This window comes from Magnolia sinica, chromosome 2 (genome assembly GCF_029962835.1).
Source record: "Magnolia sinica isolate HGM2019 chromosome 2, MsV1, whole genome shotgun sequence".
NCBI lineage: Eukaryota > Viridiplantae > Streptophyta > Magnoliopsida > Magnoliales > Magnoliaceae > Magnolia > Magnolia sinica.
In genome coordinates this window covers 104,041,180-104,113,268 of record NC_080574.1, presented here as the reverse complement: position 1 = coordinate 104,113,268, position 72,089 = coordinate 104,041,180, and the positions used below count along the sequence as shown (strand labels likewise).

The following is a 72,089-nucleotide window of genomic DNA, read 5'->3' as shown; positions in this document are numbered from 1 at the left end:
ATGCATGCCTAGATTGTGTGACTTATGCATCTTACATTGTATGTTATGATTACTGTATGCCCCAACGACATCAGGGCTATAACCTCGACAGGTGTAGCACGGATGGCAGGATGGATACTAGAAATCTTTTCTCTACACGGGGTGCTATAGATGTCTTTGGGTGAAATTCCCTAAACCCTTATGGTACCGAGAGGTCACTCCAACATCTAGACTGAGTGGATGCATGAGTACTAAGTGCCGATACAAGGTCACGCTTCCCACTGTTTCATGGTCGGTTGGAAGGGGGTGCGGCCTTACCCGCCTGAGAGGAGGGGGTAAAGCTAGGCTGAGTTTGACCAGCTCGAGGAATGGGTCCGCTATCAACGAGCCGAGCCCGATATTAGCAGGCGAATAGTGAGGTCTCTTCCACTCACCTTGTTACATACGATGTGGCATCAATCTAGTTTGGAGTGTACTAGACCCCAGTGATTATCTAGAGAGAACTGTACTAATATATGATGCTCCATAGATGAGCTGGTTTGATATGTGGATAGGTATGCTTAAGCTATATCTTTCACATTACATTGGCTATGTAGGCCTTGCATTGCATCACATGGCCTTGGTGTGGCCGACAGCATTCATGCCTTGCATCGCATAGCCTTGGTATGACTGATAGTATTCATGGATTTGCCAGCATATTCCGCATTACTCTGATATTTCATACTTGCATTGTTACCTTATGCACACACTTTCACCACCCTCTAAGCTTTCTATAAGCTTATGCACGATTGATGCGTGCAGGTGACGCTAGGTCATAGCTGAGTAAAAGTAGGAGTGTGCCGTAGAGCTTCTAGAGTTTCTATCATTATTATCTTTGTATTTCCGTTTATGCACATTGTACTTAAAGTTTTGATTATAGTGGATATATAGTGATGTTTCTGGTTGTTGTTGTTTGTGGGTTATGCTTCTTGCGAGATAAATGTATGTCAAAAATCCTCCTTATAAGATCCCAGGATTAGAATCTAGCGTATGACACTGAGAGAATGGGGTACTACGAAGGCTGTCGGTGCTGGAATTGGTAGTCGAAAATTTTGTGAGCCCAGTTTCCGAGTTTGGGCCATGACAGAGGATCTTCCTCATATTCATTGATGAAAGTGTGTGGCAAGTCATTATAACTCAATGGATACCTCCTATGATGAAAGTAATTGCTGAGAATGGAACCACATCCATTAAAGAAATTGCTTATGATTTTTAGACAACTACTTAGAAACATGAAAGTAGTCCAAATGCTAAAGCCTTAAATGATATAACTTGTGCTCTATCACCTGATGAATTCAAAAGAATCATTTCGTGTGATACAGTGAAACAAGCTTAGGATATGCTTGAAATGACACATGAAGGAACCAATATTGTGACAAAATCTAATATTCAAATCCTCAAAACCAAATTTGAGGAAGTTCATATGGAAGAAAATGTGTCATTCATGGACTTTTATAAGAAATTGAATGACATAGTCAATTCTATGTGGGGTCTTAGTGAAAGCATCCCTGAAAGCAAGGTTTGTGCAAAACTACTATGATCACTTTCTGATAGATTCATTCTAAAGTTACTGCTATACGGGAATTGAGCTATACTGATCCAATGAAGGTTGAGGAGTTGGTTAGATCTGTACAAACTTACGAGTTGAATTTCAAAGCTTCTAAGAACAAGTTCATTGCCCTCAAATTCTCTAAATTTAAATCAAACCACTTTAATATAAATTCAGATACTGAGAAAACTGACGACGATATGGCTATGTTAGCAAAGAAGTTTTATTGAATTTTTAAAAATAAAAAAAGAACTGATTTTTAAAAACCTTTCGATAAAAGAAAAGGAAACTCAAACTATTGAAAATCTAAATCTAAAGACACCCAATGCTTCAACTATTTTGAATATGGGCATCTTGCTTCAAAATATCTTTAAAAGGATAAATCGAGAAGAAAAGGCACGATTGCCACTTGGGATGAATCATTAGAATCTGAAACTAATTCAGAAACCGACGAATCAAACTAGTAAACTGTAAAAGCTCTTAATGCCCTTATGACTATAGTCAGAATCATTTCTTCAGATGATTAGGAAACATCTGATTATGAAACTCCTATAATTTTGAAAATGAAGGCAATCATCAAGTAGCATATGATGCCTTATACAGAGAAAGTAGCAAGTTTGCAGCTAAACTGAAAATTCAAACAGAAAAATGTGCCAAATTATAATTAGAACTTAAAAAGACAGTTTTTGAAAAATCTCATTTTTCTGATTGTTTTGAAAAGAAAAATTGGATTTAAGTTTAAAATTTTCTAAAACGAAAAATCATAAATCTGAAAATGAGAGATTAAAAATTGAAGTTTTCTTACTTCAGAGTTCAAAGGGTACTTGGAAATATACCCAAAGAGACTAGTAACTTCAAAAATTGTTAACCTCATCTCGTCAATGTGGTGAGAAATTCAAATTGGGTTATATTAAAGATAACATTTTGAAATCTAAGGATTCTGCTCCTACGTTTGTAAAAGGAGAATCCTCGAACTCTAAAGCAGAAACTCTAAAAGAGTTAAACTGTAAAAAGAATAACTTTAAAAAAAAAAAAAGCAAAGCCCTTTCAAGAAGCCTCTAATGTAAAAACCTATGCCAGCAACCACAAATATCATAGGAGAAATAATAAAAATCCTCCTCTTGTTGATAAAATTGTGGACTTGCTCAAAGAGCTTTTAAAATCCAACTCTGGTAAGAATGAAGTAAAATGAATCAGAAGAAATCCTCACTCCCAAACATAGTGAAAGGTAAGAGAACCACCTAAGCATAGAACTAAAATGAAACGGATTTCAAAGGTCAAGTGTCTTGTTATTCACATAGCTTTCAAAGCAAGTAGCCATTCAAGATGGCACCTAGATAGTAGATGTTCTGGACACATTACCGGTGATAAAGCCATTCTCTCAAATATCGACAAGATCGATGACGGCTTAGTTACATTTAGAGATTGTAGCAACTGCAAGATCATCAGCAAAGGTAATGTACAACTTTCCAACTTTCCTATCTTCGAATATGTTTTATATGTTGAAGGTTTGAAACATAATCTCCTAAGCATATCTCTAATCCGTTACAATAATCATAGTATGAAATTTTCTGATCACGGATATGACATAATAAATAATAAAGGACATGTGATATTAAATGGTTGCAGATCGTCTGAAAATTGCTATATAATTGATGAAACTTGCTCAACAAATCATTCTTGTTACATGGTTCAAATAGACGAGACTGAATTATGGCATCAACGTCTTGGACATATAAACTATAATGATTTATATAAATTGAGCAAAAGAGATCAGTTGCGTGGATTAACCAAATTGAAAAAGATAGAAAACAAAGTATATGGTGCCTGTCAGATAGGCAAGAAAATTAGGAGTAGTCACAAGAAAGTGAACTCCTTAGCCAATATAAGACCTCTTGAACCTACCCATATGGATTTAGTCGGACCAACTAGAACAGAGAATAGAAGAGGTAAGAAATATTTTCTAGTTGTAGTTGATGACTACACTAGATATTCATGGGTAGCTTTTTTAAAAGAAAAGTTGGATCCACTTGACGAAGTCAGAAAACTTATAAAATGCATCCAAATTGAAAAAGAATTATTAGTAATCAGAATTAGAAGTGATCATGAAACTGAGTTTGAAAATAGCAATTTTGAGAAATACTATAATGACCATGACATATTAAATGAATTTTCTGCTCCAAAAGCACCTTGAAAAAATGAGGTTGATGAAAGAAAAAAAAAACTGAGTTTTACAAGAAATGGCTAGCATGATGCTAAATAGCAAGAAATTGCATAAATTCTTATGGGCTGAAGCTGTAAATACTGCATGCTATATAATTAACCGTGTTTACATAAGATAGGGTAAAAATAAAACAACTTATGAGTTTTGTTTTTAAAAAAGTATATTGTTAACTATTTCCGTACTTTTGGAAGCAAATGCTTTATTTTACATGATCGATAAAATTTGAGCAAATTTGAAGTAAAAAAGCGATGAGGGAATATTTCTTCAATGTGGTTTAAACAGTGGCGCATTTTGTGTTTTAAATCAAAGAATTAGGGTTATACAAGAATCTATAAATTTTGTAATTGATGATGAACTGAACATTCCCAGTCTTGACCAAGATGATAGTGATAATGATATCATTATGGTTAATAAATATAATCCATCACCTGTATAAAATATTACTAAGTTAAGGTTAGTCAAAGACCATTCGACTGATCAAAAATTTGGTAATCCTCATACTGGTGCTCATACCAGAAGACAGCTTGAAAATATATGCAATCATATTTGCTTCACTTCTCAGATAGAACCGGTTAATGTAAATGAGGCACTAGTTGTTGAAAGTTGGATCATGGCAATGCAAGATGAACTAAACTAGTTTGTAAGAAACAATGTATGATATCTTGTCTCTAAACCATATGATAAACATGTGATTAGAACCAAATGGACTTTTAAAAATAAATCTAATGAACTGGTAACATTATTAGAAACAAGTCATGACTGGTTGTGCAAGGTTATACTCAAATAAAAGGTATTAACTATGATAAAACCTCTGCACCAGTTGCTCGCCTTGAGTCTATCAGGATATTTATTTCCATTGCTTATTAAAAAAAATTTAAAAAGATATCAAATGGATGTTAAAAGTGCTTTTATAAACGGTGATTTAAATGAGGAAGTTTACGATGAACAATCAAATGGTTTTGAAGATCCCAAACTTCCAAATCATGTATACTATCTTAAAAAGGTAATGTATGGTTTAAAACAAGCCCCTAGATCATGTTATGAAAAATTGACTAAATTTTTTCGTAGTAATAATTTTTTAATTGGTAGTGTTGACAAAACTTTGTTTGTCAAAAAATATAATAATGATATCTTAATCGTTCAGATATATGTTGATGACATTATCTATGGATCTACTTACACTGATCTCTCTTTAAAGTTTGCAGATATTATGAAATTAGAATTTGAAATGAGTATGGTCGATGACCTAAATTACTTTCTTAGACTTCATGTCAAATAGCTCGAAGACGAAATATTCATCTCCCAAACCAAATACGCACTAAATTTGGTAAAGAGGTTTGGCTTTGAAAATTGTAGGAATTTTAATCCTCCTATGAGTACAACAATTAGATTATCAAAAGATGAATCATGTAAAAGTGTTGATTCTCGACTTTATTCCAACATGATTGGTAGTCTATTTTATTTAACTACCAATTCAGATATTTCTTTTAGTGTCGGGATCTGTGCTAGATGTCAATCTGACCCTAAAGAATCACATTTATCCCTTGTCAAACGGATAATCAGATATGTTGTCAGTACTACTAACTTAGGTTTATGGTAAAAACATGATACGCCTGTTTAAATAGCAGGATATACTGATGCAAACTGGGCATGTATTGTTGATGATAGAAAATCTACAAGTGGTGGATGTTTCTATATTGAAAACTATTTTGTATCATGGATGTGCAAGAAGCAAAATACTATATCATTATCCACTGCATAAGAAGAATACATCGCTATAGAGAATGCTTGCACTCAGCTTATATGGATGAAACATATGTTAGTTGATTATGAAATTATTCAAAATACGATGAATTTATATTGCGATAACACAAGTGCGATAAATATATCGAAAAATCTCATTCAACATTCTCGTATAAAACATGTTGACATAAGATACCATTATATACGAGAATTAGTTGAAGATAAGACTATCATGCCAAAATACATTCAAACTGAGAAGCAACTTGCAGATATCCTGACCAAGCCACTTAACGGTATCAAATTCTCTAATTTAAAGCATGATATTAGATTATGTGTTATTAAATGATAATAATTTTATTTTTACTTTTTCTTTTTTACATTTATTATTTATTATTTGCATGAAAATAATTTGCACATGAAAAGAAAATAAAATTGGAAAAATCAAAATATTAAAAAAAGAAGATTTTTTTTTTTTGATTTTTCAGCCAGCCCAGCACTGATTGAGTTATTCGGCCAGCCAAGTACATACTCGGGCTAGCTGAATCGTGCGTGGATTCCTTCAAAAAGGGGAAAAATCCCATTTTCTCATTCCCATTTCATCTTTTTCGGTTTGTCAGTGCTCCATTCGTCCAACCAATCCTTCTAACTTCCTTATAAGTTTATTTTGAGCATTTATTTTTCTAGATTTAAGTTCCTAGTTTCATTAAAATCTTGATTTTGTCATTTTTCTTGAATATAGAAACCCATTTTTGAGGGTTTTTCATCAAAATATGATTTACATTGTTCTACCTCTATATTTGTGATTTCTTGTCGTTCTAAAGCATGGAACATAGAATTAAATGCACAGTACACAAGGGTCAAGAAGGTTCCTCATCCTGTTCCGATCCACGTGATGTGCATACCCTATGCGCACTGGAAGATGACCCGAAAAATGTTCAGGATTCTAGAACAAGAAGCATCATTATAGAGCATTTGGTTAATCTTAACCACATTGCTCAATATGGTCTTATTAAACTCCTATTTGAGGAAGGATGGGAGAAAATCTGACAATGGGGCGAGATGGCTTACTAGTCCATTGTGCAAAGCATGTACACTTTTATTTCTAAGGTTTATATAGATGAATTAACTTTCAAAGTTAAATTTTTGGAAGAAACCATCACCATAACACCTTCCACCATTCTCTATAGTTCACGAACACAATGACTTTCAAAGGCTTCCTTAAATACTAGTGCCCACCCACTAATTCTTTCCACCTGCCCGCAGGAGAAGTCAGTATTGCTTTATCGGATCTGCATAGGATGGCAGGCCTTCCCATTATAGGTCATTTCTTCGATGAATATGTACCCACCAACGAGGAGTTTGCACATTTCTCACTGACCAACCGCCTATCGAAGATTTCAAGGACGATTATTGAACTGTTCAAGGAAATGTCAAAGTTCCCTGATATTCGCAAAGTTAAACATCTCACCTAGCTTGTGCATTTCACAAGGGATTTATGGTATGTGTAATTTCCCTTTCTAGTCCGCCTGTATTTCCGTTTATATATTTTTATCACCTCTTATCCTTCCTAATAATTACACCATTCTTCTGGCTATACAACTTTGCGAGGAATCATTTACAGGAACTCAAGTATCCTCAATAAAAGATTAAGGGATGTGTTGAATATGGTACCTCCAGCAAGCTGGCCACTTTCTTGGCCAACTAGCTAAGTCTGGTAGTGCTACCCATCTCCAAATGGGTTGATGCCATCCATCCAACCCTGTTTGTGGTTGCAGGGGCGATGAGAGAAGGTAAAAAATACTCTCGGGCCCCTCTAGTCCTTTGTTCCATCTACCACACATTACAAAAGCTCAGTAGTTAAAGCATCTTCAGCCTACATGTCATGACACTACTTTGCGGGCTAGTTCAATGTGTATTTTTCGTGAACATATGACGAACCAGAGAAGGATACATAAACCCAAATTTCCTTCCATTATGGCACTACCAGGGTTGTAAGATGATAAAGAAGCCTTATGACTGGATCATAGATAAGATTGAGAGGACCGAATCTATTGAAGTTTTCCAGCTTCTGTTCTCCAACCTGGCTGAAGATAAGAATGATGTGCATGACAACTCACTATTGCCAAGCGAATGTGTATTTTTCATCTACATCTAGTCGAGCAGTCTTTGTCATGCCCCAAACTAGGAAACTGGGCTCATAAAATTCCTAATCACCAAATCCAGTGCCGACAGCCTCCGTAGTACCCCATTCTCAACCCCAGCACCCATATGCCAAGTTCCGATCCTGGGATCCTACAAGGAGGATTTTCAACATGAATCTATTTCATAATAAGCATAACCATAAGCATAACCCATGAACAATAACATGAACACCACCATATATCCACTATAATAAAAAAAAACTTGAATATAATGTATAAAGGTAAATACAATGGATAATAAAAGACTCTGGAAGCTCAATGGCATGCTCCTACTCCTGCTCAGCTACGTCCTAGCGTCACCTGTAAGCAACGGTCATGCATAAGCTTATAGAAAGCTTAGAGGGTGGTGATAGTGTGTGCGCAAGGTAGAAATGCAAGTATGCAATATCAGAGTAATGCAGATATGCTGGTAAGTCTATAAATGATATCAGTCATACTAAGGCTATGCAATGCAATGCAAGGCCTACATAGCAAATGTCATATGCAAGATGCAGCTCAAGCATATCAATCCTCATATGAATCCACATATCAATTCAGCTCATCTCTAGAGCATCATATATCAGTACAGGTCTCACTCTGGACAATCACTAGGGTCTAGTACACTCTATGCCAGCTTGTTGTACCTATCTGAGCGCACAACTGGGTAAGTGGAAGAGACCTCACTATCCGCTTGCCAATATCGGGCACGGCTCGTCAATAGCGAACCCATTCCTTAAGCTGGTCAAACTCAACCTAGACATTGCCCCCTCACTTAGGCAGGTAAGGTCGCACCCCCTTCCAACCGACCATGATATAGTGAGAGATGCGACTTACTGGTATTTGGCCCTCCTGCGCTCATACATCCACTCGGTCTCAATGTTAGAGCATCATCCTGGTATCATAAGGGTTCGGGGACTTTTACCCAAGGACATGATTGCGCCCTGGTTCTTAGAACCAAGTATTTCTGGTATCCAATCCTGTCATCCACGATATGCCTGTGGAGGTCATAACCCTGATGTTACTAGGGTACACAGTAACCATATCACACAATGCAAGATGCATGAGTCATACAATCCAGTCATACATTAATCCTACGCGTACCGTGCGCTCATGAGGAACAATCTGCCTATCAGGGAGTCCCATAAGCAATCTGCCCAATGGCATAATGTTATGATTAATCACTCCTCGTAACAAGCATGCGGATGATGCATATGGGCATGTATCATGATGCTATGCTAACATATACTCATAGTCGTAATCGATAATCGGCCTGTATATAAGGCGGGGTCCATAGAAGGACGCGGATCTGATCTATAAGATGAAGATCAGTCCTCAATAGTGGATATACCAAATGTTATACCACGGATTCTTCCATCTATGGTAAGGGGTGATGATGCATCTTCCTCATAATAAGGATGGGCCTAAATGGCCTACCATATCGAGAATGGGCCTAAGAATAAAGAGTGGGCTTCTAGGTTTGGGGTACTTCTACTAGCATCAATGGGGGCCCAATAGTTTGGGTTTAGCCCAAAAAGATGAGATGGATCATGCTAATAATAGTGGGGGTCCATCAATTTGGGTTAACCCACTAAGGGGAGATGAGAATGGGCTAAATCAGTAGGCCTTAGGGAAGATTACAAGGTGGACATTTAACCACCATTGCTCTTACAATGTGGACATTTAACCATTATTGTTCCCAAGGCATGGTCCGCTAGAATTTATCCTATGATGGGGGCCCATAGGCCTTATCCTAGCTAGGAGATAGATGGGCATCATAAACATTGTCATGTACATCATGGTGGAATCACACATCATAATTGGGCCTCACATAAGGCCTCATATACATCACAACGGGCCTCATTATAAGGGCCTCACATACGTCACATTGGGCCTCACACGAGGGCAATATATACATCATATTGGGCCTTACCACATGGGCCTCATATACATCACATTGGGCCTCATCACATGGGCCTCATATACATCACATTAGGCCATACATACACCATATTGGGCCTCATGGGGCAGCCCATGATTTAGTAAAAATGGATGGGCAGCATTACAATATACATGTCAAGGTGGGCCCTGCACATGCAGTAGGTGGGCCTGCACATTCCATATAGGCAAATGCATGTAACACACACATCACAGCGGATTGCTGGACGTCCAGCCCATGGATAGTTTGGATGAAGCAGATACATATCAAGTGGGCCCCATCGTCTGGACAGTGTTAATACAACACATACCTCATGGCAGACCCCACCATCCACATGGACGATGGGTGAAATACATACATCAAGGGGACCCACCGTCCCTAGTAGTTGGACGGTGTGGACTGCCATACGTGCAGGTGGGTCCCTCGTCCAAGGTCTGGACGGTGTGAATGAAACACCTACATCATGGTTATTCCCACCGTCTAACATACTGGATGGTGTGGATATAATAAATAAATTAAGGTGGGGTCCACTTCCCAGCTGGATGGTGGAGACCCCACACGTGCAAGGTGGGTTCCACCGTCCTAGGGACGGACAGCATGGATAAAACATATATATCATGTGGGTCCACACATGTGGCCCACCTGCTTAGTATCAGGTTGAGATTTATGTTTTCCTTCTTCCATGCCTGGTCAGATGGTTGGATAGACAACATGGATAAAACACTTGCGTCACATGGGTCTCACTTCCAGCCACCGGATGGTGTACATGGAATACATAAATCACAGTGGGTCTCATGAACGGACTGTGTGAATACAGCACATAGATCATGGTGGGGCCCACGGATCAAGCTAATATTTGGGTTTTCCATCATCCAGACTGGCCTGAAAATAGGCAGTAAGGTGGGCCCCAGTTTGGATAGTGGTTAGTCTACTAAATGGAAAGCGTGAGGTGGCACATACATCATCAAGTTGGGCCATGAAAATGAGAGAGAGAGAGAGACGCATGGAGGGGAGGGACTCCGCCACTATGAGCCCTCCCTTTACTAAATACAATGCATACATCAAATGAGTCCCCCCACAAGTGGGCCCTCAAATAGAAATTAAGAGTAGAAATCCTAAGATCACCCACCGTTGGATCTTCTTCTTGGTTCCTTGGAACGCTTATCTCCTAGGATTTCTCTTTGATGGAAGATAATTAAGATTGAAGGGTGGGGATGAGAGATTAGGGATAGGAAGTGGGCCGCACACTTGGCTTCTTCTCTCCTTTGAATGCTTAGACGTTTCCTCTCTTAGGTTGCTTGGAAATGGTGGAGAAAATGAGAGAAAAAAGGGATGTGATGAGATGAAAGGGGATGTGTTGATGTAAGAAAGGGATGGGTGTGTGTAAGAGAGAGTTGACTTTAGGGATAGCTTGTGTAAGAGAGGGATGGGTGTGATGGGTTTTGATGGGATGTGTACTTGACTAGTACTTAATTGATTGATGTGATGTTTTGTAACGTTCCAAATTTTTGCCAACTTAGAGTTAGATGTCCTTGAGCAATGGGTCTATCATAACACCTTATCAACTTAGGAGGGAGCGATCGAACTTAGCGATGTTAAAGGACCCTAGGATCAAGCCATCCGGTTAATTTAAACATTGAAGTCTTAGCCTAGGGTTTAGCTATAGAAGTGACCCCTTTTTGCTCTCATGAATCACATAGAAGCCCCAAGGGCTTCACCTAGGGCTATTTCTACTTCGCTTATACCACATTTCTAGTCCATTATACCCTTTTCACTTCAAGTCATCACCCCATTCTCTTCCCCAAGCTCCCAAAACTCAATCCCAAAGTCTCAAATCCCCAACCCCTCTCATTCAAAAATCTCACCTTTCACCACCTTATTCTTCAATTTTTTTTAAGTACTTTCATATTAGACACAAATCGTAAAGCTCAAAAGATGAAGAACTATAATTAAACTAAAATTTACTATAAATAGTATATATATACATAAAATGGGATTTTTACCATTAACCTTTTGGAATCTCACAACATAACTAGGTTATTTGGATAGCTTAGCTTCTCCTACCCTAAAATCATATATTGCACATCAAATAACTCATTCTGGTTTGTAAGATACACTCGTTTCAAAAACCGAGTGGCAGAACCACCACCAGGACCACCAGACGACCGCGGCGGCACCGTCCGGTCTGCGGCGCACCGCCCGTGTACCGAATTTCGGTGGACCCTCGGTGAAATTTTTTGTATTTTTAAGCCGACTTCAAAAAGGCATATCTCCCTCAATATAACTCCAATTTAGGTGATTTAAAAGTCAGATTAAAGCTTGATAAGTCTAGTTTCATATAAAAATAAGTGAAAAATAAAATAAAAAATTTTAATATAGTTAAATCTAGGATTATATGACAACTATCTAAAAATTATTAATTCAGACAGCTACTACTTCCAAAATTTTTAGAATTTTTCTAGAACACGAAATTTAATGAAATTTGGTGGAGATAAAGTAGACTTGATGATGAACTATTAAAAAAATAATTAAAATAATATACTAACTAAAAATGCTAAAAAGCATAGAACTAACCAAGGACCGCATCCTGTAGTATAAATTATGCAAAATTTAGTTAAGTACTAAACTAAATAATCGGTGGATTTAGATTGGGCCACTATTTCCACAAACAGTGAGGCCTAAAACCATTAATACCACTAACTCAACACGACATAAAGACCTAGGAAAAATCCTAAGAGCATGTCGCTCTCGGGAGCATATTGAAACTTCGTATTGGACCTGGACCGCACGTCGAGAATCTAATGACCGTGAAACTATAGGGTTACATCCGTCCTACCGGGCTTGACAACCATCATGGGAATCGAGCCCAAATAGTATCCAGAAATGCACAACTTGAGTCCTGAGTGAAGTGTGTGAGAAATGCGAATATCTTTAAAAAATGTATTGAAACTTAAGTGAATTGGGCCATTCACTCACACATGAAATTGAGGATTTCAGACCGTCAGTTCTTGACCAAACTTCACCCATGGGAAAAGGAAATTTTCCTGCGCATATCCGTATACTTGTGGCCCCGATCGAGTAAGAACGACCGTTGATCTGATGCAGATCCTCCAAGGTTGGTCGACCTATCCAATCACACCGAAACCACATCATGGCATAGATCCATTGTCAGGGAACTTACACTATGACATATATGAGTAGTGGGCCTTCCTATGAACCCTGTTTGTTGAAAACAGTCACCCTTTGGATATAAATTAAGTATACCATGGCGCTGGGGCCATTTGCATCACTTTTGGGCCTATATATAGCCCTTAAACCACCCCATATCTCTCCCATACGAATTTCTCCAAACCCTAGGAGAGAAAAGGAGAGAAAAGAAGAGAAAAGAGGAAGGAGAGAAGAGACATCTTTGGAGATTGCTGCAGCAGTTCTCTCCCACTACTCCACGTACTGATTCACCTCCCTACTTCGCTACACAATCCGTTTCAACTACGATTTGGGTAAGAAAACATAACCCTAATCTTAATTTAGAAATCTAGATAGCATAATTGACGAACTAGCTAACCTATTTTGTTGTTTAGGTGCCCAACGTTCCGTTTTCGGGAACGTAGAATTCGAACCGTGTCCGAATCAAGTATTCCAATGAAAGGTGCAGACTATAAACGTTTATGTTATGATTTTCAATGCTTTCAACATCAGGTAATGATTTATGTCTGACTTGATTGCTGTCATATTATTTTAGATACGATGTATTCAATATATTATGCATGTGTGAACTATGTTGAATACAAGATGCATCCCATGTATTTGTTGAAATGTTTGAATGAACATGAAATTGTGATTTATTCCTGCCATGACTATTAATCTAGGACATGCTTGTCGTATGCCAGATGATCTCTTTGTGTAAGGAATTGTCATAATATATGTCGTAACTAATCTAGTCTATGTATTTGGTGAAGTGTAACTTAAGTGTTTGATAAAATGTCTGAATGAGAAAATGTTGATGATTTGTATTTATTAAGTGTATTAAGATAGGATTCTCAATTACCTTAATCATATGTATAGTTTCTTTCATGTAATCATATTTGTTGCTTCGCAAATTTATGGATAAAATGCAAATGTTTGGTGACATGTTCAATGTGTTTGATGAAATGCCCAAATGAGAGATTTATTTGGAATGTCTGTTGAATGCTGATATGATTATCACATGTGTCAATTTATTGCATCTAAGTAAGATTGGGACTAGAACGTAGTCCAGGCAATCGGTAACACTTCCAGTCTAGGTGGCTGAATTAGTCTTGCCACATTGGGTAACTCGATGAATCCATGTCGCACGGTGATTGTCGACAGTGGTTAGGCTACAAGGGGTTCTTATGTGCTCCATATCGATTAAGTCAACGTGTACTCGTACTAATCGAACTTACCAAACAAACCGATTGGTCTATTGTGTGTTTACCATGTTTGGACATCATTGCTTGAATCTAAGGTACCACTCACCAATGTAAAAGCCCGTTTCAACCATGGTACCACGATCCGCTAAGACTCATGAGCCGGGCATGGTGGTATGGGACACCGTGGTCAAGCTATTTGCCTACGCTGGGGTGACGAGCCTCCCCGTAGTGACCAATGAGCAACCCAAACTCATGAGTCGGGCATTGTGGTATGGGACACCGTGTTCGAGCTATCGGCTTACACTGAGGTGACGAGCCTCCCCGTAGTGACCGTGAGTATAAACTATGAATTTGCCTATCGACTGCTTTACACTAGGGGTGATGCCCTACAACTTGCCTATCGTATGTGATTTACTAGGACTGATGACCCTAGATGGATCCTTCGATTTGGGTTAATGATATAATGGGAGGTACCTTAGCTTCCCAAAATCTGTTGCATGAATGAGCCTAATTAAGTACTCGGTTAACACGACCATGCACCACATTGCATGTGCTTTGGCGATGAAGTTACACTTTAGGGAGGTTGTCATGCGCGAACTTAGTTATTGGAGTCGCTTGTGAGGGAGCTTCATACGGGCCATGCATCATTAATGCATTCCATCCCTGCATTAATAAGAGTAGTTAGGGAATGATTGTTATACTGCTTGATTGACTTGATAACATGTTAACCTTTGCCTTATAGTACCACTGAGTTGATCACTCACTCCCACCTTGGATGGTGTTTTAAAACACCAACCAGACACTGGTTTAGATGCAGATGATGATAAGGTCTATGCGGTGGAGCAGGCTTTCATGGACGAGGATGAGGAGTTCCCCTACTGTCAGCTTTCAGGCAGGTCTATGTAGACCTAGAGCTGCTTCGCCGGGATACTGGGATACTTGTCTAGTTAGACATCTTACATTTTCTCATTTTGCCTATTTTGTAACAAATTTCGTATATATTAAACCCTGTTGCATTATCATACTCTGGAGGTTGAGAACTTCTTACTTATTTTAATACATATACGTCAGACTTCTGTTTATTTAATTACATTATCTCTGAAGTATGATATGTTGTTTTAGTATAATCCCACTCATATTTAATGCATTGGTATGGACGACATCTAAACATCATTATCCATGTTGCATAAGTGATGAGCTAGATCTCGGGAGTAGAGCTTTCCTCGACCCTCAAAATCTGGGGTGTTACATGTTTGGGTAGAGATTCTTTCGAGATTCGCAATGCGCAACGTTTGCTCGATATATACGCGGGCCCACTACTCCTAGCCTGGGTATCACATTGGTGCGCAAGATGCGACATTAGAACCCCGGTGACGGTGTAGTCGCTAGGGTACAAGTTTCGAGTCGAGCCGACTCACATCTACGAGATGCTACTTAGGGTCGTGTGTAAACACTGTCTACAAGTCACGGGTTGCCGCAATTGAACGAGGAGGATCACGGGAGTCTAAGAATCGGTACGGACTAGGATACGAGCCTTACAACTCTCCCCTCATAATAAAAATTTCATCCTCAAAATTTATACTACCGTGTAGAACAAAACAAGGAGGAAGAAAAACATGACATTGCATAAACATATATATCAAAACATAATACAAGGCACAATCAATCTACAAAACGATGGGGATAATACTCTCTAATCTTAGCTTCGTAGTCCCAAGACACCTCATCAACACTATGATGACCCCACTACACCTTCAACAAAGGAATGACCTTAGTCCGGAAGACCTGTTCCTTCCGATCAAGGATGCGAACTGGCTGCTCAATGTAGGAAGCATCCTCACGGACCTTAAGAGGTTGTCAATCAATCATGGGAATGGTGTCTGACCTACACTTCCACAACATCGAAACATGAAAAACATTATAGATGTCAGACAACTGAGAAGGTAAGGCAAGCCTATAAGCCACGACGCCAACGCGCCCAGTGATCTCGAAAGGTCCAATAAACCTCGGGGCAAGCTTGCCCTTCTCTCCAAATCAAACCACACCTTTCATGGGCGAGACCTTGAGATACACTCTGTCCCTAACAGCGAACTCCAAGGGACAACATCGGCGATTAGTAAAACTCTTCTGTTGGCTTTGAGCTATGCGCATCCTTTACCTAATGATATCGATAACCTCTGATGTCTGCTACACGAGCTCGGGGCCTAGGAGATGGTGCTCTCCAACCTCATCCTAACATTTAAGAGATCTACATGGTCTGCCATACAAGGCCTCGAAGGGAGCCATACCAATAGTCACCTGATAGCTGTTATTATATGCGAACTCAGCCAGGCGCAAATGCTCATCCCAGCTGCCCGAGAAGTCGATCACGCAAGATCTGAGTATATCCTCAAGGATCTGGTTGACTCTCTTGGTCTGCCCATCGGTCTATGAATGATACACGGTGCTGAAGTATAAGGCACACCCCATAGCCTTCTAGAAGCTCCTCCAAAATTGAGACATAAACCTCGGGTCTCGGTCAGAAACGATTGAGACTGGAACAGTGTGCAGTCTCACAATCTCATCAATAAACAATCTGGTAAGTCGGTCCAAAGGCAAAGTTGTATGAATCGTCAGAAAATGTGTCGACTTTATCAGACGATCCACGACAACCCAGATAGCGTCATGACCGCACTGAGTCCTTGGCAAGCCCATAATAAAATTGGTGGATATGTGCTCCAACTTCCATGTCGGGACACTTAACGGCTGCAATGGACCTGGGGGTCTATGATGATCGACCTTGACACACTGGTAAATGTCACACTCGGTTATAAAACTGGCGATCTGACACTTCATCCCCGTCTAAAAATATTGTCACCTCATATCGCGGTACATCTTCGTCGAGCGAGGGTGGATAGAAAACCTCGATCGATGTGCCTCAATTATAAGATCTCTGCGCAACTCTGGAATATTCGGGACACATAATCGGCCTCTGAAGCAAAGTCCACCATCAAAACCAACCTGTCAATCTGACTGACTCTTAGATGTCACCTCTGCTCGATAACTCTGAAGTGACTCGTCTGACTACTGAGCCTTGATCACCCTTACGACAAGAGAGGGTTGAATCAACAGGTTCGATAACTAAATGATAGAAGACTGCAAGTCAAACTTGAAGTCATACGCTACAATATCCTCGAGCATCATCCACTCCTGAATCATCATATGCGCCACCAGGCCTCGTGGCTGACGGCTGAGGGCATCCGCTACCATGTTCGCCTTGCATAGGTGATACTAAAGATCAAAATTATAGTCCTTCAAGAGCTCCATCCAACATCTCTACCGCATGTTCAACTCAGATTGTGAGAAGAGATACTTCAAGCTCTTGTGGTCGGAGAAGAGCTCGAACTTGACCCCATAGAGTAGTGTCTCCACACCTTCAGTGCGAAGACGACTGCTATCAGCTCCAAATCATGCATGGGGTAATTCAGCTCATGGACCTTGAGCTGGCGAGACATATAAGCTACTGACTTCCCTTGTTGCATCAGGACAACACCCAAACCCACATGCGAAGCATCGCTAAATACAATAAATCCTTCACTCACAGAGGGAAGAGTGAGGATAGGAGCAGACGTGAGGTGGTCCTTCAGCTTCACAAATACTCCACACAAACCTTGTGCCCTTCCGGGTCAACCTGGTCAACGATGCTGCGATACGAGAGAATCCTCCAATAAAGCATCAATAATATCCCGCCAAACTAAGAAAACTGCGGATCTCGGACGCGTTCATGGGCTGACCCCACTGACTCACTGCATCTATCTTCGAGGGGTCCACTGCGACACCCTCCCTCATCACCACATGACTGAGAAACTTCACCTCCTTCCAAAACTCACACTTCTCCAGCTTCGCATACAGCTGGTGGGCACGGAAGGTCTGCAAGGCAATCTTCAGATACTGCTCATGGTCGTCGTGAGTCCTCGAATAAATCAGAATGTCATTGATGAAGACTACAACAAACTAATTGAGATAAGGACGAAAGACCCCATTCATTAACTACATGAAGATCATGGGCGCATTGGTCAGTCCGAAGGACATGACTTGAAACTCAAAGTGACCATAACACGTTCTGAAAGCCGTCTTCGAGATGTCATCCTCTCAAACCCGAATCTAATGGTAACAGGACCGTAGGTAAATCTTTGAAAAGAATTGTGCACCCTATAACTGATCAAATAAATCATTTATCCTCGGGAACGTATGCATGTTCTTGATCATGACCCGATTAAGCTCGCGGTAATCCATGCAGAGCCTCAACGAGCCATCCTTCTTCCTAACAAATAGTACCGGTGCTCCCCATAGCAAACTACTTGGACAAATGAAGCCTAGCTCACACAACTCATCCAACTGCTGCTGTAGCTCCCGCAACTCCATAGGTACCATATGGTATAGAGCCTTCGAGATAGGCATGGTACCAGGCACAAGATCAATCTGGAACTCAATATGTCAGTGTGGCAGTAATTCAAGAATCTCCTGAAATACGTTAAGAAAATCACAAAACACTGGAAACTAATCAACACTCACTGCTACGGGCTCCTCTACTGACACGACATCAAACAAGACATCGGCTCTCCTCTAGGCTTGGCAATGAACTGAAACTATGGTAAGTCAGGTATACAAAACATGACTGCCATCGCAAAGTAGTCTAAGACGGCGTGGTACTCGGCAAGTCAATCCATACCCAGGATGACATCAAACTCGGACATCGGCAGCACAAACAAAACAGCGGGCAAGAAGATCTCCCCTACCAAAACAAGGTAAGACAAACAGAAGCGGCCTAACACTGCGGTCTTCCCCAAGGGTGTCGACACTGACAATCCCTCACAGGGAAACTCTATCGGCAATCCGGTCGAATGGCAGAAGTCCTCGGACATAAAAGAGTGCAAAGCACCATAATCAAACAATACTCGAGCGATGCATGTAGAGATAGGAAGGATACCCTCAACGACTCCTCCGAATAACTGCGGGTCCTACTGAACCTCATAGAATTTAGCCTAAGCTGGCTAGGGAGATGCATGTCAACTCTAAGGTCTCTGCTACTGTGACCGAAACTGCTGCCTTGGCTGCTGTGGTCTGGGAGGCTGGTGTTAATGATGCTGCTGCTAAGGGGGCCTCGGTGGTGGGATCTGCTGTCACTGCTGCTGCTGCGACCGTGGAGGCTACTGCAGTGCTCTCGATAGCTACTGTGGTCGAGGACACTCCCACCTGCAGTGTCCTATCCCACTGTATCCAAAATAGGCACCTAGAAGCTGCCTCTAAGGTGGTGTCCAGGGTGTCACTGGTGCTGCTGGCACCCTGGCGGTTGGGCGGCCTGTGCGCCTCTGTTGGGGGCAGTGCTACTGATGTTAGGAGCCACCGCAGGGAGCCTGGCTCTTCCGGTCTCCTCTATGATCATAGTCTCTCTGCGAACCGACCCAGTCTACCTCATATATCTGAACCCTCTGCACGACCTCCTCGAAAGTCTGAAGCATATGGCCGATAACACGGCCTTGGAGAACAAAACACAAGCCGTTCTCAAACGGCGGGCATTCTGCCCCTCATCATCAATTAAATATGGTGCAAACCTGGATAGCGTGATAAAATGAGCCGCATAATGCGACACAGACATATCTCCCTGCACCAGGGTCTCAAACTCTAATGCTCGCTACCGTCGAATGTGGTCGGGGAAATACTGCTGATCAAACCGGTTCATGAAATCCTCTCATGTCCAGATGGAATCAGGCCCTACAGCACAAGCAGCGGAGGTCCACCAATGCTCGGCCTCACCCTCAAGTATATATACTGCCAATGGGACCCGCTGTTGGGTTGTACATCTCATGGTCTCGAACATCTTCTCCACCCAAGAATGCCACCTCTCTACTGCGACCCAAGCGGCCCCCACTCCACCGCCTAAGATTCTTATTCCACCACCTGCAGTTCCCATTCCCCTACATGAGCCTCCTACTCCCACGCCCAAGACCCCTAGAGATCATGCACCTCCATCCGAGACCAGTGTAGCCCCTACCATGGTAGTTGGTGCCGATCAGTTGTAGCAGATGCTCCAAGTTGTGATAGCCGCCCTCCAAGGGCAGGGCAGCACCCCGTTAAGACCCCGGAGCAGGCAAAGCAGGGCGTGCGAGCGCCCAATTATGAGATTTTCTTTGGCTCGATCCCCCTCACTCAAGCAAGTAAGGTCACACCCCCTTCTAACCGACCACGACACACTAGGAGATGCGGCCTACTGGTATATGGCTCTCGTATGCTCATACATCTACTCGATCTTAACATTGGAGCATACGCCTGGTACCATAAGGGTTCGGGTACTTTCACCCAAGGACATCATTACGCCCTAGTGTTTAAAACTAAGTATTTTCGGTATTCAATCCTGTCAACCACGATATGCCTATGGAGGTCATAACCCTAATGTCGCTAGGGTACATAGTAACCAATCACACAATGCAAGATGCATGAGTCATAAAATCCAGTCATGCATCAATCCTGCGCATACCATGCGCTCATGAGGGACAACTCCTCCTATCAGGGAGTCCTATAAGAAATCTGCCCAATGGCATAATATTATGATTAATCACTCCTAGTAACAAGCATGCAAATGATGCGTATGGGCATGTATCATGATGCTATGCAAACACATACTCATAGTCGTAATTGATAATCGGCCTGTATATAAGGCGAGGTCCATAGAAGGACATCGGATTTGATCCATAACATGAAAATCGATCCTCAACAGTGGATATACCAAATCTGATACCACAGATTCTTCCATCTATGGTAAGGGGTGATGATGCATCTTCCTCATAACAAGGATGGGCCTAAATGGCCTACTAATATCGAGAATGGGCCTAAGAACAAAGAGTGGGCTTCCAAGTTTAGGGTACTTCTACTAGCATCAATGGGGGCCCAATAGTTTGGGTTTAGCCCAAAAAGATGAGAAATAGTGGGGGCCCATCAATTTGGGTTAGCCCACTAAGGGAAGATGAGAATGGGCCTAATCAATGGGCCCTAGGGAGGATTACAAGGTGGACATTTAACCACCATTGCTCTTACTATGTGGACATTTAACCATCATTTTTTTCAAGGCATGGCCTGCTAGAATCTATCCTATGATGGGGGCCCATAGGCCTTCTTCTAGCTAGGAGATGGATGGGCATCATAAACATTGTCACATACATCATGGTGAAATCACACATCACAATTGGGCCTCACACAAGGCCTTATATACATCACAACGGGCCTCATATACGTCACATTGGGCCTCACACAAGGGCCATATATACATCATATTGGGCCTCACCACATGTCACACCCCAAACCCGAAAATCGGATTCATAGGAATCCGATCGCCGAACCCGGTGCCGACAGCCTCCGTAGTACCCCATTCTCAGCTCCTAGCGTTCATACACTAGGTTCCAATCCTATGATCCTACAAGGAGGATTTTCCAACATACATTTGTTTCATAAGAAGCATAACCACAAGTATACCCAAATCATAAAGGCAACATCATCATCACATATCCACTAATATAATCATTTGAATACAATGCTGAAAGGGAAATATATATATCAAAATCAAAGCTCCAGAAGACAGCTGCACAATCTAAGCTTAAAGCTATTGCAACCTAACGCCACCTGCACGCATCTATCATGCATAAGCTTATAGAAAGCTTAGAGGGTGGTGAAAGTATGTGCACAAGGTAAGTGCCAAGTATACCATAAAGCCCATAAATCATACATCATCGGAATAAGTAAAAATACTGACAAGATCATGGATCATACGATATCAGAGTAATCAGAGTAAGCGAAAATATACTGGAAAGTCCATGAGTCATATAATATCAAAATACGCAATACAGATCAGCAATGCAAATGAGGAGTCATAGAGAGCCAAATATCAGATGCAGAGGGTACAATGCAATATGTAAATCCTACTAAGTTCATCTAGGCCATATAAGTATAGAAAATATAACGACCCAAAATGCCATATGAATGCGGATGCAATATGCAATGCAAATGAAATGACTAAGCTGGATTGTGAGGTCAGGATGATAGTACGTAGTATCACAGGCTACGGGGTCCATCACAAGGGACTTCTATCCAAACCAGTCTCATACCTAAATTTGGATAGTTAGACTCAATGTGGTAAACTCCTGGTCTTAGGTTAGACGCGTGCCCAACCGAAATCCTGGCCTTGTGAAGGTACACATAGTTACACACCACCAACCCGAGTGGATTGTGAATGAATAAATGAATATGCAATTCTTGCTCAATAAGTCCACATATTAGTACGGTTCCTCTCTGGGATCATCACTGGAGTCTAGTACACTCCACACCACCTGCCGCCCCATCAAGCGCACAATTGGATAAGTAGAAGAGACCTCACTATCTGCCTGGCCAGTAGTCTGCCAATACCTACCCGGCTCGTCGATAGCGGACCCATTCCTCGAGCTGGTCAAACTCAGCCTAGCTATGCCTACTCCCTCGGGCGGGTAAGGCCACACCCCCTCCCAACCAACCACGACACGGTGGGAGACGCAGCCTCCTGGTATTTGGCACTAGGGCGCTCATGTATATTCACTCGGTCTCGACGTTGGGGCGTCCTCTGGTACTAAGAGGGTTTTAGGGATTTTCACCCAGGGTCATCTATGGCAGCCCGATGATCAAATAGATTTTCGATGTCCCATCTGGCCATCCACAATATGCCTGTGGAGGTCAGGCTACGACCCCGATGTCACTAAGGCGTACAGTAATCATAAGTCAAAATGCAAGATGCATGAGTTATACAATCTAGTCACACATCAGTCCTATGCATACCGTGCGCTCACGTGAGATAACCTCCGCCTATCAGGGAGTCTCATAACAATCTGCCCAATAACATATGCAATGGTCAACCACACATTATAACAAACATGCAGATGATGCGTATGGGCATGTATCATGATGTTATGTTGTCACATACTCATAATCGGTATTGATAACCGGCACTGATAATCGGCCTCGACAAGCAGAATCGGTAATCAGCCTAACAAAGGGCTGAAGGGAAGGTCACAATGAGGACATTTAACCATCATTGCCTATTAATGTGGACATTCAACTAACATTGCTCCCAAGGAGTGGCCGTCGTGGGGCCAAACTTATAGTGGGCCTAATCACATGGGCCTCATATATACATTAAATAGGCCACACCAATTGGGCCTTACATACATTGCAATGGGCCATAGCCCATAGGCCTCGCATACCTCACAATGGGCCTCATATATATATATATATATATATATATATATATATATATATATATTAGTGGATATGTGATGATGATGTTGCCTTTATGATTTGGGTATACTTGTGGTTATGTTTCTTATGAAACAAATGTACGTTGGAAAATCCTTCTTGTAGGATCCTAGGATCGGAACCTAGCGTATGAATGCTGGGAGCTAAGAATGGGGTACTATGGAGGCTATCGGCACCGGGTTCGGCGATCGGATTCCTGTGAATCCGATTTCCGGGTTTGGTGCATGACACCACATGGGCCTCATCTACATCACATTGGGCCTCATCACATGGGCCTCATATACATCACACATTAGGCCATAAATACACCACATTGGGCCTCATTGGGCAGCCCATGATTCAGTAAAAATGGATGGGCAACGTGTATAACATACATGTCAAGGTGGGACCTACACATCTAGTGGGTGGGCCTACACATTTCAGATGGGCAATATACATGTAACAGACATGTCACGGCAGCCTGCTGGACGTCCAGCCCATGGACGGTCTAGATGAAGCAGATATATATATCAAGTGGGCCCCACCATCTGGACGGTGTTGATACAACACATACCTCATGACAGACCCCCACCGTCCACGTGGACGGTGGGTGAAATACACACAATAAGGGGACCCACCATCCCTAGCAGCTGGATGGTGTGGACTACCACATGTGCAGGTGGGTCCCACATCCAAGGTCTGGATTGTGTGAATGAAACACCTACATCGTGGTTGCTCCCACCGTCCAACAGACTGGACGATGTGGATATAATAAATAAATCAAGGTGGGGTCCACGTCCCAACTAGACGGTGGAGACCCCACACATGCAGGGTAGGTCCCACTATCCCAAAGGACGAACAACATGGATAAAACATATATATCGGGTGGGTCCACATGTGTGGCCCACCTGCTTAGTATCAGGCTGAGATTTGTGTTTTCCTTTTTCCATGCTTAGCCAAATGGCTGGACGGACAACATGGATAAAACACTTGCATCAGGTGGGTCCCATGTCCAACCTTCGGATGGTGTACATGGAATACATAAATCGCGGTGAGTCCCATGAACAGACGATATGAATGCAGCACATAGATCATGGTGGGGCCCACGGATCAAGCTAATATTTAGGTTTTCCATCATCTGGGCTAACCCAAAAACAAGCAGCAAGGTGGGCCCCGATTTGGATAGTGGTTAGTCCGCTAAATGGACAACATGGGGCAGCACATACATCATCAAGGTGGGCCATGAAAATGGGAAAGAGAGAAAGACGCGTGGAGGGGAGGGACTCCTCCACTATGAGCCTCCCTTTATTAAATACAATGCATACATCAAATGGGTCCCACCATAAGGGTGAAAATCCTAAGATCACCCACCATTGGATCTTCTTCTTAGTTTCTTGGAATGCTTATCTCCTAGGCTTTCTCTTTGATGAAAGATGATTAAGATTGAAGGGCGGGGATGAAAGATTAGGGGTAGGAAGTGGGTCGTACACTTGGCTTCTTCTCTCCTAGAATTCTTGGACGTTTCCTCTCTTAGGTTGCTTGGAAATGGTGGAGAAAATGAGATAGAAAAGGGATGTGATGGGATGAAAGGGGATAGGTTGTTGTAAGAAAGGGATGGGTGTGTGTAAGAGAGAGTTGACTTTGGGGATGGCTTGTGTAAGCGATGGATGGGTGTGATGGGTGGAGTGATGGGTTGTGATGGGATGTGTACTTGACTAATACTTGATAGATTGATGTGATGTTTGGGTAGAAACTCTATCGAGATTCGTAATGCGTGGTGTTTCTTCGAAATATACGTGGGCCCACTACTCCTAACCTGAGTATCGCATTGGTGCGTAAGACATGGCGTTGGAACCGCGGTGATGGTACGGTCGCTAGGGTACAAGTTTCAAGTCGAGCCGACTCATATCTATGGGATGCGACTTTGGGTCGTGTGCAAACACTGTCTACAGGTCGCGAGTTGCCAGAATTAGACGAGAAGGATCACGGGAGTCTAAGGAACTGTACTGACTAGGATACAGGCCTTACAGTCTTCTATTGAGGGAGGGCACTAAGTTTTGGTGCGAACCCTACTACCCCAGTAGGTTCGCACACCAATTCGACTACTAAGAAACAATCTTAGAAGATTGTAGAGCAATAACCCACATAATAAGAAGTTACAGAGTGGGTTTGTATAATTGGGTGCTTATATGGAAACAATTGTTGATCGTGCATACTGGTTCTCATTTTGTTCTTCTCGACTATAATCATTCTGTTCGTGCATCCTATTGTTGGATGCGGTGGTGGACACATCAGTTCTTCCTTGTCCACCATTGCCACTTAGTCTAGGTGTCTCTATAAGTGCTTGTATTTGAAGCACACTTAGAGTCATCAAATTTCGCAGACAAAATACTGATTAGATCTTAAGTACAGTTCAATCCTCCACGGCATCTCATGAAGATCGGCTCAAGATCGGCTTAACATCTCAAGACTTAAAGACATTGGCATGGTTTCAATATAAAGATCGTTGTATATGTCAACCACTAAGTTGTATGACCCTAGAAAGACCTTAGGTAAGGTCCTTTTGAAAAAAGGTTTAAATGTTTAAATTATACTGTAAGTTCACTGAAGTTCTAGCCAACCTAACTTACTTTGGCTTACACAACTTCGGTTTTAGCTATGATTTCATATTCAAAAGTTTGAAAAATCTATTCCAAATTTGGCTAGCTGAATTGAGAGTTTGGCCAGCCCGAAGTTGTTTCTGGTCAATTTCCAGCAATGAATTCTTAGATTTTCAAAGGGATTTGGCCAGTCGAACCCTATATTCGGCCAACAAAATTGGAGATTTGCCAAGCTGGATTTTGGCTCTGGCCAACCAAATTTTTGATAAATCTTATCTCGCACAATTCGATATTCGTTGGAACATAATCTTTGGAATTCGGCCAGCCAAACTTATTTTTAAGCTAACCGAGTTTTTAAATCCTTTAACTATAAATAGGGAACTTCTCTTATTTATTTCAATAATGAAAATCAGTGATAAATCTTCTACAAGTTAGAGAGACACTCTGGTCTTCCCCAAGCTATCTATGTGGTAATTATTATTTTTATTTAGCTTATTCAATTCCCTTTCTCAAGTTAGTGTTAAATGTAATTAGAGAGTAATCTATACTCTACTTGAGATATACAGAATTGAATATGCAGCAGTTAAGGTTTTTATTCCTTGAAATACATTAGATCCTCATATTCATTCTGGTTGAGCATATACTGCCTCATCGACACTTAAGAATGAAGATCGCTGCTTGAAGCCTCAACTTCATATTTAACGTGACGCTCTGTCTCATAAAGAGAAGTATTGTTATTTTATTTTATTTTATTTAAGTTTTGATTGAGATAGCCCAGTTGATTTGTGGTAAAATCGTGAAAATCACAAAGTGAGTTAATTTGTGGTAAGCTCGTGAAAATCACAAAGTGAGTTAATTTGTGATAAGCTCGTGAAAATCACAAAAGAGGGTTTTGTTGTGATAGCCCGTGAAAATCAAAAGAACTGTAAGAGGTTATCAAGGTGAACCTATGAAAACCTTGAAATAGTGAAAACCAAAGTTACGAGGGTAATAATTTTAGGAGTGGGGTAGGTGTGGATTTAAGCACTGAACCACTATAACCCCTTGTGCATTTGTGGTAATTGTTTTATTTGATTCTCTCTCTCTATCTTTTTGTTTTAAAAGTTTAATTTTAAGGTCGCAATGAAATAAGATTGTCCTACCTAAAATAATAGGTGAAGGTTGTCCTATGAATTAATTTGAACGATGTCCATGAAAGAAATTGCTTATGGTTTTTAGACAACTACTCAGAAACATGAAAGTAGTGCAAATACTAAAGCCTTAAATGCTATAACTTGTGCTCTATCACCAGATGAATTCAAAATAATCATTTCGTGTGATACATCGAAACAAGCTTGTGATATACTTGAAATGACACATGAAGGAACCAATATTGTGAAAAAATCTAAAATCCAAATCCTCATAACCAAATTTGAGGAAGTTTATATAGAAGAAAATGAGTCATTCATAGACTTTTATACAAAATTGAATGACATAGTCAATTCTAATTGGGGTCTTGGTGAAAGCATCCCTGAAGGCAAAGTTTTTGCAAAAATACTGTGATAACTTTCTAATAGGTTTAATTCTAAAGTTACTGCTATACAGGAATTGAGGTATACTGATCCAATGAAGGTTGAGTAGTTGGTTGGATCTTTACAAACTTATAAGTTGAATTTCAAAGCTCCTAAGAACAAGTTCATTTCCCTCAAATTCTCTAAATCTAAATCAAACCACTTTAATATAAATTCAGATACCGAGAAAAATGAAGACGATATGGCTATGTTGACAAAGAAATTTTATTGAATTTTTAAAACTAAGAAAATAACTGATTTTCAAAAACCTTTCGATAAAAGAAAAGGAAACTCAAACTATTAAAAATCTAAATCTAAAGACACCCAATGGTTCAACTATTTTAAATATGGGCATCTCACTTCAAAATGTCTTAAAAAGGATAAATCGAGAAGAAAAGGCATAATTGCCACTTGGGATGAATCATCAGAATCTAAAACTAGTTCAAAAACTGACGAATCAGACTAGGAAACTATAAAAGATCTTAATGCCTTTATAACTATAACCAAAATCACTTCTTCAGATAATTAGGAAACATTTGATTATGAAACTCCTATAAGTGAATTTGAAAATGAAGACAATCTTCAAGTAGCATATGATGCCTTATACAGAGAAAGTAGCAAGATTGTGGATAAACTGAAAATTGAAAAAGAAAAATGTGCCAAATTACAATTAGAACTTGAAAAGACTGTTTTGAAAAAATCTCATTTTTCTGATTGTTTTGAAAAAGCAATATTAGATTTAAGTTTAAAATTTTCTAAAATGAAAAATCATAAATATGAAAATGAGATATTAAAAATTGAAGTTTCCTCACTTCAGAGTTCAAAGGATACTTGGAAATATACCCAAAGAGACTAGAAACTTGAAAAATTGTTAACCTTATCTCGTCGATGTGGTGACAAATTTAAATTGGGTTATATTAAAGATGAAATTCTGAAATCTAAGGATTTTGCTCCTACATTTGTAAAAGGAAAATCCTCGAACTCTAAAGCAGAAACTCTAAAAGAGCTGAACTATAAAAATAATAACTTAAAAAATACAAATCCCTTTCAAGAAGCCTCTAATGTAAAAACCTATGCCAACAACCACAAATATCACATGAGAAATAATAAAAATTCTCCTTTTACTGATAAAATTGTGCACTTGCTCAAAGAACTATTAAAATCCAACTCTGGTAAGAAATGAGTAAAAAGAATTAGAAGAAATCCTAACTCCCAAACACAGCAAAAGTTATGAGACCCTCCTAAACTTAGAACCATAATAAAATGAGTTCCAAAGGTCAAGTGTTTTGTTATCCACACAGCCTTCAAAGCAAGTAGTCATTTAAGATGCTACCTAGATAGTTGATGTTCTAGACACATGACAAGTGATAAAGTCATTCTCTCAAATATCAACAAGATCAATGGTGGCTCAGTTACATTCGGAGATGCTAGCAACTGTAAGATCATCGGAAAAGATAATGTACAACTTCCCAACTTACTTATCTTCGAAAATATTTTATATGTTGAAGGTTTGAAACAAAATCTCCTGAGCATATTGTGACAACAATCATAGTATGAAATTTTCTGATCACGGATGTGAGATAATAAATAATAAAGGACATGTGATATTAAATGGTTGCAGAACGTCTGAAAATTGCTATATAATTGATGAAACTTGCTCAATAAATCATTCTTGTTACGTGGTTCAAACAGATGAGACTGAATTATGGCATCAACATCTTGGACATGTAAAGTATAAAGATTAATATAAATTGAGCAAAAGAGATCACTTGCATGGCTCACCCAAATTGAAAAAGATAGAGAACAAAGTATGTGGTGTAGTCATATAGGCAAACAAAGTAAGAGTAGTCACAAGAAAGTGAACTCAGCCACCACAAGACCTCTTGAACTTCTCCATATGGATTTAGTTGAATCAAATAGAACAGAAAATAGAAGTGGTCAGAAATATTTTCTAGTTGTAGTTGATGAATACACTAGATATTCATGAGTAGATTTTTTAAGAGAAAAGCCTGATGCTTTTGACGAAGTCAAAAAGCTTATAAAACACATCCAGATTGAAAAAAGAATTGTCAGTAATTAAAATTAGAAGTGATCATGGAATTGAGTTTGAAAATAGGTATTTTGAGAAATACTGTAATGACCATGACATATTACATGAATTTTCTGCTCTAAAAATAGCTCAACAAAATGGGGTTGTTGAAAAAAATAGAGTTTTAGAAGAAATGGCTAGCATGATGCTAGGTAAATAGCATGAAATTGCCTAAATTCTTATGGGCTGAAGGTGTAAATACTGCATAAAATATAATTAATCATGTTTACATAAGTGTAGGAAAAAATAAAACAACTTATGAGTTATGGTTTGACAAAAAGCCTATTGTTAAATATTTCCGTACTTTTGGAACAAATGCTTTATTTTACGTGACCGAGAAAATTTGGACAAATTTGAAGCAAAAAAGCGATGCGGGAAATTTCTATGATATGTTTTAAACAGTCAAGCATATCATGTTTTAAATAAAAGAATTGAGGTTATACAAGAATCTATAAATGTTCTAATTGATTATCAACTGATCATTCCTAGTCTTGACCAAGATGATAGTGATACTGATATCATTGTGGTTAATTAATATGAACCATCATCGTGGTTAAACCTTAACGAACAATTTTGAATGAATTTTTGAACCATATCCTCTTAGGATCTTTTCTAATTTAGTAGATTGAAATTTGATGGAAAAGTTCTTTGAGGATTTCTCTCCGTATTGGTTGTTTGCCCATTCCTCTAACTGAAGTTTGGATGGTTCCTCTTGCTAGGATTATACGTGTTTGAAATGGGGGCATTAAATGGAATTTGATAATTATTCACATCATTAGATTTATCATGTAACAACTCTTGGAATGCACGAATTGTGGGACAATCTTGAGTCAACTTTTTTTGTGAGATCAGTTACCCTAGCATTCACATTGTCTTCGTCCCTTAAGATGTATATTCCTCCATTTTCTCTAGATTGAGTTGGTCTTACATTGGTGGCCTTTGATGAGGTATCCCATGATTGCACGTTTTCAGCAAGTACATCGAAATAATCCCATATGTCATTAGGATCCTTGTTCATGAACTTCCCGTCGCACATCATCTTTACGAATTGATACTTGAGCGAAGTCAGTCCATCGTAGAAAAAGCTTATTACTCGCCAAGTTTCATAACCATGATGTGGACAGGAATTCAAAAGATCTTTGAATCTCTCCCATCATTGGAAGGTCTCTTCCTCTTTTTGGGAGAAATTCATGATCTCCATCCTTAGCCCATTTGTTTTATGAACCAGGAAGAACTTTTTAAGGAACTCCCGGGTCATCTCAGCCCATTTCTCGATTGATCTTGGCCTTAAGGAGTGAAGCTAAGACTTATCCTTCTCTTTTAAAGAGAAAGAAAACAATTTCATTCTTAAGATGTCCTCAGAAACATTGTTAAATTGTAGGGTTGCTACGATCTCATCAAATTCCTTGAGATGTAAATAGGGACTTTCAAAGTCAAGTCCATGAAACTTCGGAAGTAGTTGGATCACTCCCGGCTTAAAGTCCATGTTTCTTGCATTGCGTGGAAACACCATGCAGGAAGGTGTACTCGCCCTCGCTGGTTGGAAGTAATCACACAACGTTTTAGGTGGATGAACGTTTTGCACATCGATTTCATCTTGTTGTTCTTTTACGGGATGGTAAGGTTGATTTGCAGCAATGTTTTCTGCTAACTCAGAAGATCTCAAGGTGTGTCTAATTCGGCGATGGATAGGCAAACCTTCGACTAATCCTCCTTCACTTAAGAGATGTAGAGTGTTATCATGTACGTACTTGGGCATGAAACACTTTAAGTCCTAATTCTAAACTAAAACCTAAAAAGAAAATTACAAAAAAAATAAGAAATCTGAAATCACTATAACAAGAAGATCAGTTGGAATGATATTACCGGATCAATGATTCCATGTTAGTTTCTACAAAACAGAAAAACAATGCTACTATCTAATAATTCAGAAAAACCTGATCCTAAAAAACACAAAAAAAAAAAAAAAATCATAATCCTAACCTACTTCTAATACTACATGTAATCGAAGTCCCCGGCAACGATGCCAAAAACTTGTTATGATAACCCCAAGTGTAAGGCTGCGATGTAGTAATAACTCGGTATGACCAAGGTCGTATCAACAGGGACTTGCTATTGTGCGATTTCTAAAATACATTAAAACTAAAACTAGAATTTAAACTATCTACCAAAATCTGAATTAAAAGAGTACTTATGGAAGAAACTATCAAAGATTTATATATATATAAAAAAAACTAGAGTGCCAAGGATCCACGTATAATTCCTTAATGTTACTTTATTTTATTCAATTAGATCACACAACTGGAATCAAAGTCTTATCCTCTCCAACCAGATAATGGAGTAATTAAATCATCATCCATTCATCAAAACAGATTTGAACTTCATTGAATTGGTTCCCATAAAGCATTAACGTATTGATCGTAAAGAATTCAAAGTATTTATTGTGCCCAGAGTTAATGATAAATCAATGGATTTTACAGACCAAACGATCACAAAACATGTAAGAAAATATCAATAATCTTCCTAAGCATACAAAGTGCCCGGAGTCGATAATGGATCAAAGTAAACTAGAAGTACTTCTTCATTCAAACTAATATCCATAAATTGTTCAATATGAAAATTAAATAACTTGAATCAAAGTAAAATAAATATTAAGAAAAACCACAAGCTTCACCTCTTAGATCTAGCTAAGAGATTAATCAACCATAAATATGATTGAGCTAAAACTTTCAAAGAAAAATATAAAAACTAACTAAAATCGAAGGATTGAAAAGGGGAGAGGACTCCTTAAAGTACTACAACTCCTTTCTCTACTCCTACCTTAATTCGTCATTAAAAACTCCAAAAACATCCCTTTATATAAGCTCGATTCGCATCGACTTCAAATTCGACTTGATTGACTTGATTTCATGCTGATATCACAACTTCGATGGCATCTTAGATAGCATCGAGCTCCCATCGAAGAGTCCAGATGAAATTGAAAAACTGTCTAGCAACGAACTTTCAAAATTACGTATTTTCTCGATGTCATAGAACCTCTTTTGATGGGATCGAAGAATGCTCGAATATATCCAGCAACAAAATCAAATTTTTCTGATTTTTGCAGTGGGATCAAAGTGGCTTTGATGGCATGGACACTTTCTTCGATGGCATTGAAGTTGTCACCAATGGAATTTAACTGTCGAATTCTACACTTCCGATTTTCTGCACTTTGACTTCTTGATTTTTTTACTTCTTCACTTAGATTTTCTGCATTAAATCTATACTTTAAGTATCATTTTCTCCTTACCTTTTAAAATCACCTTGTAAGAGAAAACATATGTAATTAGATCAATCAAGCACATTTATGTTTATAAAACCAATGCATAACAAGGGAGAAGTATACACTATTTCACTCTCAACAATTATATTTTCAATAAGCACAAGATCGCCTGATCCAATCAATAATGAAAAAGTTATGAGAAATTTCATGGGATCGTGTGATGTTGAAAAAATCACAATCGAGGCTTTGTCCAAACCATGATAAATGTTTTGTCTCATTTTTAAAAGTTCAAATAGTCTCCAAATGAAATGATTCAAGAGCTATTCGAAAGTTTGTCTAATTATTTTTCGAACGTGCATGAGATTGCCTCGATCTGACCTGTAATAAGAGAGTTATAAGTGTTTTTATGAAACCACGTCATACCGAAAAATCGCTATAAGGGTTGTTCAAACTACAATTGTTCTTTTGGGCCCACTCTCAAAAGATCAAATGGTCTACAAATGCGATGATTCTATGTTTATTAAATTATTTTTCTAAGAGCATATGATCACCCTGATTTGACTTATAATGACGGATTTATGATTATTTTTTAGAAATTGTGAGATGCCAGACAAATCACTATTATTGTTTGCAGTAGTTTGTCCAACCTGTAATGCTTATTTACCATCCAACCTGTTGATAAGGTAACATGTATCTAAGGGAAAGCACAAATATCAACTCGTTCCAAAACTTGTGTACCCCTAAAAAGTTTTCAACTATAGTTCAATCTCAACCGTTTCTGTGTTGTGGTCCCCCTGAGATTTGTATCCGCCTCATGCCCTAAAATGAGCTGGGAAAAATGGAAGGGTAGCGTGGATAAAACACATACATCATGGTGGGCCCACGGAGCTTTGACACCTACCGGCTCTAGTGTTGGGTCACTAGCCAAACCGTGTCTGTTGCCGGCAACCAAGTTTCATCATTAAATGGTGGGTTTTTTTTTCGGATCATTTGTTACGTGGATCCCGCTCAAGGACGCGGATTTTCCCATAAGCCTTTTGAAGTAAGTTCCTCCACAGGGAAGCCGGTGGGCCCACTTTGATGTATGTGAGAAATCCACCCTGTCCATCGGCTTTGCCAATCATTTTAGAACATGCAGTAAAAACGAAGGAAATAAATTTCTAGGGTTGAAACCTTCCTGGGTTAACTTAATGTTTATATCCCATCCAAACAGTTTAGAAGGTCATATGTACGTTTAAAGTGGTCGTTCAATCTTCATTGTTTCCTCTCATGTGTCCTACTCGAGTCTCAATAGGCATAAATTTTAATAGCATGTTCTAAAATGAGCTCCCAAGACGGATGGATGGGTGGATTTATCACAAACATGACGGTAGCCCTAACTAGCTTCCCGGCGCAGGAACTTCCAGCAAAAGGCTCTGGCAGGAAATCCGCGTCCCCCACTCAACGCACGATTCAGATTGTCCACGGATAATTGCGGTTTGGAAGACGTGGCTCTCGCCTCTCGGTGGAGTCTGGCAAACAGCATTGCGATAAATATGATAGAGATTATGAAAATGTCGTGATATTCACGTGGAAATTTTATAAAAAGGTATCATTGTGAAATATCTCATATTTTCAATACGTCGGCATCTTTTAATTTTTCGGGATTTTATTGGGATATTATCGTGATTTTAACATAATAAATATTTAAAATTAAACTAATTAATTTCTAATGTTTGAAAATTTGAAAATTATTTATTAATTTATAAAAATATTTTTAAATATTTTATTTTCAGTGGGAACGAGATTTGTCAGTATGGATAACATGAACCTATTTCTATGGAGAAATCCGCTGGATAAAGTGCAGAGGATGGTGATCTACCACCGTCCTCAACCATATTTTATTAAATGCGTGAATTCCCTGATCTGTGACCAAATCCTGTACGATGTGTTGCAACTATATCCGTTCCACATCGTCCTATTTTTCATGATCCGGACCGTTTATATGATGGACTTAACTCCATACATCCAGATGATCGAAGTCTCACTCTATCCTTTAAAACATGGAACGTTTTGATGACCAATTGCTTTGCAGCGGACTTGTGTAGGTAGCTTGTCTAGGGTTTCTGCAAGTGGGACAACTTCAAGTACATGAGATCAACAACGTGCATCAGGTACAATGCCTCTTGTTTTTACTTGAACCGAAAAATAAATCTGATTCACTACTCATATGGGCCACCCCACAGGAATTACGCCTGAAACCTTTATATTCATGCGCTGTGACCCACCTGTATTTTGGAATAAAGTGATTTTTCCAGAATGCTTTCATCCTAATGAGGTGATTTAAATGAATGGATAGGATGAAATATAAACACATGGGTCCTAAAATAAACTAATGGTGCACGTTACATCTCAACCACTTCCTTTTGTGTGGACTAACGAGAAAGCGATGCGGATTGGAAAGTGCCCGTGTACCAAGTCGGTAGGTGGGAGGATTTGATTGGCTGGACCCACAGCTTTTGAAACATGCTTACATGATCTTATCTCTTACAAGGGAGTGGATTAGGTGCGGCTGGTGCGGCACTGACTATGGGCCAACGATTCATCCGATTCTACACTTCGCATTAGGGCAAGAGATAAAAAATTGAAAGAAATCCATTTACCAAGTGGACCACGCTCATGAAACAGTTGTAATTGAATGCATATTTAAAAACTTCCGAGGGCTCGCCATGGTATTTATTTCTCATCTAACCGGTTGATAAGGTCAGGCAGATCTGGATGCAGAGAGAAAACAAATATCAGCTTGATTCAAAACTTAATGGCCACTCACCGCTGTTTCCTAAGTTTGGTTAAATCTGAGATTTGGATATGCTTATGTTTAATCTTATGCTCTGAAATATATATATAGATGGTGTGGATATACTACACATTGATCAAGGTGGTCCCACGGTTAGAGCTGCACCGAGTTAGGTGGGAGCGGAGTGGCTGGTGTACCGCACATCAGCGATCTGGCTGGTGTGGGTACCGTCGTGCGAAGATAGGTTGTCCAAGGATATCAAAGTTATATGGCCTCAAAATGATGTATTTATTATATTCATACCGTTCATCTATTTTTTGAGATCATATTACAGCATGATACAAAAAATGATTCATATCCAAAGCTTGAGTGTACCACACGAGAAATAGCAGCGTGGATAATGATTCTCACCGCTAAAACATACGTATGGTCCACCATAGCATTTATTTTTCATCTAATCTGTTCATAACGTCACACAGGCCTGGATGAAGAGGAAAAATGAATAAAATATTGATCCAAAACTACTGTAACCTTAAAAGGGTTTCAATGGTAGACGATCAATCCTCCACGACTTTTTGCAGTGTGGTTCATTTGATTTTTGGATCTGTCTTATTTTTAGTTTCAAGCATTAGAACAAGCTCCCCAAATGAAAGGACGGTTGGGATATAACATATACCTCATGGACTCACGGAACTTGGTGACGTTAACACGCCAAGCCAATTGGTGGTGCGCGGTAATCCGCTTCCGAGTTTGGCGAGTCCAAGGGGAAGCCGATTTCCTGCTAATTCCTTCAGCGGAAGTTCCTGCACAGGATGCTGGGTGGGGCCACTGGGATGTTGACATACGAACTAAAATTAGGTGGATACAAAACTAAAGTGGGCTGCAATGGTAAATAGTGTTAATTCAGTGAGCACTGTTGGAACATTCTCATAGTTATTAAAGTTTTGTATCAGTCTATACCTTTAGTTTTTGTAGTTCATCCCATTGTGAATGACCTTATAAACGGTTTGGATGGCATATAAACATCAAGGCGGAGCCCAAGAAGGTTTCAACGGTAGACATTTCTTTCCGCAATTTTCTCTCTCGTGTGACCACTTGAGCTTTCTATCCATCTAATTTTTGGTTGAGATGAGCTTTAGAAACGGATGGACGGGGTGGATTTCTCATAAATATCAAGGTGGGACCCAGCCAGCATCTAGCTTTCGCAAGAAATCAGCGTCCAGTCCAAAGCATAACTAATCCGCTCCACTTGTCTCCGCATGCAACCCAATTAAATCCCGCCATTAGCGCCGTTCCGGTGCCGACTTCGGGAGAGGCTGTGGTAGTACCAAATTAATGCCCATCTCATTGCATGTGGAGGGAGAGAAACCTTTACTATAAAGGGCCCACGGTGATGTATGCGTTTTATGGAAGCGGATTGTCTAGTTTACCACACACCAGCTATATAGCTGCTGTAGGTACGTGTCGCGCGAAGACGAGCACTGACGCTCCTCGAGCTCCAAGTTGTACGAACGGTTCAAAGGAGATCAAAGTTACATGGGCCTCATGTATTTATTATATCTACACTGTTCATCTATTTTTAGAGATCATTTTAGAGCATTATCCGAAAAAAAAAAGGAATCATATCCAAACATTATCTGGACCACACCACAAATAGCGGTGGAGATAATGATTTTCACCGTTAAAAAATTCATAGGGCCCACCATAAGGTTTATTTTCCATCCAATTTGTTCATAAGGTCACGAAGACTTGAATGAAGATGAAAAACAAATTTCGTACTACTGATCCAAAACTTTTGTGACCCCAAAAAGGGTTTCAATGGTAGACATTCAATCCTCCACTGCTTTTTGCGGTGTGGTCCACTTATAGTTAGATCTGTCTTAGTTTTTGTCTAAAGCCTTACGACGAGCTCACTAATTGTATGGACAGTTTGGATATAACACATACCTCTTGATCATACTTACGTCAATTCGTGGCAAGCGTGATTGCGGCTAGGCTCAGTATGGTGCTCCCTTCCATTATCTCGCCTCAGCAGGGAGCCTTCATCTAAGGCAGATTGATCTCAGAAAGTATAGCTCTGGCTCAGGAGCTCTTTAGGGACTTTAACAGGAAAGTTCGGAGTGGAAAACATCGTCCTTAAGCTTGATATGGAGAAAGCGTGCGATAGAGTGGAATGGGCCTTCCTCTATCAAGTTCTTTCTCGCTTCGGATTCAGCCCTCAGTGGATCCAAATGGTTGAAGCCTGCTGGGGAAACGTTTGGTTCTCAGTTCTTATTAACGCGCGGTTCTCCGGCTGGTTTCTTCAAATCTTCAAGGGCCTTCGGCAAGGTGATCCGCTCTCGCCCAGTTTGTTCATCATCGTTCAGTTTATTCATCATCGCCACGGAGGTCCTTAGCAGGAGTCTCACAGGCTTGGTGGATCAAGGTCTTTGTCATCCGTACAAGTTACCTCGTACCTATCCCCAGATTTCTCATCTCCTTTATGCTGATGACACCTTGCTGTTTCTCAATGGTGGTAAAGTGTCTCTTCGGAAGGTGTAGGCTTTCCTTGATGCTTATCAGTCTGATTCGGGTCAGGCCATAAATCTTAGGAAAAGTTCCTTCTTCGCTTCCAGAAATCTTTCGCCTCTCAGAGTGAGAATGGTTGAGGATTTGCTAGGTATCTCCAAGTCGTCAGCGCAATTAGTGTACCTGGGGTTCCGATGGCGGATGGAAAAGTTAAATCATCATCTTTTCAACCCCTCCTTCATAAGATTGAAGGCTACATAGGCGATTGGCAAGCGAGATGCCTATCTCAAGCAAGTAGATTGGTCCTTCTGAAGTACGTGCTGGGGAGTATCCCGGTCCACACTCTTGCAGCCATGCATATCCTGACGCAGGTTATTTCCTCTCTAGAAAAACGGTTTGCTAATTTCTTTTGGGGTTGGTCTGATGGTAAGAAGAAGCTTCATTGGCGTCGTTGGAATGTTGTGGCCCTTTCTAAGCCAGAAGGTGGTCTGGGTGTTTGGAAATTATCGAAAACGTTGAAGGTGTTCCGAATCAAGATGGCCTGGACTTTACAGTTCAGTGATAGGAAAAGCCTCTGGAGTTCGTTTATGGCCGCAAAGTACGCGGCTGATCTGCCTATTTACCCCTCCCAGTGGTCGGCCTCTGTGGCTTCGCCTTTTTGGAAGGCGATCTGTTCAACGCTTCCATTCCTTGAAGCTAACGTTCAGTGGATTCTTGGCCAAGGAGACTGTAATTTGTGGACTGCGAATTGGACGGGCCTCGACCCTCTCCAAAATTTGATCTCTGCCCCGATCCCAACCTCGTTATCATCGCTCCAGGTGAAGCACTTCCTAGACAGGGCTGGCTCGCTGCCTCCCTCCACTGTGTTCTAGTTTCTTCCGCAACATGTTATTGATCACTTGTTCCAGCAAGGTTTTTGTACTTCAGAGGGTCCGAACGTGCCGATATGGCCTTTTACCTCGTCGGGGTCTTTCTCGGTTTCTTCAGCCTGGGCAATGAGTAGAATTTTTCACGCTCATATAGGATGGGCGCAGTGGGTGTGGCATATCATTTTGTCTCCCAGGATTTCGATATTCATCTGGAAGGCCTTGAACTCGGCAATTCTAGTGGATGTGGCAGTCCAAAACCGCGGCGTTCACCTTGCTTCAAAATACAAATGCTGCAGGTCCGGTACAGCTGACGCTCCTGCTGCAGAGTCTCTTCCACACCTTCTGCTAGATAGTATAGTAGCGAACCAGACGTGGAATTGGCTCGGGGTCCAGTTCGGTATCAATGTTTTCCAGGCTTCTTCAGTTGAGTCGAGGTTGTTGCAGTGGTGGGGAGCAGGGCAAGGGAGGCGATATTCAAACTCCACTAATTATCTCGCTCCGACCTTCCTGCTATGGGAATTACGGAAGGCGAGGAATGCGGCCAGGTTTGAAGGTAAACCCCCCACAACAGGTTCCGTTATCCTTCGAGTTTAAGGATGGCTCTCCATCTGCGTGGGTCCCCATCAAAATGCTCTTCAACCGCTGCCTTCTGTTGCGTTTTATGACCAGCAGGGAGACCGCCATACCGTGGTAGGGGCAGTCCGTTGATCTCTTCTTCCAGGCCGTCTCCTGACAAAGTTGTTGACGTGATGAAATGGGTAAGGCCTTGCTAGAATTGGGTTAAAGTGAATGTTGATGGCTCCTCTAGATCCAACCCAGGTGCAGCGGGCAGCGGCGGTATTTGTAGAGGCGATAGGGGCCAATTCCTGTTCGCCTTCTCCTTGGGGTATGGTGTCGGTTCCAACACCTACTCTGAGCTCTGTGCGGTGTATGATGGGCTAAATCTATGTTTAGCCAGAGGCCTCAATCAGATCATTCTTGAATCAGATTCTTTGTATGTTGTGAAAGTTCTCAATGGGGTATCCAAGCCGGGTTTGAGATGGAGGTACTAGATAAATAGGATCAACAGGTTGATGAGTAAGGGCCGGATCAAATTCTCTCATATCTTTAGGGAAGGAAATGCCTCGGCGGATGCCTTAGCTAGGCAGGGTAGTGATGTTCAGTGCTCCTCCGTCTTTGAGGAATTGACAAATCTCTCTCCTAGGATCTGTGGTCTCTTATTCTTAGACAAGCTAGGGCTGGGGGCGATTAGAGAGAGATTGCGTAGGTAGTCAGTAGGCTGTCTTTTCTTTGATTCTATCTTTTCAGTTTTTTTTTTCTTTTTTTTTGATATGATAGGTTTCTGGATCTTTTTTCTCCCAGGGATATCCGAAAGCTATATTTGAAGCCTTTTTCAATGAAATCTCTATTCAAAAAAAAAAAAAAAAACTTACGTCAATACAGCCGTTATATAGCTGGTGTGAGGTACACCAGCCAATCCGTTTCCGTGTTTTATCTACAATCCCATCTATTCGGTCGCGGATCAGAGGAGCTAGCGTCGCTACTGAAGTTACGTCACCAAGTTCTGTGGACCCTACTATGATGTATGTGTTGTATCCAAAACGTCCATTCATTTGGAGATATTATTTTAAGGCAAGACCCATAGAACAATGCAGATCCAAAGCTTTAGTGGACCCCACTAAAGAAAACAGCAAGAAGATTGATGCCTACCGTTGAAACCTTCCTAAGGCCCACCATGATGTTTTTTCGAAATCCAACCTGTTCAAAAGTTAACAAAGACATTAAAGAAGGGAAAACACGAATATCAGCTTGATCAAAAACTTTTGTGGCATTTAGAAGTTTTTAACGGTGGTATCTCTCTCTACTGTTTTCTGTGGTGGGGTCCAGTTGAGCTTCGGATGTGACTCATTCTTTGGATCTTACCCTAAAATGATCTCTCCAGATGGATGAACTGTGTGGATACAAAAAATACATCATAGTGGGCCCACGTAACTTGGTGACCTCACTTCACTTCATAGCAGTCTCGCTACTCAACTTGTCAGTAGCCAATCCGCGCCGCATCTATTCACATCATTAGCTGCCGAGCATATATATATATATATATATATGCTCGTGTCTTCAAGAATGATCCCAAAAAATGACTGAATGGGATGGATTTCACCCAACCATGACTTTAAACCCCACCTTAACTTCGCACCGTAGAAACTTCATACGGTCAATGCTCGCAGCCGGGACGGAAGCACTCAACTGGTGAAGGCCATTTTCCAATCTTATACGCAGGAAGAACCTACGTGGATCGACCTCGAGCAGTCAACTGGTCGAGGTCCTGTCCTACCCACACGTAGAAAGAACGAACATGGATTGACTGCATGGATGAGGCACATATATCAGTCTGCACACCAAGCAACTCTTCCACCAGGGCAGGACTTTGCAGGGCCCACTGTGATGTATGTGTTTTATCCATGCCATCTAACCGTTCCGGCAGATCATTTTAAACCATGATCCTAAAATTGAAGCATGCCAAAAACTCAAGTGGACCACACCATAGGTAAAGGTGGAGATTGAATGCCTATCCTTGAGAATTTATCGGGGCCACGTAAACTTTGGATAAAGCTGATATTGTGTTTTCCCTTTCATTAATGGTCCGTGGGACCTTACGAAAACGTTGGCAAATCAATATCACTGTGGCCATGAAAAGGACAAATAAACTTATCAGGTTCACTACGCGATCCGCGTCCGAGAAACACGCCCATCTGATCCAGGCCACCGCGGAAAGAACGCGGATTGCGTCCTACCGACGCCGGGACGGCAATCCGTCCGGGCAGGGTTCTGTGGGGCTCACCATGATGTAAGTTTTTTATCCACGCCGTTCGTCCTTTTCCTCATATCATTTTAATAAGTTATGTAAAAAATGATGAAGGTTTAAGCCTTAAGTAAGCCACAAAGTGGGGATTGAACTTCCACCATTAAAAACTTCTTGGGAGCTGGAGAAGTTTCGGATCAAGCTTATATTTGGTTTTTCACTTCATCCACGTCTACATGAACTTATGAATAGGTTGGATGGTCGAAAAACGTGACGATGACCTTTAGAAAGGTTTCAACGGTGAGTGTCATTATCACTGCAGCTTCCTTTGGTGTGTTCCACTGGATCTGTGGACCTGCCTCATTTTTAGTATCAAGGCATAAAATGATATGATAAAAGCGATGAACGGCGTGGATAAAACACTTACATCAAGGTGAGCCCCACAGGAAAGCAGGAAACACCCATGTGTTAGTTTAGCACCAGTTAAGATATAGTAGGACTCATCGTACGATGGCACTTATGAAGAGCAATCTCTACCACCCAAATTGTCCGTCCCATCGTCGATGGATCGTAACTCCAAAACAACACTAATCAAGCAATCCCAGCCATTCATTAAACGTCATCAAATGGATCGTTTAAAAAATAAAAACGCACTCGCCTGTTAATATAGTTATGCTGCATCCATAGATACTTCAACTATGTGGACGGGCTGGATTGCCGTACAACTATGCCAGCTGCATGTTTGAAGAGTCGTAACCTTACGGATTCTTTTTTAAATGGTGTAAAACTAACAGATCAGATTCTACCCCGCAAAGTATGCAGCGTAAAGAGGACTCTCTTCCTTTTTCTCTTTATAAATAACCCCTCCTTGTTTCCACTAATATCATTCAAAACTTCTCCTCCTGAGTCTCTCTTTCTTACTTGCAAATCTCTGGTATTTCATTCCTCTTTCTTCCTTTTAACAATGGCTGAGGAGAAACGCCACCACCACCACCTTTTTCATCACGATAAGCCCCCCCAAGAAGCTTACTCGGGGACCACCGGCTACGGCGACGGCGACGGCTACGGCGCCGGAGCTACTGAAAAAACCGGCTACGGAGACGGCGACGGCTACGGCTACGGCGCCGGAGAAAAAACAGGCTACGGCTACGGCGCCGGAGTTGCTGAAAAAACAGAATTCGTTAACGAGACAGCCGAAGTCGACTATGAGAAAGAAGTGAAGCACCACAAGCACAAGGAGCACCTCGGCGAGCTCGGCGCTGTTGCCGCCGGTGCTTTCGCTCTGGTAATTCTCTACCTATCTTACCCAGTGGTGTTACGCAGTGGGTGTTGATGGTGCTGTTGTTGCACATTTTCAACTGCTTGGCTGTTGAATTTTTACTTTGGTTGTTTGATTGATCTTTTGATCTGGTTCTTTATGATAATGACCCGTTAAAAATTGCTTATCTTGGTTATGATCGAGATTGGCTTTCAGATCCACACCGTTCGTCTCTTGGATTCTGATATGGATGAGCTGTGAGCCAAAAATCAAACGACGTGGATTATGTACTATCCCGCCCTTTCCTGGCTAGTAACGGACATGGGCTCTAACGGCCCACCGTGATATATGGGTTTTATCCACACCGTCTATCCATTTTTACATATCATTCTAGCTATAAATCTAGAAAAAAGGCAGTTCCAAGACTCAAGTGGACCACACAGTTGGAATTAAACACTTACCGTTGAAAACATTTTAGGGGCCACGGTAGTTTTGAATCAAGCTGATATTTTTGTTTTCCCTTCATCCAGGTCTATGTGACATTATGAACAGTTTGGATGGAAATTAACCATCACGACGGGCCCTAGGAAGGTTTGGACGGTGGGTGTCATTATCACCATTACTTCCTATGGTTTGATCTAGTTGATCGGTAGATCTTCTTTATTTTTAGGCTTATGCTTTAAAATGATATGGAAAACCGGATGGACAGTGTGGATTGAGCTTATAGATAACAGTGGTCCATCAGAACCCTGGGTAGTACCCAATCCTTGTCCAAATCAAACCGGTTAGAGAACTTTTGATTGACCAACGTTGACCATCATTTGGTAATTGCTTAACCGTCAACTGACCTTTATTCAAAGGTCCGGTCCTCCAACCAGCCGCAAAGATCATTCCATAAGTTGATAACTGTGGTCTTGCGTATACAGACCACTTGTGCGATCTTGGATAAAAGTCATGATATGACGAGGTCCTTTCTCTTGTTTATTTTGGAGGAATGATTCCGGTGGTACCAGTACCACCGTAAGCTTGCCGTGGGGAAGACATAACGGAACCCATATATGAAGTAATCCAACCCGTCCGTCTATCTGATGCACGGCCCCTTTTACTCCACCCACCCTTGATTTGAAACGATGCCTATATTAGTTGCAAAACTGTCTTATTTTTGGATGCGGTTTTACTAGTGACCCAACACCCAATGGGAAATGGTACCATGACCATGAGGTCGAACCTCACGGTCACTTCCCATGAGGTCGAGCTGTGTGGCCCCATTGTGATGTGTGTCGAACATCTACCCCATCAGTCAGATGCACCGTTTCTTGGTGGGCCACCGGCTTAAAAATCAAGTCAATTCATAACTTGGGTGGGCCACACCACATACAACAGTTGAGAGGGGCTATCCTCCCATTAAAACATTCATAGTCATTTATTGGGCCCACTGAGATGTGGTTCACAAATCCAGCCTATCCATTGTGTGTGTCCTAAATGGATGAGGGGTCAAACTAAGTTTCAGCCTAATCCAAAACTCAAGTGAGCCCCACCAAGTGCTTTTATATGTTTTAGGCATGTCTTCACATGATTTTAGATGGCATGGCTTTGTTGTTTGACACACATCACGGTGGGGCATACACAGCTCGACCTCATGGGAAGTTCCCATGAGGTCGACCTTATAGGTGCAGAGGTTCCCACCAGATTTAGTGAGAAAATTTTCAAAACACATCACACATGATGTGACCCAAAATTGGAAAGAGTCTGGATTGAATGCCCTATAATCAAAACCTTATTAGGGCCCACAATAATGTTTATTTGCTATTGATAAGCTCGACTAAACCTAGATAAGTAGAAAACCCAAACATTTGTACTTAGATCCAAAACTTTTGTGACCCAAAACTTTTGTGACCTAGTAATGGTCAGTCACCACTGTTTCCCATGCTACCGTCCACTTGAGAATTAGATCTACTTCATTTTTGGGTTCATGTCTTATAATGATCTAGAAAAATGGATGAATGTAATAGATAAAGAATATATACATCAAGGTGGTCCCATGGTAAGGGCCACACCGTCTTGGGTGAGGCAGGGCCAGACTTAATCGGCTTCCCATATGGAACTTGAGGTATATCTAGTAGGGAGATCTCTCGAGGGCTGACTGTGATTTCGGTGTGAAATCCACTTCATATATCATGCGTCAGCTTAACTAAGGACCTGATTCCAAAAAACAGGTAGATTCAAAACTCAATAGGACCTGACTCCAAAAATCATGTAGATTCAAAACTCAATAAGGCCACTGGGTTGGACACCCACCATTGAAAGATTTCACAAAAAAGTTTCAAATTTGTATGCTATTTATTTTATTTTATTTTTTCATTGTATTAACCTTCATCCTGATGTGATTCACATGGGTTGATTGGTATATAAACGTCATGGTGGGTCCCGGGAAGACCTGGTGAATGCTTTTGTCTCTACTTTTTTCCTTTTGTGTAAAATTTTGGATCGAGCCTCATGTGGCCTAACGTGGTTTGGCGCTAGTTAGATATTAGACATCATGTGGGGACCACATATCTTTTTCTATTGCCCGGCGCTTTATTGGGATGGATGCCCTTTTTTTTTTCTTTTACACACGCGCACACCCCCACACACTCACACTGCAGTGGAGTTTCACCACCTATGGATACTCGAACCCTTGACCGGGTGTTGAAACTCCCGAGAGTCTACCACCGGAGCAAGTGTAAGGATCCAATTAGGATGGATGCTTATTATTATTTGTTTAATCGGTAATTACATGGATGCTTACGTGGTTAAGACGGCTCTTTCTCTATTATTATTATTTTTTTAATTTTTTTTATATTATTATTATTTATTTTTAAGTATCACTTCCTCTTCTTTCTTCTTCTTTTTCCATCAAAATGATCGGATTTTGTTTATCTTCTATTTCACTTCTTAATCATCTATTTCCAAGTCACAGATTAAAAGAAATAGGATTGTCCCACTGTTAACGAGGTGCCTTTTGATGCATGGTTCATCATGCATTGGTGCCCTACATGTGAATGTTCTCCACCAGTCAAAATAAGCCCCACTATTTGAGGATCCCAAACAAAGACAGGGAGATCCCTGTGGCACCACATGACCCAAACTATGTGGGCCACTCCATGATGTATGCATTTTATCCATGCCGTCCATCCATTTTGCCAGCTCATTTTAGAGATGATCTTGAAAATAATGCAGATCCAAAGCTCAAGTGGACTACACCGTAAAAAACAGTGTGGATTAAATGCCAATTGTTGAAAAGTTCATTTGTCAAGTGAGCCAGCGACAAAAACCTTCCTATGGTTCACTGGTTCACTAAGGTGTTTATATGCATCCAAATTGCTCATGAGTTCATTCCTATCGGGATGAACTCAAAACCAAAAACTTTTTGACTGATCCAAAACTACTGTAGCCCTATGAATGTTTTAGCATTGGACATTCAATCCTCACTATTTTAGTCATGAGGCACACTCAAGTTTTGGATCTGCCTCATTTCTAGGCTCATGTCCTAACATGATCTGGAAAGACTGATGGATGGGATAGATTTCTCACAAACATCACAGTGGCCCCACTCACAGGCAATCCACATCTGTTGCTTTTCGGGCTCATCCATGTGTATGGCATTCAATCTGTCCATCAAGGTCGCCTCCCAAAGTTACACTGATTAACTATTATGTGGGTTACCACCTGAATTTGGAGATTTTTGAGTGTTCTTATATTAAATTCTATGTTATGGGCCAACTGATGACTGGATGGGGCATGATCTTTTTGGGGCCTCACTTTTTCACGGTGGGCCGATTGGATGCTCTATACACACAACCATTGTATTTTACCAGAAAGTTGGAGAAGCATAGATAAATTATTTTTTATCCATTAATGTGTGGTTCATGGTACCTAAGGTGTAGGTTTGGCAATGGGTAGTTTCAACCCACCGCCAATCAACGGGTGAGTCATGGCTCTCGCTGGCCCAGCCTGACACTGAACCGGAACCCCACCACCACACCGTACTTAACTTCTAGTCCTCCAATCCTCTATGACACTTGTTCCTCTTTCCCTCCGTGATGCTGTATATGTGAAATCAACTCCGTCCTTCAAGTCTCCTCTTTCATGCTAGGCCTACAGTCGAAAAAATAGCCAGTTCCACTACTCAGGTGGGCCACACCATAGCGAACAATAGAGATGGGCTGACAAGCCAACTGTAGGTTTGTGTGTCGAGACAGCATGGTATACTATAATCTTTCATCGAATCGTTTTAAAAAATCTGCCTTGTCCAAACCTCATGCCGGCCAAAGGGATGAAATAAAAATCTGCCTTATTCAAATCTCATACAGGCCCAGTGTGGAAGATACACTACTACTGACGACTATCTACTAGGTTGTTAAAAATTCAACCGCTATCATTCTAAAACTAAATGCATGAATCAAATGATTTATGATCATAGTATGAGATTTGTTTCTCCAGAAAGTGGTGGCGAATCATCCAATAGTCTACTCTAAACATTAGAACAAGTTTTCATTTGTTAGACAATAACTTCATGTCCGCTTACATTCTGTGGTCGGTTTTGTTTGATTTTATTAGCATGAGAAGCATAAATCGAAGAAAGATCCCGAAAACGCACACAAGCATAAGATCGAAGAAGAAATCGCTGCCGCTGTTGCTGTAGGCAGTGGAGGATTTGCTTTCCACGAGCATCATGAGAAGAAAGAAGCAAAGGAGGAAGAAGAGGAGTCTCATGGAAAGAAGCACCACCATCTCTTTTAAGAGTCTCCGTCTTCGCAGCTCATGTATGTGTGTAATAAGTTTTAGACTTCGCAGTTCATGTATGTGTAATAAGTTTTAGACTCTCTATGTTTGTCCGTCGTTCGTACGTGAGCGGACTCCTAAGTATTTAAAAAGTCGTGTGTTTCTTCGCATATGAACTAGTTTATGTGATTATGGGTCTGTATGTACTTAGTTTCATTCATGTTTTTGTGAGGAGAGCATGTGCTTTTAGTTTAGTTGGTTTCTTAAAATAAAAGTTAGTTGTGAGTCTTTCTATGATGAATGAACCTTTTAACTTCTTTTTTTTTTAATGAATCTATCGTATCATTTCTTCTTCTTCTTCTTTAGAGGGAGGTGGGAGCACACCACCTATTATTTTTTTTCTTGTTGGTGCATTTTGTTCCTTTGCAAGTCGACTGAACATATGCCCAATCCGAATTCCTTTATATTCTATCCTAAATTGACCTGAACCAACTCAACCCCATTTTTTGGGCATGATTTGGGCAACACTGGATGAACAGTGTAAATATGGTCACGTGGGACACATAATATCTTTATGTTATGGGTAAAATATATGGAGGACAGCTCACTTATGGGTGATCTCCAAAGAGGCGTGCCGTGCACTTGATTTTGAAATCGTCAGGACTATATATGTCAGTATTAGAGAACGTGTGGGGGAGTTATCGACAAGATAAGAATGCTTTCGACAAATGGCTAATATGATCAAAATGAGATAACTACTACTTTACACCTGGCGATATCAGAGATTGTCATATAGGCAACTATTATTCTTATGACTACCTCATGAGCTCTATAAATAATAGAAGAAGGTACGAAGAGAAAAATCCATAATTACTTAATCAAATCACAATCACCCAGTTGCTTTTATCCCTTAGCTTTTAGGAGTAGTTTAGTAACTTTTAGTCGTAACTGTAATTTCCTTCCATTTGAACACGTGTGTTAAACCTGAAGGAAGACCTTAATTTGAAGAATCGTCCACCCACACTTATCCGATGGGTTGACAATAGCTTGTAATCTTTAGTGTTAATCGATCCTTGCTCATCAACGTATTGCTCTAGGAAGCACTCCACTGCTCTTAAGCCAAGTCGGTGATTTTGACTTTATTGGTAAGTTCACCCTTTTCGCATCCATTTCCGACTTATTTCCACTCAAATACATAATTGTTCCACCTTTGAAAGTCCTTGATTTTTCAAGGTAAAAAATGACTCATTGGAGGAGTATCCCCAACCTCCGGAATTCACTTGATATTGGACTTGATAGTTGGCTCAAAAGACGGCAGGTCGTGTTCCCGACCAAGCACTACTCTATCTTGATGCCAAGGGTCAATTGTTTTGGTTTGAACTAGACCCAATCAGTTTTGGCACTCCTGCATCTTCACACATGCATCATGTGGCTGAATTCCAGACCAATACCATTTTTGGCATACCTAGTGGGGCTAGTGTGCAATTGTTAGTTGAGCAATTTGATAATGTGAGTCGTTGATCCACTCAAAATAGTGGTAACATCGACGAGCAAGATCCACATCTGGCTCCAGAAGCATTTCAGATGTTGGCCGATCTTGAGGTTTGAGAACTAAGGCCTTCGATAATTCCGGAGGTGGAATCATCATCCTAAAATAATATTTCTTTTGAGCATTTCACTAGAGCAATTGGTGATATGCATGCAAGTTTGCAACAGTTAACAAAGCAATCTAGGGCTCAGGTCGAATCTGTCAACCGTATTTTAGAATTTCTAACAAGAGATTCCCCGACGTATGACAGTATAATACGGAGGCTCCTTTTTTGAAAACGTTCCACTGAACTACTGATTTCACCTCCACGGAATATTCAGTTGAATCAAGGGCAATTCGCTTCATGGAATATTCAGTTAAATTAAGGGCAATTCACTCCACGGAATATTCAGTTGAATCAAGGGCAATTCGCTCGAAATATAGCACCCTAAATTAGTGTTAAAAGAACTGTCGCAATGGCCGACTAAACGAATATAGGGAAATATCGATGGACCCCTTGCAGGATAGTTCATGCCAAACAACGAAGCACTTGAGGGGAATGGTCGCAATGGCCGATCGAATGAAGAAGAGGGAAATATTGGCGTTCCCCTTGCGGGATGGTTCATGCCGAACAATAAAGGACTTGGGGGACAGGGTCCTTTTATGAAACCACCTCATGTGGTTAACCCAACACCTCAAGACCTTAGAGAGATAGGTTTACCTCAGACAATGGACTGAGAAGAATTGGTTAACTTAATACAAGAGGTTACAAACCAATGACATGGTCATCAAACTAATTGACCAACATATTATAAGCCTTGTCCTGATTGGGTCGATAAACTTGCTGATGTACTGAGAGACTATGGAATTATTGATTTTACTATGTTTTCAGGAGAATCGGGTCAATCTATTGTATAACATATTAACCATTTTACCATGTAATGTGGTGAATATTCCAATAATGATTTTGCAAAACTGAAATGACTTCTAAATTCCCTAACCGTTATTGCTTTCGCATGGTATATCTTGTCGATGGCTATGTTGAAAAGATTAGGAAAAATGAACAACGATCTAATTGGAATTGAAGTAATAGTCAACGATTTTGCAGGCAGTGTAAAAGATGCATAAAGAGATTTTGCCGATTAAGTTTATGGTTAGAAGTAAGAAAACACTAACAACCTTCTTTATAGTACATTCATCCTCTAGTTATAACGTCCTTCTTGGTCGAGATAAGATTCATTCTAACTTCTATATCACATTGTCTTTGCATCAATTTGTTGTTTTTTGAAATCACAGGAAGGTCAAGTTAGTCTAAGCTGATAACAATCCATTCCAAGCAGAGTCCAAGTCGGTTGAAGCTTACTATTATGAGGATGAAGTTGGCCCACTAGTTTTCACCAGACAAGATCAGTTTGGCCGACCAACTAGAATTTCATCTAAAAAAAAACCTACCAATCAAAGTAAAAGACAAAAGTATTAATGATGAGCTCACAGTTAATGATGAGCTTGCTATGCTGACAATACCCATGTAACATCAACCAAAGCAATCCTGCGTTGTAAAGGAATTAGCATGATTATGGTCTCAATAAAGGAGCAACGAATGGCCGAAGTCACAACCCTACTTGAAAGGATCAAGCAAGCTTAGAATAGACGAGAACTAGAAAACGGTTGTTTTATTAATATAACCGAATATTTATTAGAGCATGATGAGATTTTCAAGGATGGCATATCCTTTAAAGAATTGAAAGTTGAACCTATAAAGTTGGATGCTAATTCACACAATGGTATATTTTCCTGAACTCAATCACATTCACATTGATTTCTCATGATATGCATCAGCGGAAACAAGATATACTGAAGTTCGGAGAAGAGTCTAAGCTATTACATCAATCACACAAAATGTCCACCTAGATGGGGACATATTACAAACCACAATACTTGAATTTGAAACTGTTCTACTATAAAATGCCAGAAACAAATTACTAATTTAATTTGAATAATTCAATCGTAGTAAGAATCGATGCCTCCTTAGTGAACTCCTCATGGAACTCGCATGATACATCATCAATGTTACCTAATTCAACGTCATTTGTTTGGTGTACACTAAAAAAAGGGTAAGTGGCCATCTTAGTGAAAACTCCCTTCCAAGATTACACATCTATCTTCACAGTCAAGTATATTTTACAAATATAAAATGAAATAAATATGATAACATCTCAGAAGAAAAATCTTAATTAATACATAGTTGTATGAATGTACATCAGCTTAACAATGTAAGTAAAGCACGATATAAGAAAAAGAACATGAAGTGATTCGAAAATAACAAAATGACATATAATGGTATCATGCAGTAAATTCTATAAAATAACTCATAAATCACAAAGTGATGTATAACGACATCATAATATAGAAATCACAAAGTGATGTACAACAACATCATGATATGGAAATCATAAAGTGACCTAGAAAGGTCTCATGTAGTGAGTTCTATAAAATGATCTGGAAATCATAAAGTGATGTACAATGACATCATGACCTAGAAATTAGAAAGTGATGTACAACGGTAAAATGACTCAAAAATTACAAGTGACGTACAGTGGTATTATGCAAAGAACCCTATTAAATGATCCAAAAATCACTTTGTGCAAATGATTCAGAAATCACAAAGTGACATATACCGATATTATGATTTGGAAATCACAAAGTGACGTACAACGGTAACATGATTCGAAAATCACAAGTGAATACAACGGTATCATGCAGTGAGCCCTATTAAATGATTCAAAAATCACAAAATGACATACAACGATATGATGATTCGAAAATCACAAAGTGACGTACAATAATAACATGACCTAGAAATCACAAGTGATGTACAACAACATCATAAGTGCTATGAATGCATGATTAGTCAATCATTTATTAGTCCATACATGGATACAAACAAGGGTTTGTCACATGTACCACTTGGGCACCAAAATATGTTTTAAAAAAGATTACAATAATATCATGACTCGAAAATCATAAAGTGACATACAATAAAATCATGATTTGGAAATTGTTAGTGTTTTTAAAATTACACGCTTCATGGTATTGAGATCATAACCAATATAGACTAACTAATTGTCAAGGTAAAATTATATGATGAGTAATTCAATCAAACAACATGTAAGGTTTTCAATTTAAGTATTTGCAGTAGGTCATTCCAACCACATGCTTATAAACTAATTAACATCCTACAATACTATATCATCATTACAATTCAATCCCATTTTCCATCGTGCAAATAAAATTAACAACATAAATGGGTTCTAACACAACAATTCATACTTTGGTGACTTCTAATTCAAACATAAATAAATCTAAGTATGCTAGATGATTGAGACAAATCCCAAGTGCAAGGCTGCGATGTAGTAATAACTCGGTAAGACCGAGGTTGTATCCATGGGGACTTATATTTATGTGATTTTTGGAACACTTTAAAATTAGAATTAGAATTATACTAACTACTGAAAAATTAAATTAAGAGATAATAATGTAATTGAGAATGAAATAAAAAATGGATAAAACACTAGAGCGCCAATAATCCACTTATAGCCATCATTAACATTTAATTAACTTGATTCAACCACCTAACTCAATTAGAATCAAAGTCCTATCCTATCTAACAAGATAATAGAGCATTTAACTCATCATTCACAAATTAAAACAAATTTGAACTTCAATTTAATTTGTTCCCACATAAAGCACTAAAGTATTGATTGCAATGAATTCAAATCATATATCGTGCCCTTAGTGTCACGCCCCGAACTCGGAAACCGGGCTCACAAAATTCCCGATCGCCGAATCCGGCGTCGACAGCCTCCGTAGAACCCCATTTTCGGATCCCGGCACCTATTCACCAGGTTCCGATCCCGGGATACTACAAAGAGGATTTTAAGTCATCAGTCTGATTCATAATGAGCATAACAAAAGCATAACCCACCAACAATAACCACAAGAACACCACCACAAAATCCACTATGATAAAAAACTTTTGAGTACAATGCGGCAAAAGGAGAAATACAATGCAACAAAAGAAACAAAACTCCAGAAGCTCTGCTGCACGCTCCAACTACAGCGAGACTAGGGCTGCGACTGCGTCCTGGCGTCACCTGCACGCATCAATCGTGCATAAGCTTATGGAAAGCTTAGAGGGTGGTGTAAGTGTGTGCGCAATATAAACGTGCTCAAAATGCAAGGTCAGAGTGATGCGGAATCATGGTGATGAGCACATGAATGCAATCAGCCGTACCAGGGCTATGCGGTGCAAGATATGAATGTTATCGGCCATAACACGGCCATGCGATGCAAGATGCAACTCAAGCATGCCAATCCTCATCATGTATCAGTACAGTTCTCATTCTGGATAATCACCGGGGTCCAATACACTCCAAATGGCACTGTCGCTCTCCTAGCCGCACAGTCCAAGTAAGCGTAAGAAACCTCACTATCCGTCTGATCAATAGTCTCCCAATACCTATCCGGCACGTCGATAGCGGACCCATTCACGAGCTGGTCAAACTCAGCCTAGTATTGCCCCCTACCCTCGGGCGAGTAAGGCCACACTCCTTTCCAACCGACTACGACACAGTGGGAGACGCGGCCTCCTGGTATTCGGCCCTCGTGCGCTCATATATCCACTCGGTCTCGACATTGGAGTCATCCTCTGGTACCATCGGGTTTAGGGATTTTCACCCAGGGACGTCTATGGTGCCCGTATGCTAGAACCAAATATTTTCGGTATCCAACTCAGCCATCCACGATGTGTCTATGGAGGCTATGGCCCTGATGTCGCTAGGGCATACAGTAACTACAATCACACAAATGCAAGTGCATGAGTCACACTATCAGTCATGCAACAGTCCTGTATATACCATGCACTTATATGAGGCAAATCCACCTATCAGGGAGCCCATAAATAGTCTATCCAAAGGTATATGCTATGATCGGTCACTCCTCACATCAGGCATACATATGGTGTGAATGATCATGAATCATGCATCTATACTAAACATGTAATAAGAGATGGGTTCTAGGTATAATGGAGATGGGCCTAGACGGCCTACTTACCACAAGTTTGGGCCTATCAGTGGGCCTTAGGGAGAACTATAATGCGGACATTTAACCAACATTATCAATGTGGACGTCAAACCAGCATTACTCCCAAGGCGTGGCCCGTTACAAAATCAACACATATACCATGGCGGAATTACACTGCAAGCATGGGCCTATCAGTGGGCCTTATGCATGTCCTATTGGACCTTGACCTATGGGCCTCCAGCACATCAAATGGGCCCCATACATAGGTCTCATATATACATATCAAGGTGGGCCTCAACGACGGGCTACACATGCATCAACATGGGCCTAGTCACATGGGCCTTGCGTACATTACAATGGGCCTCATAATATGGGCCTTATACAAATCAAGGTGGGCCTCAACAAGGATCACCAGTACATGAAGATGGGCCTCCACAATGGGCCTTAAAATATCTCAAAAATGGTTGGATAGTCGAATGAAACACATGCATCCTGATGGAGCCCATACCAATGGAGGGTGTGGTTTACAATACTTACATAAGTGGGGCCCACCATGATGCTTATTTTTCACCCAGCCTAAGGCCCAATATAATGTTTATTTTCCACCCAACTTAAGGCCCAACATAATGTTTATTTTCCACCCAATTGTTCAAACAGCTACTTGAACCAAGGTAGGGCCCACTGGACTGGGCCCACTGGAATGTTTATTTCCCACCCAAACTATTCATAAGGTCACACGGACCGTGGGTGGGGCCCACCGTTATTTTTGCATCCCCAGTACACAGTTAGGGAGCCCACCGTTATTTATTTTATTTTTATTTTATTTTATTTTATTTTACACATGGATAGGGAGCCCACCGTGATGTGGTCCACAATCCAGCCCACTCATTATGTGTGTCCCACTTGGCTGAGGGTACAGACCAAGTTTTAGTCGCATCCAAATTTCAGGTAGGCCCCACCAACGATTTTATATATTTTAGGCATGACTTCACATGATTTTAAATGATGTGGCCCACCGGAGTTCCATATACAGCTGAATTTTGGCATGGACGGATGAAATGTGGGGACCCATCAAATGTATGGTTTGGATGGGAGATATGCATCAAGGTGGGGCCCACAGCTGGGGCCGTGACCCCCAGCCAATTCGTCCGCTCGTCACTGCAGCAGCAGCAGCGCTGCTGCTTTAAAATTTTATTATTATATATTTTTTTTTTGTTTTGGGGCCCACCGATATGTGATTCACAATCCAGCCCATCCAATAGGTGAGTCCCACCTAACTGACGGTCCATGCCAAGTTTCAGCGTCATCCAAAACTCAGGTAGGCCCCACCACGCGATTTTATATGATTTAGGCAGGTCTTCACATGATTTTAGATGGTATGGCCCACATGAGTTCCGTATAGGGCAGATTTTTGGGATGGACGGTCAGTCCACGGGGACCCATCAAATGCACGGTTTGGATGATCGCAAGGTGTCAAGGTGGGGCCCACAGGAGGGCCGTGACCCAAGCTCGTCTGCCCGTCCGTGACTAGCGCAGGCAGCGCCTGCGTAGCGCTGACAACAGCAGCAGCACCTCTGCTGCTTTCTCTCTCTTTTCGGGGCCCGCTTCAGTAAGATCCACACCAGCCATTAGTCCCTGTGGCTCGATACAAACCCATAGAGTCCAATATTGGGCTATTTCAGATATACAGGAGCATCAGGGAGTAAATCAAAGGCAGGAAACTTGTTCGCCATGCTATGGCCCACCAAAAGTTCAGATTGAGATCATTTTTCGGCTCAACGCCTAAAATGATCTGGGAAATAGGATGGTCGGCTTGGATTACATAAAAACGTCAAGGTGGGGCCTGCATGAGTGGTCTACCTCTCCCTTCTCTTTTTTTTTGTAAGGAACATTCCCATTGCCTGAGCACACGCTCCTCTTTCCAACATCCAGCGTCCCCTGGATGTTGGACGACAGTCCTAATCACTTTGCTATGGTGGGTCCCACATGGATGTGGCCCACCATCATATATGTATATATTTTATATTATATTATATATATGATACATATTATATTATATGTATATTATATAAAATATAACATATATGTATATACATATATATATATATATATATATATTTACATATATTAAAAAAATGCATTGGGCCATCCAAACAATGGATGGTGTGGATCATCACCTATAATAGAGTGGGCCACACCGTCAAATGTAGATGGACGGGGTAGATATAACACATATTGGTGGGATCCACACCATTACAAAGAAAGAGAGAGAGATATACGGTGAGATAGAGGAACCCCGCCACTATGGGCCCTCTTGATTAAATCACATATATCCAAATCGGTCCCACCAACAAGTGGGCCCTAAAGTTTAAAATAATGGCAAATCACCCACCTTATCTTCCTTCTCCTTGCTCCCTTGGACTCCTTAGCTCCTTACCTTCACTTTTAATGGGGATTGATGAAAGATGAATGGTTGAGATTGGAGATGAGAGGGTGGGCCACACTTGAAGTTGAGAGAGAGTGTTGGATGATTGAAATTTCTCATGGGATTTGGAAAAATTGCTAGAGAATGAGAGGGAGAGATAGAAATAATGGATGGAGGGATGGGTGGAGTGATGGTTGTAAGAAAGGAGTGATGAGAGGTATGGTTTAGTTTGAAATTGGTGGAGAAGAGAGATGGTTGTGGTTGAAAATGAGAAAAAGAGGAATGGTGAGGTGGAAAGATGGTGGACTTTTGGAAAAAGAGGGGATGGGTGTAGTACTTTGAGGTATGGTTGCATTTATGGTTAATTAGTGGGACTAATTGAGTAGAGATTCCCTCGAAATCCGCAACGCGCTGTGTTTCTTCGGAATAAACGCTGATCGGCATCTTCTTACCTGAGTATCGGTTCGGTGCGCAAGTCACGGCGTTGGAACCGCGGCGACGACGCGGTCGCTATGATACAACTTTCGGATCAAGTCGACGTCGGTGCGCGGGACCTGGCTTAGGATCGTGCGCAAACACCGAATACGGTGCGAAGGTTGCCGGAATTTGACCGGAAGGACCGTGGAAGCTAACAGAATGGTACAGATTAGGACACGGGTCTTACACTTAGTCTATGAAAGATCAATGGATTTTACAGATTAATCCCTTGCAAAATAGATAAGCAATCTATCTTAGCCTTACTATGCATCTAAAGTTCCTGGAGTCAATAATAGATCAAAGTAAACTAAAAATGAAGAGTCTTCATTCAAATCTATCAATAATTGTTCAACAATTAAACCAATTACTTGAATTAAAAGTAAAGTAAGACATTAAGAACAACTATGAGTTTCACCTCTTAGCCTATCTAAGATATTAGCTAATTATAGACATGATTAAACTAAAACTCAAAAAGAAAAATATAAAAATTAAAATAGAATTAAAGGATTGGAGAAGGAGGACTCATGGAAGCTCCACAACTCTTTGTTCTATCCCTTCTATCCTAATTTGTATATAGAAAAGTTAGAATCACCCCTTTATATTGGAAAAATTTGCATTCACTTGGAATCGAATTTAAATTTACGCACTTTTGTTACACTTCGGTCGCATCGAATATCACTTTGGTAGCATTAAATTAACTCTCGGTTGCAGTCAGATTTTTTCAATTTATATCTGAAGTCTCCATATCCCTCAGGTCGCACTGAATATGGGTTTGGTCGCACCTAAAGTCGAGCCGAATTATCTTTAAAATTTACAGTTTGTTGTTGGACTGTTCTATGTTCATTCGGTGGGACCAAACTAACTTTTGGTGGGATCGAACAGTTTGTTATTTATGTTATTACTCTTTGTGATTTAACCAGTCTTTTCTCTCTCTCTCTCTCTCTCTGCTTTTTTAAAAATTTTATACACTTAGTGTTCTTGGATCTTTGACACTTAAAGTCTTTATTAATCACTTCTAAATCTCCAAATATTCACTTGGTTATTCTCTGAGCATTAAATCTTCTTTTTAATAATTTATTTCATCGTAGTTCTCCAAATCACCTCACATATAAAAATATACGTAATTAGATTAATTAAGTGCATCTATGCTTATAAAATCAATGCATAATAAGGGAAAAAATATACAATATTTCAAACTCAACACACCCTCAACTGGCATTTGACAATATTTTGTACAATCCTATACATATGTAAGTATAATTTCAAAGATACAAGGATGAAAATATGTCAATTTAGAACCTAATATCACTAGTAAACCATTAAAACTAAATTTTCCTTTGTCAATTAATTAATAAAATGACTTAAAACATCAAGTTCCTAGTGTGCTCAGTGAATTCCAACTTACAATCCATAAAAGTTAAAGTTTTATTCATAATCTTTGCTTCGATATTTACCTCAAACTGGTTAGATCAACACATGCAACTAATTCTGAACTCATCTCCTTTTTTACTTATTTTTCTAGTTTTTTTATTTTTCAACGACGACTTTCATACTATCTCCTCTTCTTTATTTTATTTGTTTTCATTATTCTTTTAAGCACATATACTAGGTAGCCATTTTCGATACCAACTGTTGTTTTAGCTGGTTCTTTTCTTCTTTTCATAATAAGGTAGATAAGGATCTCCCGATTTAGTTCCTAACACTCTTAAGTAATTATCAAGTTAAAACACTAAGCGTTCAAGTTAACTTTCAAAAGAATATGAATTAGATGTGAAATGTGAACTAGACATGATTGATGTTTAAATTTTTTTTATCAATTAATCATTAAAAAGAATTTTGTTCAAAAATCTACTAATCAACTAGACTTTAGACTTTCAAAAATTACTTTATATCTTATCATCATACACTCAAATATATTCATATACATAGAATATCACTCTTCAAAGACAGTTTTGAAATTAGAAATTTAAAATTTTACTCAAAAACTAAGAAAATAATAATTAGTTACATCTAATCTCACCCCAATATAAAATCTACATTTTGCTCAATGTAATAAGATATGAAATGCATTATGACATGAGACAACGAAAATAAAAGAGAAATAAGTAATGAGAGATTACCTGAAGAAGATAAATTGAATGGCTGAATTCTCCACCATCTAAAGAGGTTTGCACTAAACTAAACAAACTTACACAAACCTAACTATTCTATCCTAATCCTAAGAAAGCAGTAAATGGATAAATGGATCTCCATAAGACTAGAAGGTTAGTGTTGATAGATAGGATCATTTAGAGGGATGAACATATCCTCTGAATTGAATTTCTCAACGAATGGTTTAAGGCGATGACCGTTCACTTTAAAAATGTTACCATTCATTGGATTTTCTATCTCAACATTGCCATGATGATAAACCATTTTGACTTTAAAAGGGCCAGACTAGCGAAATCTTAATTTACTGGGAAAAGGATGAATTCTTGAATTATACAGAAGGACTTTCTAGTTTGGTTCAAAAGTTTTTCGAAGAATGTTCCTATCATGAAACACTTTCATCATGTCATTATATATCTGAGAGTTCTAGTAAGCATTATTATGAATTTCTTCAAGTTTATTCTCGTAAGCATCCTCTCAAAGTATGGATTTAATTAATCAAAGGGTTAAAACCATTTTATATCATCATATATTATCATCCATACTATCTATAGATGACTATGGGAAATCCACCAGTCCAATCACTCTAGGATTCGAGGCCTAGATATGATTCGGCCTTAAGATCCTTTGATTTGAATTGTTCTGGACTAATATGGCTACATTTTCTCAAAGTCAATCTCCTATAGTACGCGATCTCGCACAAAGTCATTTTCTTATCTTCAAAACCTCACTATATATCGAAATAATGGACATATGGTTGATCCACCTCATTCATTGTTTAGATCTAGGGTTTTTAGATGCAAATTTTTTTTAAAAAAAAAAAAGAAGAAGAGGAAAATGATGGAAACCCTATCGATAGAAGCTTCTCCTCCATGGGCTCTCTCTCTCTCTCTCTCTCTCTCTCTCTCTCTCTCTCTCAGATGCTCTAGGTTTTAGAGTTTCTATAGAAATTTCCTATGGTTTCCCCTTTTAAATAGAGAAAGAGCTCTCAATTTAGAAGATTCCTTTGTGTTTTGTAATTTTTTACAAAAAAAGTTAATTACTATGTTCTTAGAAATCGATCCACTAACTTATCCTTCCACCAAGAGTACCTCTACCAATTAAGCTAAGCTCTTGCCTTTGTTACATATTACAAAAAATGAAGCTAAGTTATTAATTATAATTAGTATTCTCTTCTGTGGTTTGAAAAATCAAGGTTGTTACATTTAAGGCCCACCATTAAAAATTTCCTAGGGCCAGTGTAATGCTTATTTGCCATCTAACCCGTTGATTAAGTCACATAGACTTGGAAGAAAGAAAAAAAATATCCAGCTTCATCGAAAACTTTTATGGCCCCAAGAAGTTTTTAATGGTGAGTGTTTAATCAACACTTTTTCCTTATGTTGTGTATTACAAGAGATTTGGATATGCCTTATTTTTTTAGATCACGCCCTACTATGACCTAAAAAAAATGAATGAACAATATAGATTAAACACATATATTATGAAGGGGCCACAACACATCGTATAACAGCTACAAGTTATTGATAGTGTCAATAAGCAATCAACATCCTTTGAGAATGATTGAGAGTTTCATTGGAAGGGAGTAGATTAGGTGCGATGCTAGCCTTGCCAAGACTGTGCCACCTTTACCTTGAGGCCCAACTTGGTGTATTTATTCTATATCTACATTGTCAATCAGTTTTGTCATATCATTTTAGGGCATGAGACTAAAAATGGAGATCTAAATCTCAAGTGGACATACTATTGGAAAGAGTGGTGATTAATTCCCTATTATTAAAACCTTCCTAGGCCTACTATAATGTTTATTTTCCATCCAACCTATTGATAAGGTCACATAAACTTAGATGAGGAGGAAACCCAAAATATTAGTTTGATCCAAAAAAATTTTGACCCAATAATGTTCAATCACCACTGTTTCCCATGATATGAAAACCCAAAATGCATCAGTTAGAATTGATACAGTGGCTCGATCCAAACCGATTAACTTTGATCCCAAGTGTCAAAATAAGCAAACACGTCCAATATGAATGTATATGACTAGATTATGAGAAGATTGGTAACTTACTCAATCACATGCAAACATTTATAATGATCAGGCGATAATCAGAAGGCAGAGTACTTCCTCTGATGATGGGTTACTTTGTGCCTTCTATAAGAAAGGACTTTCAAATACTAGTGTAAATTAAAAAAAAAAAAGAAGGAAAAACTCACAATTGATCACTTGGGGCAACTGCAAGAATGTGTTTCTTGAAAGAACTGCTTGATATTGTATACAGAACAAATCTAGCGTATGAGCATAGACTTGGATTACAATTAAAGGTATTGCTAAGAATTATCGTTACTCTTAAAATAAGCTGAGATAAAAGATAAATTAATATATTTGGTTTGATTGATTATTATGTTGAATTGGTTGGGGTTTTTGTTCACTTGTATCCCAAGTGTAGTGTTGCGATGTAGTAATAATCTCGGTGAGATCGAGGTCGTACCCATAGGGACTGAAGATGTGTAATTTCTCTGAACTAATTAAGAATTAGAACTAGAAACTAAACTTAAAACTTGTGATTGAAGAGATATTGTGAATTGAAACTATTAGATTTTGGTAAATAGAGCACCAAGGATCCTCTTATACTTACTTTAATGCATCCTTACTTGATTCAATCAACGCTTCAACCGGAATCGAAGTTTTAATCTATCCATTTGGATGGTAAAGCAGTTAAAACATCTTAAACTGTTTTAAAACAAATTCTAAACATCCATAGTAATGATCCATGCATAACAGTCTTGTTGAATTGATTGTAGAGAGTTCTAAGCATCTACCATGCCCGTAGTCAATGGTAGATCAAAGAATTCTACAATTCAAACAACCATAAATAGAAGGAAAGCATTCATGAAGTTCCTAAGCCGTCACTATGCCTGGAGTATATGATAAATCAAAGTAATAATAAAAAAATATTTCTTAATTCAAACCATAACTATGAAATATTCAACATAAACTTCATGAACGTAAGAAAAGCATTAAAAACAAGCTACAAGCTTCACCTCTGAGCTCTAGCTTAGAAATTAGCTAACCAAAGACATGATAAAGCTAAAACTCAAATAGAAAAATATGAAAAACTAACTAACGAAGAAGAAAGTGCTCCTTGGAAGCTAGTACACCCTTGGTTCTACTCCTCCAACCCTAATTTGTGTTTAAAATCCCTTGGAAAACCCAAATATATAGGCTTGTTTGGCATACTTTGGAAGCCACCTCAATTTTACACACTTTGCGCACCTTTGATGCCACTTCAATGTCATCGAAGGTCCATGACCCAGTTGGATTTAAATTCGAAAACTCATTCTCTCCTTTGCATTGCATAAATTGTCTATGTCATTACCTGACCTTTAATGTCATCAAACAACTTCTTGATGCAATTGAAAATGGTCCAGAACTGTCCAGCGAGTTGAGCTTGAAAATTCATAATTCTTCCATGTCATCAAACTGGCTTCGATGACATCGAAACTTGCCTTCGATGGAATACAAGGTTCCTCTATGGAATCGAGCTTTGCATTCAATTGTCTAGCAATAAACTTGATTTTTCACTAAATTCTCGATGTGATCGATCGTCCTTCGATGGTATTGAACACTTACTTCAATCTCATCGAAATGTGTTTGATACAATCGAACAGTCAAATTCAACAGTTTTGAATTTATCCACTTTTCAAATTCTATTTTCTTTCATCTTCACTTGGTCTTTTTGGATATTGGACTCTTGAAATCTTCAATCTCTAGTCTCCAAAGATCCATTCCTTGCCTTGGCAATTCTTGAGCATTAAATCCATGCTTTTAACATCTATTTCACTTCAAGCTCTTGAAATCACCTCGCAAGAAAAATATGCATAAATATATTGAGTAAATGCTATCATGTTCATAAAACCAAGGTATAAACATGGGGAAATATATAATATTTGGCACTAACACACCGCCCAACCAACAATTGCTAGTCTTGAGCAAAACATGTGTGAAGCAATCTTTAAACTCTCAAATCTTAAACCTCTTTCAGAATACAACATTTTGTGCAATCAAGTATGGATGAGCAATAATCAAAGATGAAAGAGTGATAATTTAAGAATTTAGAGCTGAATCTCATGTGTAAATAATTGAATTAAGTCCCCCTATATCAATTAACTAATAGAATGTGATCAAACATCAAGTTTCACTACAACAAATTAGACTTTTTGCAATGATTTTTTTAGCGACGAGTCTAATTTCATTGCAAAAAGTCAATTTTTTATAATGACATTTCAAGTCGCTACAAAAAATAGATTATTTACGATGACAGTTTAAATCATCGCTAATAATTAACTTTTTTGCGACGAGCTTCAATTGTTGTCGCAAAACTTATCGTGAAAAGTTGTCGTATGAATTTTTCACAATGAGCTTAACCAGTCGTCGCTAATAGCCATTTTTTGTGACAAATTAGGGTCGTAAAAAAAAGTTTTTTACAATGACACAAAGGTTGTCGCAAATAGTAGATTTTGCGACAATTGATTAAGTTCGTTATGAAAATACAACATTAGACTATGTTTCCACAGTTCTTTTTGCAACGACTAGTTCAACTCATTGTGAAAAATACAGAATTATACTTTTTACGACGAATATAGTTTCATTGCAAAATGTTACAACATTGTAAATCATCGTAAATAGTCGACATTTTTGTGACGAGCTATAATTATCGTCGCTAAAACATTTCCCAACAATTTCTCCCAGGATAATTATATGGCAAGAAAGACGTTTCGTCGCACGTTTCAATCGTTATCGCTAATGGCAATTTTATGCGACAAATTGAGTATCGTCGCAAAACATTAATTTTTGCAATGACACAAAACTCGCTGCAAATAGTTTGTTTTAGTGATGACCAGGTTAACTTGTTACAACAAATACCAACTGAAACTTTTTAATGTAGTTTTATTGCGAAATGTTAGAGTATTTGCAACAACATTGTAAAGCATCATAAATAGTCGACATTTTTGCGAAGAGTTATAATTATCGTCACTAAAACGTTTCCCACCAATTTTTCTCGGTCCACTTTATGCGACGAATTGAGTGTCGTCATAAAATATTATTTTTTGCAACGACACAAAAGTCACTGTAAATAGTTTGTTTTAGTGACGACCAACTTAACTCGTTGTGATAAATACCAACTGAAACTTTTTACGATGAATGTAGTTTCATTGTGAAATGTTAGAGTATTTACAACAACATTGTAAAGCATCGCAAATAGTCGACGTTTTTGCGACGAGCTATAATTATCATTGCTAAAACGTTTCCCACTAATTTTTCTCAGAAAAATTACATGACGGGAAAGACGTTTCGCTACGCGTTTCAATCGTCATCGCTAATGTCCAATTTATGCAATGAATTTAGTGTCGTCGTAAAATATTATTTTTTACAATGACACAAAAGTTGCTGCAAATAGTTTGTTTTAGCGATGACCAGGTTAACTCGTTATGACAAATACTAATTGAAACTTTTTTGCGATGAATGTAATTTCATTGTGAAATGTTATAGTATTTGTAACAACATTGTAAATCATTACAAATAGTCAACGTTTTTGCGACGAGCTATAATTATCATCGCTAAAATGTTTCCCATCAATTTTTTCAAGAAAATTACATGGTGGGAAAGACGGTTCGCCACGCATTTCAATCGTCATCGCTAATATCCACTTTATTCGATGATTTGAGTGTCGTTGTAAAACATTATTTTTTGCAACGACACAAAAGTCGCTACAAATAGTTTATTTTAATGATGACTAGGTTAACTCGTTGTAACAAATACCAACTGAAACTTTTTGCGATGAATGTAGTTTCATTAGAAAATGGTAGAGTATTTGCAACAACATTGTAAATCATTGCAAATAGTCGACGTTTTTACGAAAAGCTATAATTATCGTCGCAAAACGTTTTCCACCAATTTTTCCCGCTATGTCCACTTTATGAGATGAATTAAGTGTCACTGAAAAAACATTATTTATTGCAACGACATAAAAGTCGCTATAAATAGTTTGTTTTAGCGACTATCAGGTCAACTCGTTGCGATAAATACCAACTGAAACTTTTTGCGATGAATGTAGTTTCATTGCGAAATGGTAGAGTATTTTTAACAACATTGTAAAGCATCACAAACAGTCGATGTTTTTGCAACGAGCTATAATTATCGTCACTAAAATGTTTCCTACCAAATTTTCTCGAGAAAATTACATGGCGGGAAAGACGTTTATCCACGTGTTTCAATTGTCATCGCTAATGTTCACTTTATGCGATGAATTGAGTGTCGCAGCAAAACATCATTTTTTACAACGACATAAAAATCATTGCAAACAATTTGTTTTAGCGACGACTAAGTTAACTCGTTGTAATAAATTTCAAATAAAACTTTTTGTGACAAATGTAGTTTCATTGCGAAAGGGTAGAGTATTTACAATAACATCGTAAACTATCTGCCTGTGTACTCTTATAAATAGTTTTCTTTCATTTGTCTGTGTGCTCATCAATTAAACAGTGGAAACCAATGTATATTACCTCATTAAGTTCCTGATCAACAATCGAACAGTGCACATTACTGATGATCGCTTGATCGACTTCCTAATTAACAATTGGATGACACGAAGTGTTGTTGAACATCTGATGAATCTCCAATTAATGATTGAATGGTACAAACTAACATAAATCTTATTATCAATTACCCTATTGACGATGGAATGGTGCACATCGACAATCGCTTGATCAACCTCCAATCAACAATCAAACGACAGAAATGTTGTTGACCATCCGATCAACCTCCGATCCTTTATCGGATGGTGGAAATCATCGTACATCACTTCATTAAGTCTCTAATCAACAATTGAATGTTGCACATCATCGACAATCACAAGATCAACCTCCCAATCAATGATCGTACAACACAAAGTGCTTTCGACCATTAGATTAACCTCCTATCATTGATTGAATGGTGAATGGATGGAATGGATGGATGGTTGGATTGATGGATGTTTGGACAGTTGGATGGAATAGTTAGATGGATGGATAGATGGGATGGTTGGATGGTTGGTTGGATGGATGGTTGAATGGGATGGTTGGATGGATCAATATGTGAATAGATGGGATGGATGGATCGATGAATGAGATATTTGGGATGGATTGATGGGATAGATGGATGTGTGGATGGGATGGTTGGATGGTTAGATGGACAGATACTGATAGATTGATCAATGGGATGGATGGTTGGATGGATTGGATGGATGTTTGGATGGGATGGATAAATGATTGGATGGTTGGGATGGGAATGGATGGGTGGTTGTTTGAATAGATAGATGATATGGATGGATGGTTGTTTTGATGATTGGATAGAATGAATGGATGGATGGGTTGGTTCGATGGATGGTTAGATGGATAGCTGGGATAGATGGATGAATGGATGGATGGGATGGTTGGATGGATGTATGGATGGATGGATGGATGGGGTGGTTGTATGGATAGAAGGCATGGATGTATGGATGTTTTAATAATTGATGGGATGATCAGATGTATGAACGAGATGGTTGGATGTTGGATAGATGGATAGTATGGCTGGATGGATGGATGAATGGATGGATGTTTGGATAACTAGATATATAGATGGATGGAATGGTTGGATAGATGGATTGATGGATGTTTGGATCATTGTATGAGATGAATGAATGGTTGGATGGGGGATGCAATGGTTGGATGGGGGATGAGATGAATGAGGCTCCTATGGGCCACTAAGGGGCCAACAAGATGTATGAATTCTATCCACACCGCCCATCCATTTATACGTATCATTTTAGAGTATGACCCCAAAAATAACGAAGATCCAAGGCTCAAATGGACCACAAAGTGGGGATTAAATTCCTACCGTTGAAAAATTCTTGGGGGCCACAAAAGTTTTTGATTAAGATGATATTTACTTTTTCACTTCATCCAGGTGTATATGACCATATCAACAGGTTGGATGACAAATAAACAATATGGTGGACCCTAAAAAGGTTTCAATGGTGGCCATCCTTAGCACCATTTCCTGTGGTGTGGTCCACTTAATACGTACGTATGCATTTTTTTTAATCTACTATAATCTAAAATGATATGAAAAAAATGGATGGATAGTGTGGATACAATTCATACATCTCTCCGAATTGATGGACGGTGTGGATACAAAACACACATCATGGTGGAACACATATAACTAGTGACGTCACTTTAGTATGAGTCTTGCGGAAACAGATTGGTTACTCCCCCTACCACAGCCAATGGCTAGTGGTTGGTGGTCTGTGTGCCCCACCATGATGTATGTATTTCATCCATGCCGTTCATATATATTTTTTTATATCATTTTATGATATGAGACGAAAAAATGAGGTATATCCCAATCTAAAGTAGACCACATTACAGGAAATAGTGTTGAATGAACATCGACCATTAAAATTTTTTTCGGGACCATAAAAGTTTTGGATCAAGCTGATCTTTGTTTTTTTCCCTTCATCTGGGTCTGTATGACCTAATCAACAGATTAGATGTCAAATAAACAGTACAGTGTGTCTTAAGAGGATCTTAATGGTGGATATCCAATCACTATTGTTTTCCTGTGGTGTGGTCCAGATTATATTTATATCCCATCCATTTTTGGTGTAAAGACCTAAAATGATTTGTAAAAATGGATGAACAGAATGGATGAAATACATACATCATGGTGGGGCCCATAGAGCACCGACCACCAGCCATCGGGCCAGTGGCAGGGGGAAACGGATTGGCTACTCCCCCTGTGTGAGACCCGACTCGAGTTCGCATGTGTGCATGTGTGTGTGTGAGTATGCATTCCATCCATCTTGATCCCGCGGTCCTACCGGTCGAATCCCGGCGACCCGTGACCCTTGGATAGTGTTTGCGGTCATCCGTGAGCCCAGTCATGAAGACCCGACTCGGATCGAGTTGAGACCTATACCATTGTGACCGCATCGTCATTGCGATTCCAACGACGTGTCTTGTGCATTCATCCGACTTATAGATCAAAAGTTATGAGCATTTCATCATGTGGCCCACTTTTTGTACAAAAGCATATGGACCACTCTCAGGCACAAGTTCCCATGCACACCACCCACACACACTACAATTCCCATGGAATAAACACTACCCATCCTAAACACTACCCACACCTAACCTACCCTAGCAAGCATTGTTTGTATCACCATAGGTCATGATTTCTTTCTCTAACCAAGGAGGGAGAGTAATGATGACTCCCCTACAACCTTCCCTTCCTCTCTCTCCTCCTTCATTCTCTCATTTTCCTCTTCCATGGAAGAATTTCCAGCCCTCCCTCTCCCAATTTCCAACAACTTCCCCTTCCTTTCTTCCTCCATCTAGCCACCATAAACTCATCTTGACCATTGAACCTTTAAGCTTGGAGCTTGGAGTACCTAGTGTTGGTGGTAGCTTGAAGATTCAAGGTGGGTGATTATAATTGTTGATCTTATTTTCTACCCTTGATCTTTTTTTCTTTCTAGATGGATCATATGGGACCCACCAATCCATGGTGGGGATCCCATTTGATCCCATGGATGTGGCCCTTTGGCCCATCCTACATGCATGTCATGATCCATGATGGGGCCATTCTCCATAGACCCCATCATGATGTATTTTATAATCCACTCCATCTTAAGGTCATCTAGACCCTAAGGATCATGTTGGGATGGCATCCCAACCATCCATAACAATTATATATCATGCATGTAGTGATTTTATGTTGCATGTAAAATCAATGTAGTTGTATGGGTATGATTCACTCTTGGGAGGGCCCACTAGTGGCGGGGCCCTACCCTCATGGCCGGATTACTCTCTTTCCTTCTTTTCTTTCTCTGATGTATGGATGATAGTGTAACGACCTTGGATTTTCTTGTGCTAATCTTTCCTTAAGTAGTTGTTTTGGGGTAATTAGTGCTTTACTCGATTGCTTGTGAAATTCGCATCAATCACTTTAAATTATATCTGCATGGCTCTAAACGTGCAGATTAGTGAGCGCTATGTTACTCTGAAATCTGGGATCCATCGCTAAATCCAGTTGTTCTGGGGAATTTTTGGAAGATCTGGATCGGACCTAGACCGTGCGTCGAAAGTCCGATAGCGATGATCTTAGGCTGTTGCGGTCACTGAGTTGGGCTTGGTCTTCACCTCAAAAATCAAGTCAATCTGATGTTCTGGGTCGATTTGGTTGAGTTCGGAGTGAAGAGTGTGAGAACGGTTGGAATTTAATAAGCTTTTTATGAAATCTGAGTGCTTGGCGACGATTTTAAGCATTCGGACCGTTGGATTCTGACCCAATTTCACCCTTCGATCAGGGAAGTGGCCCATGCATATCCTAGTGCTTGTGGACTGATCGAGTTTCCGTGACCGGATTGAATTGAGTGTGGTCCGCCATGGTTGATCTGAAGAGCCAGTCAGGGCGTTACACTGACCTAGATCCATGGTCAGTGAGCTTAAGTCCGACCTTTCGTGGTTATAGGCCCACCAGAAGTGCTTCGTTGGATCGAGAAAGGCGTACTTTGGTTATTACCTAAGTATACCTTGACCCTGGGGTTATTTCCATCATTTTAAGGTCTATATATAGTCCTTAAACCCTAGCTCTCATTTCCATACGAATTTCTCTAACCCTAGCTTGGAAAGAGAGTGGAAAAGAGAGAGTTAGTGAGAGAGATTGATTGGTGATTCATCTTGATTCTTCCTTGTTCTTCTTCACCTTTGAACCTTCACTTTGAATCGTTCCTCTGACGATTCTGAGTTCTTTTGGGGTAAGTTAACCTAACCCTAACCTGTGTTAGAGCTTAGATTAGACTTGGTGTTGTTGTATCTCATTTCTATCCTTATTTTAGGGTATTCTAGCGCCGTTGACGAAGACAACTCGTCTAAATCAGTTCGGCGGTTCTTTCTTTGCTTAAGGTGCGGACTTTAAGTGTATAGGTTATGGTTTTCAAGGCTTTCAATCCCAGTTAGTGATTTATTCTTGTTATGAATGAGATTTCACATGCCAAATGTTGTGTTTACATCGCTTTCCTGTTATGCATATGCTATATTGAGATTTGTGTATTCTAAGTGTATTTATAAAGTACCGTATACGTATAAAATACGCACTTGTGTTTGCCATGATTATTTGTCATGTATGTATGCTAGATGCATGTATGACAGCTCCTTGATAAAAGGAATTGTCTAAGTGCATGTTTTTCAACATGCGTCATGTATGTTGTTCCATGTATGCTAAGTGTTTGTAGAAATGCATGAATGATCTAAGTGTAACTGATTACACTAAATGTGGGTGTTGAGAAGTGATTCTCAATACTCCTATGGATGCGCATGATTTCTTTCTGCAGTTGCATTCCAAGTTATTCCAATTCAAGCATCTCCTATGCTTACATTTATGTTAAGTTGATATTCTTCAGATGTGTATGTACCATGACTTGAGTTGTCGATCCATTACTGTTTTACATTCCATATGAATACCTGTAGTAGTGTAATGTGTTTGGGACTATGCCTTAGTCCAGGAAATCGGTAATTGACCCTATGAATCGTGGTTGAGATTGCCTTCGCCACGTAGGACGTATTAGACGAACTCGAGTCGTATTAGAGTTGTCGGCAGTGGTTCGACCACGCGGAGTGTTTGCGCACTCCATGTCGTTCAATTCAACGTGCGCTCGTGCTAGTCGAGTTCGTCAAGTAACCCGATTGTCCAGTGTATGTTAACCATGTATGGACGCTACTGCTTGAATCTAGGGTACCGAACTTACCAGTGAAATCCTAAGAACCATGGTACCTGATCCGCTAAGACTCATGAGCCGGACATGGTGGTATGGGACACCGTGGTCGAGCTGTCGGCCTACGCTGGGGTGACGAGCCTCCCCGTAGTGACCAATGAGCAACTAAACTCGTGAGCCGATTATGGTGGTATGGGACACTATATTCGTGCTGTCGGCCTACATTGATTGGTGACGAGCCCTTTGTAGTGACCTCGAGCATACCTGGATACCGCAAGGAGGTGACGAGCCGATCTGTGGTAGTAAGGTCATGAAAGGCGTGCATTGATTGGTGACGAGCCCTTTGCTACGACCTCAACTATATGACCGTATGAGATATCTAGGATTGACGACCCTAGTATGGATCACTGTTTGGATGGTGATATGAGGAAGGTATCTTAGCTTCCCAATCCTGTTGTGTGAAATGGACTAATAACAACTTGGTAATCATATCCATGCACCGCATTTGCATGTGCTTTGTAAATGTGGCGCACTTTGAGGCGATGTCATGCGTAACGTAAGATGAAGACGCTGAGGGTGTACGTGTGAGGGCACGCATCATACCGCATTCATACTTGTCCTGCTTTATCATTACTGTTTGATTTATTTAATTGTCCTGCTTTATCATTACTGTTTGATTGAACTGATAACATGTTAACCAGTGCCTTATTGTTCCACTGAGTTGATCACTCACTCCCACGTTTCTGGGGCGGTGTTGCACACCCACCAGACTCTGTCTTAGGCCCTGATGTTGCAGATGTGGATGTGACGTCTGAGG

At 39.8% G+C, this 72,089-nt stretch overlaps 1 protein-coding gene and 1 non-coding gene across 2 annotated transcripts; both read left to right on the top strand.

Annotated features, from left to right (window-relative positions):
* The first annotated feature begins 30,680 nt into the window (after positions 1–30,680).
* LOC131238336 (small nucleolar RNA R71) lies at positions 30,681–30,784 on the top strand. The gene has a single exon (XR_009167737.1). It is a non-coding gene; the product is annotated as a small nucleolar RNA R71 (small nucleolar RNA).
* Positions 30,785–42,666: 11,882 nt separating this feature from the next.
* Positions 42,667–48,115, top strand: LOC131237337 (abscisic stress-ripening protein 3-like). The gene is made up of 2 exons (XM_058235042.1): positions 42,667–43,077; positions 47,650–48,115. Exons 1-2 carry the CDS (start codon positions 42,757–42,759, stop codon positions 47,830–47,832), a joined length of 504 nt encoding a protein of 167 aa, XP_058091025.1. The 5' UTR covers positions 42,667–42,756; the 3' UTR covers positions 47,833–48,115.
* The last annotated feature ends 23,974 nt before the right edge of the window (positions 48,116–72,089 follow it).

What these genes read in the sequence shown, in the direction of transcription:
- LOC131237337 (XM_058235042.1), top strand. Translation starts at nt 42,757, where the DNA reads ATGGCTGAGGAGAAACGCCACCACCACCACCTTTTTCATCACGATAAG. An exon ending in CCGCCGGTGCTTTCGCTCTG is followed by an intron (nt 43,078 to 47,649) that starts GTAATTCTCTAC and finishes TGATTTTATTAG; the next exon opens with CATGAGAAGCATAAATCGAA.